Below are 72089 nucleotides of genomic sequence, written 5' to 3'. Positions count from 1 at the left end.
AAATATTTAAAAAGTTCAATAAAAAAATACGAAAAACAAAAAAGTTGAAAACAAAAAATACAGAAAACAAAAAAAACTCAAACCAAACAAAGTGAATGTTATTTATAATTAGTGTATCATGGACAATATTAAAAAAAATGATGGATATAAATTTTTAAAATAAATTATATAATGATAAAGTAATTTTTTTTAGACAAAATATGATTAAAAATTCAATATAATAGTCATACAACGTCATCATTGACATGTGATATCACCAACCAATAGTAAAGAAACACATGGAGGATGAACCCTACATGTCAAATGTAACTAACAATTTAATATATTCTATATTTTCATTGAGATTAATTATATTTGCAAGTCAATAATGATAGATATCACCATTATATTGGAATTTTCATATATAATAATATCGTAGTCTCTTTATTTTCAATCAAAACAATCATTATTATTCTTATAATTTAAAAAATGTCATTAACATTTCACTCTAAATTATATTTTTATAAATTTTTTTATTTAAAATATTTTTTATATTTGTCAAAAAAAAAATTCAAAACCCAGGGGGGGCACGTGACCCCCCTGGACCCTCATTCCCTCCACCCCTGGTCGCAGAGGACAATTTGGAAGCTAAATACATAGCTTGCAGCACAGCAATTAGTAATGTGGTATGTATAAAACAATTTGTCAACAGTTTACAACTAGGTATACTTGATAGATCAGTCAATATGTTTTGTGACAATCAATCAGCCATCTCATTGATAAAAAGTGAAGCTAATAGCTTTAAAAGAAAACGTATTGATGTAAGTTATCACTATATTCATGATATAGTGGAGAGGGGAGAAATTAAAGTCAACTACATATCCTCAACCAAAGGTTGTCTCTGGAAAAGTTCAGAAAACTTATAGCCAATATAGAATTGAGAAATACCTAGCTAGGTGGTTTAGCTATTGTTGGATGATTCTAGAGGTGCCTGAATAACTGATGTTATGCAACTCTACCTTACATGGAAACATGTGTTTGGTTATGTGTAAACGTGCCCGAGAACTCTTCGGCTCCGCGCACAAAGGCACGAAATCCGTCATGTTCATTAGCTATTACAGTTCAGACTCAATGTCATGGTTCTGAATCTAATCTTGCAAAGTGTAATGTAGGATTGATAAATCACCAAAGAGTCCAAATCCGACAAATCGTTTTGGAAAACTGATTTTAATAAAGAAGTGCCAAACATGGACTGCTTTGCCAGATACAGAGTCGCCACCTAAATGTTTTGTTTTGGAAAATCTTGGAAACCCTGACTCGTGCCTAAGGCCACGTGTCCGTCATCACCAAAGTTGTCTCAGCTCGGGAACTTGGGTACGAGAGGGGAAGGTCATGCAATGAGCACCCCCGCTCGCCCGATCAAAGATCGGCTTTTACTAACATGATATTTTGTTTTTAAAAATACATGTGTTCTTATTCCGATTTATTAGGTAGAATTACTATGTGATGCGCATAGCATACAAGTATAGACTAGATCGCCTAAATTGGAACAAAACATCTCATGTTTGTTTGAAAATAGTTTGAAGGTACTACTCCCAAGTAGGCTAAGACGTGGATTTGCCACCCTCAAGTGGGCTTAGAAAACAAGATTTTGCCACTTCAAGTGGGCTTAAAACTCACAATTATTGAGTTGTTCCAATTCAGGCAATCCAACCTTCACCCACAGGCATTCAGGCAGGTATATCACATAAGCACATAGCCTCATGGAAAGCATGCTATCATGGAGACACTCACACACATGCAAGATGCTAAAACATAAACACTTACAGTGTACTCCGAGCCAAAACAATAGCTAGTTAGTAATCAATGCATGATCCTAACTATGTTAAGATGGCTAATGCAACACATGCAAAATGCAGCTAGAAATAGGCTCGGTTTTTCTAAGATGGCATATGAGATGCAACTTGATAATCATGTATTCAAGTGGGAATTGAAATACAATGCGGTTAGTATGATGCGCCGAGCCCGGTGCATGCAAGACAGATGGATGAATGCAAACATGTAAGCATAAGTAATGCTAATTGAAACATGACCTAAAACTAACCATCAAAAGCTAATAAGTAAAAGGGAGAAAGACGTGGGGTTAGAAGATATTCACACACTCACACACACTTATTACAAAATTCGCCCTCTCGACGAAGGGTCCGAATAAATAATACAAACCAACTAATTAACTAACTACCCTAGCTAATTAATTATTACAAAACTTTTAACTAATTAATCAAGTTAATTAAGTTACAAAACCAACTAAGTAAGGAAGGAAAGAAGCTGAATTGAGCTTCCAGAGCTCTGCCTCGGAATGATGAATGATGCATGCTCGATTGCCTTCGCTTGGAAATCCATTGCCATGTCTCATGTTGCCTCTGTTTGCACTGTTTTAAACTGCTGAAAACTGTGCCAACTTCTGTGATGCTTCTAAACCACCTCATGGACACTCTGAGAGGTCATCGGCCAAGAGGGGTGGCCATCGGCCAGTGGATAATGGTCATCGACCAAATATGAGGCCATCGGCCAAACATTTCTAGCCGATCGGCACACCAGATAGCCGATCGGGCATCTCTTCCTGCAAATTGCTCCTTTTGCTGCAGCAAAGCACAAACAGAGGCATGACAATACATTTGCAAGAAAATGTTGTGCAACTACACCCCTTGTCATGTTTGAAGCTCAAAGGAGTGTAGTGCTCGACTCTCGAGCCATCAACCACGCATTCCAATGCATGATGGCCAAAGAGGTTGAGTTGCACAATTCAATGTGAATGAAATACACAAAAACACATAAGGGACCTTAACCTCTATCATGTTTGATCAAGAGGCAAGGCATGCACACACAATGCAATGTAGCAAGCATGCAAAATGCTATACAATGCAGCATGATTGACTTATCAAAACTAATGGCATGCCAACTCAATGCAATGCAACCTAAGCATACGAGCAAAAGCTAATGCAACATGAGTATGCCAACAACAATATCATGCAATGCAACTAGCATGCAACAACATGCAAAGACAAGCATATTAAACCAATGTAATGCATGCATGATTAACTTAACAAAGCAACACAAGCAAGCAAATATAAGGCCATATAACAAGCATGCAACAATATGCAATGCAATAGGCATGCAACAACATGCAAACCACATACTCAATGGACTTAAACCAAGAATGGACAGACCTCAGCTATGTCCAAATCAGTGGCCAAAATGCTATGGAAATGAAGTACAAAAGCACATGTAAGCATGCATACACTTTGGTTCATAAACAAGGCATGAAGATAACAACTCTGAAGCATGAGCAAAGAGTGAAAAGCATGGATGTGTGACAACACTATAGGCCCTGAAATCATGTATGAAATGGTGCCAAACCACTCAAACAAGACAAGCATAGCATGCAAGAAAGCTCAAAGGTCAAGGCTATCAAAGGGACTTACACCATGGCCATGCAAAGCAAGCTCCAAAGGGCCAAGGGCAACCAAAACAGTCCCAAGGCAGGTCAAGACAAGACCAAAAGCATGCTTGAACCTAGCCCACACAAGCTAGAACAAAAGACCAAAAGCATAAAGCATGCAAGGCTACAAAGGGGTGTTACACTACACCTATTAAAACCAAACATGGCATGACTTAACTAATAAAAAATAGAGTAATGGCATGCCAAAAGAAGCCCAAAAACCCACTGAGATGGCATCCCAAAAGGCCTAAGTATGATGACATGCATAATGACCCACTCTTAAGGCATAAAACACCAACTCTCCTAAGCATTGAAAGAATGACAAAGGCAAGTATATGACCATGACACATGCACTGAATATCATTTCAAATGATGCCAAATCATGAGAATAGTCTAAGCAATGCATGCTAGCTGACTTGATACACAAAGCTAACAAGCTAGATTGAACCATGGCTATACAAAACAATGCATGCATGACTAAAACAACACAAATCAAAGCTTAAGCATGGTAAAACAAGGCTAAAAACTTCTTTGAGTTGAGCCAAAACATGCAAGAATGATGGTCCAAACACAGGATGCATGTTAAGGCAATAGAGAGGATTGCAATACAAGTGCATGGTGCATGCAAGAGGCTATTGAACCAACCTTAGACAGAGGTATAACATGGCAAAATAACATCAAATACTTGCTAAAATGGGGCCAAAACATGCTAAGCAAACATGCTACTATTATGAACCACTTATACTAGCATACGAGACACAAGGAGAGGGGATGACTCTCTCCTATTTGGGACCTCAAAACCACCTTTCCACCACTGAAAATCCTCTAGATTTCATTAGTGATAAGGCCCAAACAAGGTGGTCCCAATAGCTTAAAAAGGAAGGTACAAAACAAGGCCAAACAAGGCCTAAGAGGGGGTAGACTACTCCAAACACAAAAGTGACCTTAAACAAACATTACAAGCATAAAAAATCAGAACTTTTTATAGTAGAAAGTTAAGCTTAAATCAGCATGCAAATAGGTCTAAAAGCTTAAGCCAAAATAGGGGATTAAAAGGTTAGTTTCTCACCCTTGAAGAACACCTTGAAGAACACAACCCCAACAGTTTTTCTGAGCTCAAACCAATCCCAAAGCACTAAAACAAGCTCCTAAGCACCTCAGCAACAAAAAGATGGTGTTCTAGTATGTGTTTGTGTGCAATGGTATGAAGAATTTACACTTTTGAGCACAAACAAGGGTAAATCAAGAGAGAGAGGTAAAATATATAGAGAGAGATATAGAACTTATATCTCAACTTTTCAGGACCTCTGGAAAGGGAGAGGGATCTCCCTTCTTATAGAATTTCAATTCTCAAGCTTGTTGAACAAGCTTGAGTCTTGAATGCAATCCCTTCATACACGTATGGAGGATGAGAATTGTGCTCACTAGCTATCATAGCTGGCACAAAATATCTGCAAAAAGCAGATGGAAAGGTCTCGGCCAGAAAACAAGGTCGATCGACCAAAAAGAGTGCCGATCGGCTACCATTTATGGCCGATGGCAAGGAAACAAGGCCGATGGCACAAGGCCTTAGCTGATGGGTTGTAGGGATGGCCAACAAGCCACCCTCTTCCCTTAGAAGCAAAAACACAAGTCCTTGGTCCACAACGAAGCACAAAACAAACAAGTTGAGAGATCCTAAGGCAAGGCGCGCAGCCGAGACCTTTGGGAACTCAAAATGAACACGAACATGGATGATCATCGAGTGTTCAAACGATGACGTTCAAGTCTTGAGGACAGTCAAAAATGGGGTGTCTATATTAAGTAATAAAGTAAAGGAACTGAGGTGCATACATCATATTTAGTATGAGATATAAAATCCATGATATGCAACATATTAACTAGGTGATGTCATCTGCTTGATCTGTAAAAAGTCGCTGATAAGGTGTATTAAAGAAAACTTTCAGGAATGGGCCTTAGAGAAAGTACTTGACAAAAATTTCGGTACAGGTCAACACATGAAGAATGTCTGCGGCTAAAGTTATCAATGGTGATTAAGTATGGACTTTGATTCCAGTGCTGAAAATTGATGCCGTTCACTTGAAATATAGTGAATTGAAGTCATCTAAAGTGTGTTATCAGTGGGAGAACACATTCGTATGGATGCGGTCAGATTGATGGCAAAAACGTGTGCACATATGACCAAGTCACAATCGGACATCGATCTATGAGATAAAGTCATAAATGAAAGTTGGTATGAGGCAAGCTTTTGGTACCAAGATAAACATGACCAACTTAGGTTTATCACCTCATTATGATGTAATCAGGTGGGAGATGAAGGAATGAGAATGACTATGTCATAATTCAGTGGGCCTCTTCGCATCTGATCATCCCATACATTGGTGATACACCTTCCCGCTAGAGAGAGGAAGAATTTCAAAGGTGAGCGAGTTTTGAATTCAAACCCATATGACACAATGATTCATGGAATGGATGCATCTATTATTCTTGTGTATTAAACCCAACAGTTGTGACTGTTGGTAAGGGTCACCATGATGCTTATATACATACACATGAATATGAAGTTGACAGAACCCACTTGAACTGTAAATATAATTGTATGAAGAGAGATAAGAGAGGGAAAAGAGAGAATCTTTGTATTGAATGACGTAAATAATACAATGAGTTCAAGGTCCTATATATAACGAAGGACTATGAAAAATTAAATCAAATCTATATAATGAAACAATATTAGTCTGTTTGGTAACGTTTACGTTTTCAGTTTATATTTACAAAAATTTTATAAATTGATTTTTGTTTATTTTTAGAAAAACATAAACTACATTTGGTAATTCAAAAAATGTTTAAAAAATTTTAAAAACATAAAAAAGAGTGAGAAATGGCAAGTGATGGCAAGTGGTGGCAAGTGGCGACGGAAGACGGTGGTGGAAAGTGGTGACAGTGGGTGGTGGCGGGTGGGTGGTGGTGGTGGGTGGTGGGTGACGGTGACGGTGGCGGGTGGTGGGTGCTAGCGAGTGGGTGGTGGTAGTGGTGGGTGGTGGGTGGTGGTGGCAGGTGGGTGGGGGATAGCGGGTGGTGGTGGGTAGTGGCGGGTAGGTGGCGTGTGGTGGTGGTGGGTGGGTGGGTGACGGTGGCGGGTGGTGGTGGCTGGTGGGTGGCGAATGGCGGGGGTGGTGGTGGCGGGTAGGTGGCAGGTGGTGATGGTGAGTGAGTGGGTAATGGTGGCGAGTGGTAGGTGGTAGCAAGTGGGTGGTGGTGGTGGTGGGTGGTGGTGGTAGGTGGGTGGCGGGTGGTGGCGGGTGGTTGGTGGTGGTGGCGGGTGGGTGGTAGGTGACTGGTGGCTGGTGGTGGATGGTAGTGGCAGATGGGTGGTGAGTGGTGGTGGTGGCGGGCGGTAGATGGTAGTGGCGGATGGTGGGTGGTGGCGGGTAGATGGTAAGTGGGCGGCGATGGCGGCGGTGAGGGGTGGGTGGTGGTGGCAAGTGGGTGATAGGTGGGTGGCAGGTAGGTGGTGGTGGCGGGTGGTGGGTGGTGATGGCAAGTGGGTGGTGAGTGGTGGTGGTAGGTGGTGGTGGGGGGTGGGTGGGGGGTGGTGGTGGCGGAAGACGGTGGTGGAAAATGGTGGTGGGTGGTGGCTAGTGTTGGGTGGTAAAAAAAAAAAAACTGAAACCTCAAAATGGAAACACATTTTTTAGCCAAATTTATAAACTGAGACCATTGATTTATAAATCAAAAATTTACCAAACAAGTTTTTATTTGAGTTTTTTAAATTTTTGTAAATATAACAGAAAACTGAAAACGTAAGTGTTACCAAACGGCATCGATATGTACGAAATATATTATATACAGAATATATAATATATTCTAACATGAACCTTAACGAATTCTCTTTCTTTTCTGAATTGCCGACTTGCTCTTGCGTGATAAACGGAAATATAGGACAGTACGGTGTTGTGAGAGTTCATGCGCCTTGTCCCGAACGCATGTCGTTAATTTGAACTGTTCATATTGTAAAGTTTGTCGATTTGATCATTCATAAAAAAAATCAAATTAATTGAATATTTGTAAATCCAAAACAAAACCACAATTATTTAAAAAAAAAAAATTGATAATTTATTTCAAAACAATTAAGACTTTATCATGTGGTTACATATGTTCGATTAACTTTATTTTGTGAGTGGATAATATGTTCGATGAATCTTACAACATGAACGGTTTAGATCATCAAAATAAGCCGATGAAAAAGTCTCAAGTAGCCCTCATAATATACGTGCTATGTCACAAGGCCAATAATGCTAGGTATTATGAAAAATCTTCATGAAGATTCTCCACCCTTGGATTAATTTATCGAGTTTGTAGCGTCTTAATGTATGTTATGCAATCACCCTTGAATTAGTTTTATAAAACTTTTCATAATATGTGTGAGTAATTTTTTGACCACATTGCCCGTTTAGTAATCAGTTAGAGAGCACCGGCAGAATAGATGGCTTCAGTTAACCTGTAACAGAAAGAAAAGGCTCCGGTGGTGGCTCTTCTACCCGGGGGCACTCCAACGATCAAGTCAGCATATCTCTAAAAGATAATCAAGTGCTAAACTCACTGCTCAAAGCATAAATTGCGTACCTTAGACCCACGGGGGTGCCTCTCTTTTATAGTTTACTTAATCCTAATCCCATTAGAAGCCTGACTTCTGTGGACTTCAATTCAGTACTTACCTTGGACTCTTCAAGAGATAAAGATAAACTCTCCAAGAGCTTTATCCTTATCTTGGCTAAATCTCCTCTTTATTCTAGGACACTTGTTCCTTATCCGTTTATCTCAGATTTCGATATCTTCGGAGATAACATCGGCAACGCCGAGATAACCTCGGCGTTATGACCCTGACACGTGGCACCTCGGCTGACACATCGGCGTCACCTTGCCACGTGTTGGTACTCAGAAATATATCCCCACAACTGCCCCCTAGGTTCTATTACCTCGGCATTCTGAGGTGATGGAACCTATATCGGTACTTCCTTCTGTACATCGGCTCAAGAATTCCTCAGTCGAGATCATTTTCGGGCCGACATGTTTTCTTCAGCAAACAAGAATTCCAGTGAATTTTTTCACGTGTGTGAGTTGTCACATATCATTTACTCAACCGTTTCATTCAGGTGTCTCCATTTACTGGACCGTGCTCATGACATGCTTGCAAGCCGTCTCTCTCTCATGTGCGCCGTCTGACGCATACGTTCTTTTAGGCGTATTGATTACATTTTTGCCACCGTTTCAAATTTTTGACAAAAACCTTTCCCCCTTTCTTCATTTTTCACTTTTGCATTCGCTTTTTCTTTGCTTTTTCTCTTTCTAGCTCTTGGATACGCCATTGTTCCAGCCTTCAAGCTCTGTAACTGCCTTCCGTTCTCCCTTCCTGTGAAGGTTTCGTCGTTCTCGTTGCATCCGTAACTGTCGTCTGACTTCGGCAATCTTCATACCGGCTTCACTTTTTTCTGGTAAGCCACTGTTCCTTTTGTTTTCAATTCTATTGATATTCTTCATTTCTTGTTGCCATTATTGTTTCAAATCTTGCGAATCACATATCTGAACATATATATTCAAATGGTTTTGATTTTGCCCATATCTTGAATACATACTGTTCACCACTTTCTTGCACTCTTGTTACTATTCTTGACCATTTATTTCTCGTATTCTTTATGCTCTTGATAGCCCATCCCTGTTCTTGATTCTAAAGCACGTCTTTGCCTTTCTGTCTTCCAGATCCGTGCCTTCGACCCTTGCTTTCATAGATCTGGGTTTGGGATTTGTTGTGTAGAACCCATAATTTAGGAAAAAACTGAAACTAGTACTTTACCTAGATTTTTGCCGAGGTCTTATTAACCCTCTCGTGACATTTTTTCTCTGAAATCCAACCCCTCTAATTCAGGCCGATATCATGGGTATGTGGAGACATAGGGTAGATACCTCGACCAAACTTAAGTATTTTAGGCAAGAATTTTCTATCCCTGCCAATGTCCATCTGAGGCTGGCTGGAGATAACAACTCCATCATGCCCACAGATGATTCGATGCCTTTTCCCATTGTAGCTTTCACTGAGTGCGGACTCCGTCTCCCACTCAACATCCTTTTTCGCGAGATTCTTCATTACTACAAGTTGAACCCCATGCAACTGGCCATTAACTCTTAGCGAGTGATCCATGGTATCATTGCCTTAGCTAAACAGAAAACGTTAGGATCACCCTAGCCGATATCCAATACTGCTATACCATGAATGCCCTTAATTTGAAAGAAAAAGGCTACATTTATTACCTTAAGCCGAGGTCTACAAAATTCAAAATCGTAGCCAACCTCCCAGACTCCAACAAGGGGACTGGAGATGACTATCTCATTACCTCGGGAAATTGGGAGTTTGCTCCAGACGAGGACATCCGTCTGTACCCTCTTCCCCGATCAGTTTTAGAGGGCAAGGGTAAGAGTCCAATATTAATCTTTGCCTGTTTTCTTTCGAAGTCTTAAATACTTTGTTTGTTTCTGACGTCTGTTCTTCTTGCAGCTGTTCGTTAGCCACCGAAAAATTTTCGCCAATCCTTTGTCCCCAGCAAGGATTTGAAGAAACTTCTGGACTTGCCAGTCCATAAAAGGAAAGTGTCTGTGCTTCTCAATTTTATTCCATCATACAAGTCAACTTTGCACGACGTTCCCAAAAGGAAGACGAAAAGCCTTTCTCCGCCCTCTGCTACAACTCTGTTGATTGCATCCACATCACGAACAGATCAAGGATCAACATCTGATCCAGCTGATCAGCCATCAACTCCGGCTCCATACCTGGTCCCAATATCAGAACGAAAACGTCGGCGACGACTTGTCCTTACTGCCGAGATGGGTCGCCCTAAGCCTGTTGCAAAAGATCTCTTGGCCAGTATTCCATCATCTGTTGATGAGCAGCCAACACAAAACCTACCTCCACCGAAGCCGAAAAGAATAAAGAAGGCTCAACCAAAGGCTAAGATAGCTCAGGTTGAATCTGAAGACACCTTGCCGATCTCAAAGTTGGCTGAGAGTGATAAATCTCAGCCTTCTGCTGGGAAGAGGCGCTCTGAGTCTCAACCATCAGAATCCCAAAACCCAAAAAAGCCGAGGTCTTCTTCTGCAACAACCTCGGGATCAAAAAAACCTGATGCCCCCTGGGCCCCCACAATTACTTTGGAAGACAAGCTTGCTTGTCATGGCAAGTGATAGTGCCGATGATATCAATGTTGGTGTCGCACTTAGTACCGGTCTGCTTCTTCCAGGCGAACTGGAGCGAAACGCCCAGTACAGTGAGTACGAGAACTATGCTCTAATGCTTCAGCACTCCGTTCAGGTAAATGTCTTATGTTTGGTAATTCTCTTCTTTCTTTCTCTTTATTTTGTACTTTGAACATTCTCTAATACCTCTGTTTTCTTTCAGGCCATCCAGCATGCCCACTCTTTCTCAATGTAGTCTTTTGAGAATCGGGAGAGACTTGTCGAGATGAAGAGGGTGTTCTCTTCCCTCCAAAAGACCAACAAAGGTCTTCAATCAAAGATGAAAAAACTGGAGGACCAAGCCGAGGCCGCAATAAAAGCTCAAACCAATGCCGAAGAGAAGGCTGAGGCTGCTGAAGCCATCGGGAAAGTGGCTGAGTCTCAGAAGAGAGAAGCTGAGGAAAAAATGGCCTAGGCCGAAAGGGAGCTTTAGGAGGCCCTGGCCACCAAGGACGCCGAAATCAAAGAAGCTGACGAAAAGGCGTACACTCAAGGTTTGGCCGATGTTACTGAGGCCTATGAACTTCAAGTGAAGCAGGCATGCAACAAGGGTTTCACACTTGGTTGGATGTCCCTTCTGAAGAAACTCAATGTTCCTGAGGACTCACCGTTGAGGAAAGCCGATACCATCCCTCTTCCATTCCCTCTAGCTCAACCTCCAAGTCAAGACGTCGGCGAATCTGAGTCTGAGGATGGTGACGAGGAAGAGGATGAGGCTTTGGTGAGAAAACCCAAAGATGTTGATGGGGCCAAGTCCCCTCTTCAAAATGAGCAAGTCCTAGACTTGACTCAAGATGAAGAGGGCAATGGAGTTGTCAAGGAAACTACCCCGGAGCAGGCATCCTCCGATGTTCCTGTAGCCGACAAAAGCATTGATGAAACCCTTGCCCAGATTGATGCCGAGATCGCAGAGGAGAAGGCGGCCGAGGTAGCTCTTTCAGAACCTTCCGAGGTCCAAACCCAAGTTGCTGTTAATGCTGATGAAGCTTAATTTTCATGTTTTTCCTGTCTTGTCTTTTGTACTGTTTTGTTTCCTTAGACAATGTAAGCTTTTTCATATGGCCGATGTGCCCCTGTTCTAACTGAATGCTTAACACAACATTCCTTCAGTGAATGCTTGTATCTTTGTCTTCTTCTAACTGCTCTTGCATGATTATATACTTAGAATATTTTGCATGTCTTATGTACTCTTCATTCTTTGTGCAATCTTCTCGGGGTGACACACCTCGGATAGACAAATTTCTTGTAAACTTTTAACAGATGTTGAACATCATACTGGTTTAACTTAACTTGTAAATTGTCCATAAATTTTAACAAGTGTTAAGTAATGATTTCGGCTTAACTTCAACTTGTAAATTGTCCATCAATTTCAACAAGTGAAGATAAACAATAATCTCGGCTTAACTTCAACTTGTAAATTGCTGCAAATTTCAACAAGTGAAGATAAACAATAATCTCGGCTTAACTTCAACTTGTAAATTGTCCATCAATTTCAACAAGTGAAGATAAACAATAATCTCGGCTTAACTTCAACTTGTAAATTGCTACAAATTTCAACAAGTGAAGATAAACAATAATCTCGGCTTAACTTCAACTTGTAAATTGCTACAAATTTCAACAAGCGTTAAGCATTACTTCGGTTTAACTTCAACTTGTAAATTGCTACAAATTTCAACAAGTGAAGATAAACAATAATCTCGGCTTAACTTCAACTTGTAAATTGCTACAAATTTCAACAAGTGAAGATAAACAATAATCTTGGCTTAACTTCAACTTGTAAATTGCTACAAATTTCAACAAGCGTTAAGCATTACTTCGGTTTAACTTTAACTTGTAAATTGCTACAAATTTCAACAAGTGAAGATAAACAATAATCTCGGCTTAACTTCAACTTGTAAATTGCTACAAATTTCAACAAGTGTTAAGCATTACTTCGGTTTAACTTCAACTTATAAATTGCTACAAATTTCAACAAGCGTTAAGCATTTGTATCTTCTCTCTGCCCCCAATGTGAACCTAAGTTCCACTTGGGTTCTCATTATTCAGAAACAACATTATGCATCTTTTATCAACTCACAAGTCTTGGAAAATTCTGCTAAGATTTTATTGATGACGTCGGCAAAAAGAAAAAAAATAACAAGGAACATCTAATGATAGAAAAATTTCAAATTACAAGTGTTCCAGGGTCTTGGCAATGCTTTGCCCTCATTATCTTCAAGTCGGTATGCTCCATTGCCTAATACCGAAGTAATTCTGTAGGGTCCTTCCCAGTTTGGGCCAAGTTTGCCCTCTCTAGGATCCTTCTTGTTGCCAACAAATTTTTTTAGGACTAGGTCGCCGACCTGAAAATCCATTGGATTGACCCTCTTATTGTAAGCTCTAGCAAGCTGCTGCTAGTATGCTGTGAGCTGAATTGCAGCTTTCTCTCTTCGTTCTTCTAAGAGATCTAGATCTCGGGTTAGAAGTATGTCATTAGTCCCATTCTCTACTCCCTGGGTTCTGATCCCTGGGATGCCGATCTCCAGTGGGATGACTGCTTCTGTGCCGTAAGCCATGGCAAAGGGGGTTTCCCCTGTTGATCTTCTCGGCGTAGTCCGATATGTCCAGAGTACATTGGGCAACTCGTCTACCTATTTTCCTTTTGCTTCCTGCAGCCTCTTCTTTGTCCCATCCAAAATTACTTTGTTGGATGCTTTTGCTTGCCCATTGCTTTGGGGAAAGCTTGGTGTTGAAAAGTAATTCTTTATCTTGAATTTTGCACAGAAGATCTTGATAAGTTTGCTGTCAAACTGCGTTCCATTGTCGGCAACTATTGCCCTTGGAATGCCAAATCTGGTGATGATGTTTCTCCATATGAAGTTCTTGACGTCCACATCTCGGATTTTGGCAAGAGGTTCTGCTTCTATCCACTTCGTGAAGTAATTCGTTGCTACTAGTAAGTACTTCCTTTGCCCAGTTGCTTGGGGCAACTGCCCAACGAGATCCATGCCCCATTAGGCAAATGACCATGGACTGGATACAGGGTTCAGGTCAGCAGCTGGCTGGTGTATCAAAGGTGCGAACCTTTGGCATTGTTCACATTTCTTCACGTAGGCTTCTGCATCTTTTTGCATGTAGGGCCACCAATACCCCTGGGTAATGGCCCTGTGAGCTAGTGATCTGCCCCCAGCATGACTTCCACAGATCCTTTCATGAATTTCGTATAGAAAATCTTCAACCTGCAAAGGGTGTACGCACCTTAGAAGGGGTCCAGTAAAGGACCTTCTGTAGACATGTCCGTCTGCTGTCAGATTGAATCTTGCCGACTTCAATCTGACCTTGTGTGCTTCCTTATGATCTTCTGGCAGCTTTCCCTCTTTTAGGAATGCAACAATTGCATCCATCCAGCTTGGTCCCAAGTCCACACACATTGCTTCTTGTTCTGTAATCAGTGGTTCTATGCTCGGGCCTGACAAATAGTCAATCATTATTGTCCTTGTTTTTCCAACTGGTATTGAACTTGCCAAGTTGGCCAATGCATCGGCGTGGCTGTTATCATCTCGGCTAACTTGAAGAAGTCAGCAGTTGCGAAACAAGGCTGCCAGCCTGACGACTTCCTTTGTGCATGCCGACATCATTTCATCTCGGGTTCCGAACTCTCCTGTTGTCTGATTCACTATAAGTTGTGAATCACAAAAAATTATTACCTCATCTGCTTCTGCTGCCACTGCTAGCTTTAGTCCTGCAATCAATGCTTCGTATTCTGCCTCATTGTTGGAGGCCTTGAACCGTAATCGAATAGACTGTTCCAATATCTCCCCATCAGGAGATATTAACACTACTCCTGCCCCCGCTCCTTGCCGGTTTGAGCTCCCATCGACAAACAGGCGAAAGGAGTCGCCGATGTAAATGCTACAGGGTCTGAGTTTTTCCTTTCATTGTTCTTTTACCTTTGGCTGGGCTTCTCTTTGTTTGCTTGGACATCGATCATCTTGGCTCAACGGAGCCCGATGTTCGATGGATTCTGGCGTGAATTCGGCCACGAAGTCGGCCAAAACTTGGCCCTTAATTGCTGTTCTCGGCCTGAACTCCAGGTCGTACTGGCCCAAGGCCACTGCCAATCTTGCTATTCTTCCGGTTAAGTCTCCTTGTTGTAACAAGGACTTCAGTGGGTGCTCTGTTAACACTATAATCTTGTGCGCTTAAAAGAAACTGTAGACGTCCCCGAACGCCCCGGGAGGAACGAGCTCCCGTTCTGTTCATTTGGGGTCACTACAGCTCAGGACTCTCAAATTTGTCACGGTTCTAAGTCTAAACCAAAGAGTCCAAATCCAGCAAATCGTTTTGAGAAAACAGATTTTGAAAGAAGTGCCAAACATGGACTGCTTTGCCAGATACAGAGTCGCCACCTAAATGTTTTATTTTGGGAAATTTAGGAAACCCTGACTCGTTGCCTAAGGCCACGTGTCCGTCATCACCAAAGTTGCCTCGGCTCGGGAACTTGGGTACGATTGGGGAAGGTCACTTCGTGAGCACCCCCGCTCGCCCGATCAAAGATCGGCCTCTACTAACCATGATATCTATTTTTGAAAACATTATGTGTTCTTATTCCGGTTATTAGCCTAGATTACTATATGATGCGCATAGCATACAAGTATAGACTGGATCGCCTGAATTGGAACAAAACATTTCATGTTTGTTTTTTGAAAGATGGTTTGCTACTCGCAAGTAGGCTTAAAATGCAGATTTTGCCACCCTCAAGTGGGCTTAAGAAAAGATGGTTTTGCCACTATCTAGTGGGCTTAAAACTCACATTTAATGATTTGTTCCAGTCCAGATAACCCAACCTTCACCCACAGGCATTCAGGAAGTTATATCACATAAGCAAATAGCCTCATGGTAAGCATGCTATTCATGGCAGTCACTCACACGCATGCAAGGATGCTAAAGCATAAAACTTACCGAGTACTCCTAGCCAAAAAAGAAGCTAATTAGAAATCCATGCATGATCCTAATTATACAGAAATGCCTAATGCAACACATGCGAATATGCAACTATAGCAGGCTCGGCTATCCTAAACATGGCATATGAAATGCTACAGCTAACATGTATTCAACTTGGAATTGAAAGTACAATGTAGTTAGTATGATTTCTCCGAGCCCGGTGCATGCAAAACAGATGAATGAATGCAAACATGCTATCATATTGTATGCTAATTGAAATATGCCCTAATCTAACCATCATAAGCAGGTAAATAAAAGGGAAGAAAGACGCGGGGAGGGAAGAAAGACGCGGGGTTGGAAGACATACATCACACTCACGCACACTTATTACAATTATGCCCTCGCACAGAGGGTCTGAATAAATAATACAGTCCCGAATAAAAGAATAGTACAGTCCAAATAAATATTACAGTCCAAATATGTACAAATTCCTAATTAATTAACAAATTAACTAAGAAAATAAATAAACTGGCATGCAAGCCAGGGACTGCCTTGATTCCATTCCGAATGATGAATAATGCATGTCCGGGTTGCCTTTGCGCGGAAATCCATGACGATGCCCCAATTAGCCTCTGTTTGCACCTGTTCTTGAAATGCGTGCCAAGCCTCGGAAGACCGCTGATTCTTGATTTGCTGCAACAGAGAGCAGGAAAGGGGCATAGCAATGTATTTTCACAAATGTATGCATGCCTCGATCCTCGTGCCACCAATCACGCATCTCGATGCATGATGGCCGAGGGGTCGAATTGCACAATTCAATATAGGATGAATGCACATGAAAACACAACTAAAACCTACTCCATCATGGACAATCCGGAGTGTCGGTGACTGGGGAATTGAGACACGTTCTGTCACTCGGAGTACGGAATGCACCTCGTTTCCCGTGCCCGGGCTAACTCCTATCCCGAACACGATGCAATATGCATGACATGCATGAAATGCAACTAAGATACAATCCTAACATACACAATGTTATGGAATGGCATACACGCTGCACGAGGTAATACACAACCGAGCATACACAATGCTATGGATGAAATGGCATACGCAATGCAATAATGGGCTTACACCAACATGAGAGAGCCTCAGCCACACTCACACAGGAGGCCATCAGATGAAAATAAGACAACTCGAAATGCGTGCACGCGTGCACGCAAACCGAGGACCGACCCTCAGGCACCGAAATGCCACTCTAATGAGACATGGCAAAGACATGGAATATGATATGCAAACATGCAAAAATCAGTAGCAAAATGAGAGGCAAAACAGCCCCGAAACAAGGCGAAATGACACCCGATGCATGGAATTTCTCCCGAAATGCAAAATTAGGTACATGAAATGGCTTACAGCTATACAAAGCATGCATAATTCGAACATGAGATGAAAATACAGAGGCAAGACAGCCCCCAAAAAAGCATGTTTACAGTTTAAAGCATGGCCAAACAGCAAACACAAATAGGGCAAAACTAGCATGCAAAAATGGCCCTAAATGTGAGATAAAGAGGCAACTCACAGATGCCGACCCCAAACAGATTAGGGGCCTTCTACAATATTGAAGAGGGGCCAAAAATATGTTATTTTACAGTTGATGGCCAAGCCCAAAATAGTATACAAGTATGCTCAAAATACTATGCAAGATTAAGGCCAAAAAAGAGCCACAACATGAAGTATAAAAAGGATGTCCCAAACAGCCATAGACCCTTAATGAAACATGAAGAGAGGGTCAAAATAGGGCCATTTTCAGTTCGGACCAAGGTCCAAAAACAGAAGCTCAATAGGATAATAAATCATGCAAAAATGGAGACCAAAGAGGGGTATAATGACAAGTGGCACATGGAGGTCCCAAAAAGTAATGAGCCCTTCTTCAATGTTGAAGAAGGGCTCAAAATAAGCTCACTTACAGTTTATAACATGCCCCAAAACAGATTACATATAGGCCAAAAATATCATGCAAGATTAGGGCCTAAAGAAGAGATAAAGAAGGAAGTGCAAGATGGGGACCTCAAATGCCAAAATTCCCTTAATGAAACATGAAATAGAGCTCAAATAAAGGGTACTTTCAGTTTTTGTCGGACCTCAAAACAGCAAGCAAAATAGCTAGAAAAATGTTGCAAAATTAAGCTCAAAAAGAGGGAATTGACATTTACCCTTGAAGACCAACCCTTGGTTGCTTCTTGGCTTGAGAAGTGATGCCTCCTAGCTGCTGGAAAGATCCCCAAGCTGCTGGAAATGGAGTAGTGGTGGTGATGCTAGGCAGTGATGAAGAAAATGGTGTAAGGCTTGAGGGTTTTGAGCTTGGAAGAGAAGGAGGGGAAGGTGTATGTATGCAAAGCTCTTAGGTTAATTCTCCAACCCTTGGACCAATGCTGGAGGCCAGTTATATAGACCAAAGAGGGGGAGAAAAGGAGGGTAAAAGTGGGGGGGAAACAAGCCAAGTTTCCCCCCAAAAGTTGTCCCCTCCGGATACAGATTTCTGGGGGGAAAAAAGTATACAGCTGTAATGTACACATTGCAAGGATTATGGCTGGCCAGGTTTTGGAGCTGCAGGTGGCCGGCCGGCCACCCCCCATGGCCGGCCGGCCAAGGGTCAAAAAGGTCAATGATAATTAGTGGCCGACCATATGAAATTGGTGGCCTCCCATGTGTGCACAACACAACCATGTGGTTAAACACTGGAAAAAGTGAACCAGGAGAGAGAACAACCCACTTTTTGGAGGGGTTCAAAAGGGTCAAGCAACATTAGTGGCCAGCCACCACATATTGGTGGCCTCCCAGGTGTGTACATCACAAATATGTGGTTAAAAGTTCAAGAAAATGGCCCAAGGGTGTTCAACATTGGCTTGGAAGTGAGAAAAACGGGCGTCGGAGGGCGCCGGAGGAATATAACTGGTTGCTGAAACAATTGCTGGCCTCCCACCCTTCTACGGCCTTCCTGGTGATGAAACAGAGGTACCTGCCAAAAATGAATGAAAACCGATGCAAAACGAATGTTCGGGGGCCAGAACGCGTAGTTCGGGGCCCCGAAAACTGCCTGTTAAGCACCGAAAGTGGCATTCGACCACGAAATGGGTCACTCAGACCTCAGTGTCCCTCAAAAGGGAGTAAATAAGATGCATGCCAAAAATCGGAGCAAATGGGGGTGGTTAAGCGGTCCCGAACAGAGGCACACGGCCAACGGCTCCGAAAAACCGAAAACCGGACTCCAAACGGGCAAAATGGCCTACGACCACAAAACGTAGCCTACGGCCACTGAGAGATGATCTACGAGACCTCTCCCTCCCTTCGCGAAGAGAAAACAGAGAAAACCGAGCCTGGTTCGCAAACCGAGGCAAAGCACAGAAGAGGGTTCGGAAATCCGGAGGCAGGGCTCACGGCTGAGACTCTGAAACTTCTGAACGAGCATAATATGTAGTATCACTGAGCGCTCAACTGGCGACGTCTGAGTCTCAAGGTCGGTCAAAAATGGGGTGTCTACAGTTGCCCTCTTTGACAGAACTCGAAAGTCATAAGTGACGGGAGTGAATGCCAAAGCCCAGAGACGACCCATTTTTGACAAGGCCGAAGACTTAGACAAACATACAAAATAACATAGATGTGCCCGCAGGCATGCCCGCAGGCAGGGGCAAAATGCAACGCGATAATGCAAGAAGCCGAACATAACTTATGATCGTGCAAAGAAACATGGGGACGTATCCCGGTGTTTGGGGACGTATCTCGGTGTTTAGGGACGTCTCCCAAGGTTTAGGGACGTATCCCGGTGTTTAGGGACGTATCCCAAGCTTTAGGGACGTATCCCAAGATTTTAGGGACGTATCCCAAGGGTTAGGGACGTATCCCAGTGTTTAGGGACGTATCCCAAGCCTTAGGGACGTATCCCAAGATTTAGGGACGTATCCCAAGGTTTAGAAAAGAAGGAGAAACAAAGGGATGTATCCCGGTGTTCCGCAAGGAACGTGAGACATAGGGACGTATCCCGGTATTCCGCAAGGAATAAGAAACATAGGGACGTATCCTGGTGTTCCGCAAGGAAAGTGAAACATAGGGACGTATCCCAGCGTTTCAGAATGGTGTGAGCATTGGAACGTATTCCGAATGCTTTTAACCGAAGCGGGAGAAACATAGGGACGCATCCCGGTGTTTCAGAATGGTGTAAGCATTGGAACGTATTCCGAACGCTTTTAACCGAAGAGGGAGAAACATAGGGACGTATCCCGGCGTTTCAGAATGGTGTAAGCATTAGAACATATTCCGAACGCTTTTAACCAAAGAGGGAGAAACATAGGGACGTATCCCGGTGTTTCAGAATGGTGTAAGCATTGGAACATATTCCGAACGCTTTTAACCGAAGAGGGAGAAACATAGGGACGTATCCCAGTGTTTCAGAATGGTGTAAGCATTGGAACATATTCCGAACGCTTTTAACCGAAGAGGGAGAAACATAGGGACGTATCCCGGCGTTTTAGAATGGTGTAAGCATTGGAACGTATTCCGAACGCTTTTAACCGAAGAGGGAGAAACATAGGGACGTATCCCGGTGTTTCAGAATGGTGTAAGCATTGGAACGTATTCCGAACGCTTTTAACCAAAGCGGGTCTAACCCGCCGCACGCGCGAGGAGAAAGAATGATAATTGCAAGTGAATTGGTGCATAAAAATGCAAGTAATGAGCATAACAATGCGAGATAGATGTGCATAATCAATGCAATGAATGGGTATAACAATGCTAGTGAAGTGGGTGCATAACAATGCAATTGGAACGTGCATCACAATGCAAGCATGAGAAGTGCATAACAATGCGGGTGGAAGGATGCATAACAATACAAGTGGAATGTGCGTGACAACGCATATTTGAAACAAAATGCCAAATAAGGGAATACAAGCCTTAACGAGACCAGATAAAAACGCGACCTCCGATTTACCTTTCGGAGGGGTTTGCAACACATTCAGCTCAAAAACGGGCACACCCTGTTCATATTAGAAAGAGATAACGTCTGTTGCTGCTTTAATTGCCATTCTGACTTGAAGCAGGCTTAAGCTTGGAGTCGAGATACACTCATACTTCAGAGTAGTGACGAGGCCTGAGGAGGTACATATGGAATGCGATCTCAGAATTTTCTGAAGGTGAAACACACTCAGATGCTCAAAATTTTCCCTATTTTCTTTTGCTTTGCAGTCCGGAACTTATATAGCTTCAAATAGGCCCTGATTTCACTGTTCTCACATGACCTGGGTTAAACCCTGCAGTTTTCGAAAGAACAAATCTCGTTTTGCACAGATGTGGAGAACGGCACGGCACTCGGAGTACAAAACGATTTTATTATATATATTTTTTTGAAATCGAGAGATGAGTTTTCGACCAGGTATTGAGCCTACAACTGAACACAGCGAAAAAAGACTCAATAATGGAAAACAAAAGGTAAACAACCTAAACACATCGAGTAACACTTGAAACGACTCAAAACAAGAATCGAGATAAAACAAAACAAAAGACACGACACACAGACGTGCATAGGGAGCCTGTTTCATCGGGTAGTGTTTCCCACCCTTTCTCATTTGTGGTTCTCACATCACTCGGCCCTCAAGCTCTGTTTTTTTTTTTTGAAAAAGCCATTTTCTCACTTCTCCTCTCATCGCACATCTCTCTATTCTTCAATCTCTCATTTTTTATCCCTTCCCTGGGTGGTTGATGGATAAACAGGAAGTTGCGGGCTCTTGCCCCTAGCATGCTGCTAGATTATTTTTCTCCTGCGCGCAGCAGTGAATTCCTCCCACGGAAAGGTTGCACTACAACTGGGTGTGTAGCAAGCCTGCAGCTAACATCGGTTGATGATGCTCTGTCGGGGAGTTTGGACGTGGTTAGACCTGTCCAGATGAGGAAGTGGAATATCTTGCCCCATTCTAGTTCGTGATTCGCACTTTGCTTGATGCCTCGTTGGTTGGAGGATGTGAGAGCTTTCTGCCCTTCGTTGTGCCCTTTTCTGGAGAATACGGTGCCCTTTCCGACAAGTAGAGTGCCCTTTCTGGCAAGTATTTTGACAAAAGGGAAAAGACAGAACACCTGACTCAACTGTGCCCCTAGTTCATCATTTTGACCATTTTTTGTTTTAGTTTTCTAAAAAAAATTTTGACCAAAATGAGAGTTAGATTAACATGCTTGTTCAATTTTCTGATTTAAAATCATGCAAGTTAGGCTATGAGCACTGAGAGTTTTCCTTTTTTGGGTCCAAGAAATGGTCCAGTTTTGAAAAATGGAGTACTTTTCGAGAAGATTAGTCAACCTCAGTAAAAATTTTCAAAAACTATTTTTGCAAACGACCACTGCTCAACGAGCACAGAACCTACTCTTGAGATGCACAACCTCGGATCCATAGCAATGGAAAATTGCCCCTTGTCTGAAGGACACTGCATGGCAACGGAAAGTTGCCCCTTGTTTGAAATGACGCTGCGGCGTTTTGAATGGCAACGGAAAGTTGCCCCTTGTTTGGATAGTACCGCAGCGCATTGTAGTCAGTCCTCAGAGCGACGAACACAACCAGACTCTCGGATACAGAGAAAGCGAAGATGATCAAAACCATTACATGAGCACAATCGATTTGGAGTGTTTTACGGCTGGACTTCAGAATGAAGTTGCCTACGTATCCCAAACATGGGAATCAAGCCTTACGTAGTTTGGGGTTAAGGTACACTCGGGTATTTAACCTCTCCTTTTTATGTTCAAACTTTTGCCAAGGCGCCCGTTGTGGGTTTTCGACCTTGCGAGCTTTGTTCTTCTTTCTTTCTCTTTTCAATTCTTTTCTTCTTTTTTTTTTTTTTGATATTCTTTTCTTTTCTTTTTTTTTTGCATTTTTTCTTTCTTTTTTTTTTTTTTCTTTTCTTTTTCTTCTTTTTTTCTTTTTTGTTCTTTTTCTTCTTTTTCTTACTCTAACTTTTGCCTGGGTCGCCCTTCCGGGTTTTCGGCCCAGCGAGCCTCTCAAGGGTAAAACTGTAGCTTGGTCCATGCCAAATGGTTATAGGGTTTCGAAGCCATCCGTATCCAGGAGAGTGGCTGTTGATTTGCAAGAGGACTCATCTTCAGCTCTTCGAGCATGTCTGATATCTTTGCCCCTAGTTCGAGGGATACTTCTGTTCTAGCTTTGCAAGCTTCTTCTGATCTTCTGATCTTTTTGATCTGACTTTCCTGGCCTCTTGTTCGAGGGCTGCTTCAGATCCGGTCACACAGGCCTCACATCGTAGTTGACCGTTGAACCTTCTGAATTCAAGTTCAAGGTTTGGAAGCGAAGGGGTTAAGTCTCGAGGCTGAGAGCGATCCTAGGCTGCACAATCTCAAGAGCGATTCCACACAAGTCTTCGCAGGACCGCGCAAAACATTTTGTTTTTGAAAGTTTTTAAGAAAGCGACAAATCGCTCGCGCCAAAGATAGTGTGAAACCAGTCTGGATCAAGCCAGGGTCCTTCTCAGTACTCACGCTAACAAGCATGATTTCATTCATTAAGGGCTTAGCACGCCTCTCTTTCTCTCAAATGATCAAAGTTTTGCAAATCCCAAGGAATTCCTTCCTCTTCATTTTCACCGCAGTGCTCAAAAAAGTTTTGAAAAACTTAGGTCGATACAATGATTTCAAGGCACAGAAAAGACAAAGTTCTTTAGTCAAATACTGCCGTCTCATTCAGAACTTCCGGCATAACTGGCACAAGGCAGAAGCAAATGCGAGAGCGTGAAGATCACCGCTGTTTTATTCAAAAAAACTGTTGGCACAACTGGCTCCCTGGCAGAAACAGACTCAAAACAAAACGAAAAAGACAAACATAAAACAAAATGGTGACGCCCGAGGTAACACCCCCCCCCCGGAATCACCCGACTCCTATACAACAGGACTGACTCGATACAACAAGACAGACCCGAAACAAAAGAGACTGACTCAAAACAAAAAGACAGACTCAAAACAAAACAACAAAACTGACCCAATACCCAAGTTAGAAAGCACAAAAACTGGTATTTGCACATTGCTCAGGATAGTGCGTGCCATTCCCACGTCTAGAGTAAATCGAGTGCCACCCGCAGTTGGTTCAATCTCTGATCAGATCACATTATCCCCCCACAAATTCACTGATCAAGTACCGATAGACTTTGCAGGACCTAGTGCGGGGATGACCCCGTTGTCAATCAAATTTTGTATCTCGTGGCGGAGACAGACGCAACTGTCGGTGTCATGACCGGTTTGTTGATGGAAAGCACAGTACTTAGTCGGGTCATGCTTTGGAGGGAGAGGATCAGGTAGAGGCCGTTGCTCTAACGGTTTCAGATATCCTTTCCTGAGTAGGACCCCCAGGGCTTTAGACAAAGACATATAGAATGGGGTGAAAACCCTCTTGCCTCGGGGTAGATAGTCTGAAGTTCGGGGGTTTGAAGTGGATGCACCAACAAAGGGGGTGGCTGCTCTTGATGTGGTAGTGGCGACCATGCCCACTTCGGAAGATCTTGAAGCTGCGTCACCGCTGGTGGTCGCATTCGAACTACGGGAAAATGCCCTCCTGGGCTGCTCCCTCTCCTGGTCAATGAGGCCCTGCTTCATAGCATCCTCGATCTGTACTCCCATCTCATGCAAGTCCGAAAAGGTAGGGAAGGGGAGCACGATCATTTTCTGCATTAGTTTGGGCTGGAGGTTGCGCACAACCATCCGTATTTGATCCTTATCCGTTGGCCTAATGGTCATCATTGAGGCCTTGGTCCTCCAGCGGGTCACAAATTCTGAGAAGCTCTCCTTCGACTCCTGCCTCATCGTCTCAAGATCACGGGTCGTAATCTCGATTTGGGTATTGTATGAATATTGTGCGACGAAGGCCTCGGCCATCTACTCCCAGCTTCGTTTCACTGAATCTTCCAATTTGGCATACCAGATGACTGCAATACCCGACAGGGTCCTGCCAAAAAGGGAGAGCTTCTGTAATCTTGTCAAGTCCATCGGGCGTAGAACATCCGAAAACAAACTCAGGTGGACTATGGGATCTCCCGACCCATCAAAACGGTCGATGTGAGGCATCTTGAACCTGTCCGGCAGAGTTACAGCTGCGTCGGTGTACCCGTCCTCAATGTCCGGGATGGACTTTACCCCCTGGGATTTCTTGAACAACTTTTCAAGCTTGCTCAACTTCAACGCTGTGGGGTCGACCTCGAACTCGAAGGGAGAGTCCGGTAGATTGGTAGGTGTTTTGGATAGTTGGGGTAAAATTGGGGCCGGCCCTGCCGGAATGTCCGTACCTTCCTGGACATTTGGCGTCTCCCCAGGTGCTGGAGCTCCTGCTGGGGGAGGAATTTGTTGTGAAGCGGACGCGCCGCTTTGCTGTTGCAGCTTGGTGATGAGCTCGGCCTGCTGAGCCATGATTGCAGCTTGCTGCTTGGAGAATTCCGCTTGACGGACAACATCTTGTTGCATGAGTTTCATATTTTCTTGCATCTGGCGCATCATTGCCTCGATCCCTGACGTGTTCTGCTGATCCATCTGACTGACTGGTATCTATCCCTGCAGTAGAAACTGAGACTTTAGCCTGACTGTTCACTGGTGGGGTGGATAAGGGTCACCGATCTGGTAGCTCCTGAATTGGTGATTTGTGCCCGATTAGCCCTTTTACCCTGCCTCTGGCAAAGGAACACTGATTGCCCTTGAACTGAATCTCTGACCTGACAAAGTCTATCAGCACAAGTTCGGTGAACCTCGGGGGATATCGGAGCCTTCTGAAGCTATGGTTCCAAGACTACCTAGCAAAAGAGAAAACAGACAACACCTCAGCCTGATTTCACGATAACCCACATGAGCAAAGCTGAGTGAGTGTACTCTCTACTGAATTCTGCCCCAAAATTCTGCCCCAAATTTGAGTCTGATACCCACAGGTAAAGCTGACTCCCAAATACTGATAGTAATGCCCGCAGGCCTGATGCCCAAACTTGCAAACTGATACATGCATTCCTGTAGAGACGCACTCTAAAAGCACATAGCAGATAAGTGAGAGCCAAAACACCCCTATGTTGGGGTAGGGTTTCCCTGTCCTATTTTGTCAGGAGCTAGGGTTTCACTACGCACGCAGCGGTTTCAAACAACCTATGATCGGGTAAGCAACCTGTCCTAGCTTGGAATAGTCACTATGGATTCTGAATATGCACTAGGTCGAATAGTCAAAAGGGTGCCCCGGTAAAATCGGGGTTTGTGTTCCCATACTGGCAGAGCCCACAACCGGTCAGCCTTATGGTCATGCCTTGACAAGACAAGCCTCCGGCAAACCGTTCAGGAATAGCAGATTGCAAACATGGTGTCCTAGGCGCACCAATGCAAATGCAATGCAAAGAAACACACAAGTGTAGTCAAAAACAGATATCATGAGTTCGAGTCAAGTTCTCTAAATCCCCAGCGGAGTCGCCAGAAACTGTAGACGTCCCCGAACGCCCCGGGAGGAACGAGCTCCCGTTCTGTTCATTTGGGGTCACTACAGCTCAGGACTCTCAAATTTGTCACGGTTCTAAGTCTGAACCAAAGAGTCCAAATCCGACAAATCGTTTTGAGAAAACAGATTTTGAAAGAAGTGCCAAACATGGACTGCTTTGCCAGATACAGAGTCGCCACCTAAATGTTTTATTTTGGGAAATTTAGGAAACCCTGACTCGTTGCCTAAGGCCACGTGTCCGTCATCACCAAAGTTGCCTCGGCTCAGGAACTTGGGTACGATTGGGGAAGGTCACTTCGTGAGCACCCCCGCTCGCCCGATCAATGATCGGTCTCTACTAACCATGATATCTATTTTTGAAAACATTGTGTGTTCTTATTCCGGTTATTAGCCTAGATTACTATGTGATGTGCACAGCATACAAGTATAGACTGGATCGCCTGAATTGGAACAAAACATTTCATGTTTGTTTTTTGAAAGATGGTTTGCTACTCGCAAGTAGGCTTAAAATGCAGATTTTGCCACCCTCAAGTGGGCTTAAGAAAAGATGGTTTTGCCATTATCTAGTGGGCTTAAAACTCACATTTAATGATTTGTTCCAGTCCAGATAACCCAACCTTCACCCACAGGCATTCAGGCAGTTATATCACATAAGCAAATAGCCTCATGGTAAGCATGCTATTCATGGCAGTCACTCACACGCATGCAAGGATGCTAAAGCATAAAACTTACCGAGTACTCCAAGCCAAAAAAGAAGCTAATTAGAAATCCATGCATGATCCTAATTATACAGAAATGCCTAATGCAACACATGCGAAAATGTAACTATAGCAGGCTCGGCTATCCTAAACATGGCATATGAAATGCTACAGCTAACATGTATTCAACTTGGAATTGAAAGTACAATGTAGTTAGTATGATGCGCCGAGCCCGGTGCATGCAAAACAGATGAATGAATGCAAACATGCTATCATACTGTATGCTAATTGAAATATGCCCTAATCTAACCATCATAAGCAGGTAAATAAAAGGGAAGAAAGACGCGGGGTTGGAAGACATACATCACACTCACGCACACTTATTACAATTATGCCCTCGCACAGAGGGTCTGAATAAATAATACAGTCCCGAATAAAAGAATAGTACAGTCCAAATAAATATTACAGTCCAAATATGTACAAATTCCTAATTAATTAACAAATTAACTAAGAAAATAAATAAACTGGCATGCAAGCCAGGGACTGCCTTGATTCGATTCCGGATGATGAATAATGCATGCCCGGGTTGCCTTTGCGCGGAAATCCATGACGATGCCCCAATTAGCCTCTGTTTGCACCTGTTCTTGAAATGCGTGCCAAGCCTCGGAAGACCGCTGATTCTTGATTTACTGCAACAGAGAGCAGGAAAGGGGCATAGCAATGTATTTTTACAAATGTATGCATGCCTCGATCCTCGTGCCACCAATCACGCATCTCGATGCATGATGGCCGAGGGGTCGAATTGCACAATTCAATATAGGATGAATGCACATGAAAACACAACTAAAACTTACTCCATCATGGACAATCCGGAGTGTCGGTGACTGGGGAATTGAGACACGTTCCGTCACTCGGAGTACGGAATGCACCTCGTTTCCCGTGCCCGGGCTAACTCCTATCCCGAACACGATGCAATATGCATGACATGCATGAAATGCAACTAAGATACAATCCTAACATACACAATGTTATGGAATGGCATACACGCTGCACGAGGTAATACACAACCGAGCATACACAATGCTATGGATGAAATGGCATACGCAACACAATAATGGGCTTACACCAACATGAGAGAGCCTCAGCCACACTCACACAGGAGGCCATCAGATGAAAACAAGACAACTCGAAATGCGTGCACGCGTGCACGCAAACCGAGGACCGACCCTCAGGCACCGAAATGCCACTCTAATGAGACATGGCAAAGACATGGAATATGATACGCAAACATGCAAAAATCAGTATCAAAATGAGGGGCAAAACAGCCCCGAAACAAGGCAAAATGACACCCGATGCATGGAATTTCTCCCGAAATGCAAAATTAGGTACATGAAATGGCTTACAGCTATACAAAGCATGAGATGAAAATATAGAGGCAAGACAGCCCCAAAACAAGCATGTTTACAGTTTAAAGCATGGCCAAACAGCAAACACAAATTGGGAAAAACTAGCATGCAAAAATGGCCCTAAATGTGAGATAAAGAGGCAACTCAAAGATTCCGACCCCAAACAGATTAGGGGCCTTCTACAATATTGAATAGGGGCCAAAAATATGATGTTTTACAGTTGTTGGCCAAGCCCAAAATAGTATACAAGTATGCTCAAAATACTATGCAAGATTAAGGCCAAAAAAGAGCCACAACATGAAGTATAAAAAGGATGTCCCAAACAGCCATAGACCCTTAATGAAACATGAAGAGAGGGTCAAAATAGGGCCATTTTCAGTTTGGACCAAGGTCCAAAAACAGAATCTCAATAGGCTAATAAATCATGCAAAAATGGGGACCAAAGAGGGGTATAATGACAAGTGGCACATGGAGGTCCCAAAAAGTAATGAGCCCTTCTTCAATGTTGAAGAAGGGCTCAAAATAAGCTCACTTACAGTTTATAACATGCCCCAAAACAGATTACATATAGGCCAAAAATATCATGCAAGATTAGGGCCTAAAGAAGAGATAAAGAAGGAAGTGCAAGATGGGGACCTCAAATGCCAAACTTCCCTTAATGAAACATGAAATAGAGCTCAAATAAAGGGTACTTTCAGTTTTGGTCGGACCTCAAAACAGCAAGCAAAATAGCTAGAAAAATGTTGCAAAATTAAGCTCAAAAAGAGGGAATTGACATTTACCCTTGAAGACCAACCCTTGGTTGCTTCTTGGCTTGAGAAGTGATGCCTCCTAACTGCTGGAAAGCTCCCCAAGCTGCTGGAAATGGAGTAGTGGTGGTGATGCTAGGTAGTGATGAAGAAAATGGTGTAAGGCTTGAGGGTTTTGAGCTTGGAAGAGAAGGAGGGGAAGGTGTATGTATGCAAAGCTCTTAGGTTAATTCTCCAACCCTTGGACCAATGCTGGAGGCCAGTTATATAGACCAAAGAGGGGGAGAAAAGGAGGGAAAAAGTGGGGGGAAAACAAGCCAAGTTTCCCCCCAAAAGTTGTCCCCCCCGGATATAGATTTTTTGGGGGAAAAAAGTATACAGCTATAATGTACACATTGCAAGGATTATGGCCGGCCAGGTTTTGGAGCTGCAAGTGGCCGGCCGGCCACCCCCCATGGCCGGCCGGCCAAGGGTCAAAAAGGTCAATGATAATTAGTGGCCGACCATATGAAATTGGTGGCCTCCCATGTGTGCACAACACAACCATGTGGTTAAACACTGGAAAAAGTGAACCAGGAGAGAGAACAACCCACTTTTTGGAGGGGTTCAAAAGGGTCAAGCAACATTAGTGGATGGCCACCACATATTGGTGGCCTCCCAGGTGTGTACATCACAAATATGTGGTTAAAAGTTCAAAAAAATGGCCCAAGGGTGTTCAACATTGGCTTGGAAGTGAGAAAAACGGGCATCGGAGGGTGCCGGAGGAATAAAACTGGTTGCTGAAACAATTTCTGGCCTCCCACCCTTCTACGGCCTTCCTGGTGATGAAACAGAGGTACCTGCCAAAAATGAATGAAAACCGATGCAAAACGAATGTTCGGGGGCCAGAACGCGCAGTTCGGGGCCCCGAAAACTGCCTGTTAAGCACCGAAAGTGGCATTCGAGCACAAAGTGGGTCTCTCAAACCTCAGTGTCCCTCAAAAGGGAGTAAATAAGATGCATACCAAAAACCGGAGCAAATGGGGGTGGTTAAGCGGTCCCAAACCGAGGCACACGGCCAACGGCTCCGAAAAACCGAAAACCGGACTCCAAACGGGCAAAATGGCCTACGACCACAAAACGTAGCCTACGGCCACTGAGAGATGATCTACGAGACCTCTCCCTCCCTTCGCGAAGAGAAAACAGAGAAAACCGAGCTTGGTTCGCAAACCGAGGCAAAGCACAGAAGAGGGTTCGGAAATCCGGAGGCAGGGCTCACGGCTGAGACTCTGAAACTTCTGAACGAGCACAATATGCAGTATCACCGAGCGCTCAACTGGCGACGTCTGAGTCTCAAGGTCGGTCAAAAATGGGGTGTCTACAGTAATGGTTCAGTTTCTTTGAAGCCATTACTAAGGCCGGCATTAATTTCTCTAGTGGTAGGTACCTTGTTTCTGCATCGGCCAAGGTTTTGCTTATATAATAAACAGCCTTTTGATCCCCTTTTTCCTCTCGGATTAGCACTGCACTTACTGCGTGTTCTGAAACTGCCAAATACAAAAGCAGTTCTTCTCTAGGTTCAAGTGTTGTGAGGACTGGAGCCGTGGTCAGATACCTCTTTAGGTCGGCCAAAGCGGCCTCACATTCCTCAGTCCATAGGAAGTTCGTGGCCTTCTTCACCAGGTTGAAGAAAGGTTTACATTTGTCTGAGCTTCTGCTGATGAATCTGTTTAGGGCTGCGGCCCTTCCAATTAGCATCTGCACCTGTTTTGCCGACGTTGGGCTCTTCAACTCTAGGATGGCCTTGATCTAATCTGGGCTGGCCTCGATGCCCTTTCTTGTTACCAGGTACCCCAAAAACTTACCTAATTCAACTCCAAACGCGCACTTCAATGCGTTGAGTCGGAGCCAGTATGTTTTGAGTATATCAAAGGCCTCTTTTAGGTCGGCAAGATGACCCTTAGGTTCCTTGGTCTTCACGACCATGTCATCGATGTAGACCTCTACTGTTTGGCCAATCAAGTGTTTGAACATCTTGGTTACCAACCTTTGGTAAGTTGCTCCTGCGTTTTTCAACCCAAAAGGCATTACCTTGTAACAATACAGCCCTTTCGGGGTGATAAACGTTGTCTTCTCCTCATCTGGGGGGTACATGGCGATCTGGTGGTACCCCCTGTAGGCGTCTAGAAAACTCATTTTTCCATGCCCTGAAGTGGCATCTACTAGCTAGTCAATTTTGGGCAAGGGAAAGCTGTCTTTGGGACAGGCTTTGTTGAGGCTGGTAAAGTCTACGCAGACCTTCCATTTACCGTTCTTCTTCTTTACCACCACTGTATTGGATAGCCATGTTGGGTAGTGTACTTCTCTAATGGTCCTGGCCTCCAGAAGTCTGTCTACTTCTTCTTCTACTCCTTCGACGTGTATCAACGTCGGTCTTCTGGCTCGCTGAATTACAGGTTTGGCCGATCTGTCAACATTCAGTTTGTGGCAAGTGACCTCGGGGTCAATGCCAGGCATTTCGTAAGGTGTCCAAGCGAACACCTCAATATTTGCTCTTAAAAAAGTCTCCAACTCTTTTTCCTCTTTTTCAGCTAAGCCCGAGCCGAGAAGAAAGAAGTGTTCTTCATCTCCATCCTGGACGAGGATTTTCTTTAGCGCTTCTTCGCTCTTCTCAGCTGGTTCTTTGCCGACGTCTTCTAGGACTTCCACGTCCTCGTCTTCAATTTCTGCCTTCTCTAGCTCTCGCACGCTGCAGGTAGATTTCATTGCTACCATGGAGTAATTCTTCGCCTGTAGCTGATCACCTCTAACTTCCTCTATCCCATGCTCTATTGGGAATTGCAGTAGTTAATACAATGTTGAGGGAACTGCCCCCATTGCATGCAACCATGGCCTTCCCAAGATGATGTTGTAAGGGGAGGGTGTATCAATCACCATGAATTCTGTCATGATCTTCTTAGTGCCAGCTTGTACTTCCAAGCTTGTTGCGCCCAGTGGCCACGTCGGCGTTCCATTGAAGCCGACCATCGGGCCATTGGATTACTCCAAGTCATCAGGATGAAGGCCCAGCTCTTTGTAACATCTAACATACATGATGTCGCAAAAGCTGCCTTAATCAATCAGGATGCGTTTCACTTGGCACTCCCTAACCTGGAGGGATACTACCAAAGCATTATTATGTGGATGCTGGACCATCTCCAGGTCAGCTTCAGTAAAGGCTATCGTTGGTCCCTGGCATTCTTCAGGCCGAGGTCCTTTATGTCCGACCTGGTTTACGTACTGTAGGTGTTTTACATTTTGGGTCTCCCTTCGTATGTCATTTTCGTTCACTTTTGACTGAATTACATTAACCACACGTGGTCCTCCTGCCTGTGGTTGCTGTGCTGGGGGAGGCGGAGCTGCTGGTGCTTGAGGCAATCTTGCCTGTTCTTCCCTTGTCCTGGCTTCATCGACAAAGTCCCTCAGATGGCCTTGCCTCACCAAGTCTTCTAAGTGTGCTTTTAGGGCTCTGCAACCTTGAGTTGGGTGCTCTTCTTCATTGTGATAAGCACAACGCCTACCGACGTTTCTTCCCATAAATTCCCCTGGTGTTCTTGTCGATGCTCTGAAATAGGGTTGGTTTCGTATTTGATCCAGGACTTTGTGGACCGGGATTCGGAACACAGTCGTCACTACCTGTTTAGCCCTCAATTCCATTTCTTATTTGATCGATCCATTGTTACTTCGGCTTCGCTTCGGCGAGCCGGTTCCTTTCTCCTGCTTTGTCTCTTTGTTTCCTGACGCATCCTCCTCGGCTCTGGCATACTTCTCGATTCTCGCCATGAGTTCTTCCATGCTTTTTGGCAATGTCTTTGCCAAAGACTTCCGTAGTGGGCAGTCATCTTTCAGGCCATTCTTGAAAGACACGGTCGCCACCTCTTGGTTGCATTCGGGTATTCGATTGAACACCTCGTAGTACCTTTTTACATAGGCCCTAAAGCCTTCATCCTTGGTGATTTTTAAAGCCATCAGTGCGTCGACCCTCAAGGGCTGTAGTTTGTTCGTCACAAACCTGGCCACAAACATCTCGGCCAGGCCTTCCCAAATCTTTACGCTTCCCTTCGGTAGTTTATGGAACCAATCTGATGCAATCTCCTCGAAGGATGAGGGGAATACTTTGCAGAGCAACGGCTTGTTCCCACTATATAATGCCATTGAATTCAAGTATAGTCCAACGTGAAAGTTGGGATCTGACTTATCATCATATATTTGAAACCTCGGCATACTGAATCTCTTTGGTGCTTCAAATTTGTCCAGTTCCACCGAGAATGGTGTCTTCGGCTTAACCGGGGAAGTTATCTCAGCTTCAGCATTCTGTTGCTTCCTCTTGAGGTAATCTCTCAAGTCTTCTTTACTCCTTCCTGGAGCTCGGCTATCTTTGGACTTCAATCTTTTCGGCACACTACTTTCGGCCTCGTGGTGAGCCCGTTTTGATCTTTCTTCATGGGTTGTGTCAAAGCAGAGCGTCTGCCCTTGAACATGCCGATGTTCTTTGGGCTCTAGGTCCTTCGTGTGATACGTCCTTCGAGACTCCTCTCGTCTCAGCTCCTCTCGTCCGACTTCCTTGGAAGGTCGGTGAGAGTGCCTTCCGCTCCTAGTGTGCTGAGGGGCTTCGGGGATTGTTTTCCTTCCTCCCTTCTGGGTATTAGTTGTTGGAATCGGCGTGTCATGCAGCAGGTACGGTGGCTGCATAACATTGTTTTGCATCATGAAGTTAACGACCGACTGCAGGTCTGCCAACTTGTTTGCCAATTCTTTTACTTCTTCATCCCTCCGCAGGTACCTATCCCTCCATATCTGGAGGTTATCTTCGTTATAGTACTTGCTTTGGTCTGTCTTCTTTGAAGTTTCGCCGTCCTGGCCGACGTCTTTCTCTCCGTGGCCCTGGTCACGAGTTTCTGCATTGTTGTTGTCTCCTTCAATATCAAGGTCGATAGGTCTGCCACTCCCAGCAGGAGTGTCGTCCCCAATCTTTTCCTTCTGTCCGTTACTGGCCATCTATTCTTCTAATTTCCCACAGACGGCGCCAAATTGTGTGAGTAATTTTCTGACCACACTGCCCGTTTAGTAATCAGTTAGAGAGCACCGGCAGAATAGATGGCTTCAGTTAACCTGTAACAGAAAGAAAAGGCTCCGGCGGTGGCTCTTCCACCCGGGGGCACTCCGACGATCAAGTTAGCATATCTCTCAAATATAATCAAGTGCTAAACTCACTGCTCAAAGCATAAATTGCATACCTTAGACCCACGGGGGTGCCTCTCTTTTATAGTTTACTTAATCCTAGTCCCATTAGAAGCCTGACTTCTGTGGACTCTAATTCAGTACTTACCTTGGACTCTTCAAGAGATAAAGATAAACTCTCCAAGAGCTTTATCCTTATCTTGGCTAAATCTCCTCTTTATTCTAGGACTCTTGTCCCTTATCCGTTTATCTCGAATTCCGATATCTTCGGAGATAACCTCGGCAACGCCGAGATAACCTCAGCGTTATGACCCTGACACGTGGCACCTCGGTTGACACATCGATGTCACCTTACCACATGTTGGTACTCAGAAATATATCTCCACATAATATTTATTTCATGATACACAGCATTACTCAAGCATAATAAGCTCTCCCAATCCATAATAAACACCCCACATGAGAGTATCCTTTTTTTGCCATTATTAATTTATCTTTCGGTCCTTGAGGTCTCATTTAAATGTATCTAAATGACATCGGGGAGTAAAAAAAATAAGAAAGTGCATAGAAGTGACCTACGAAAAAACATGTGACTTTTTAGCATTGCCAAATTTTGGGGATAACATCTCCTCTCACATCACTTTTTTTTTTTTTTATCAATGGTTATTAGCAATCACATTTTTGTTTTAATTTATGAAAAGCATAAATGAAAAATATGTTTGTTTGTACATTATTTATTTAATTTAAAAAAAAAAACAAAAGTATTAAGAGTCTTTTGATTCTCTTATTTGAATATGTGAAAACGAGATTAGAAAATGACAAGAATTAAATTTAATTCACATATTATTCTTGTTCCTATTCTTATTTTTTATATTTTGTGTTTGAGTTGCTTGATCTTTAATATTATTATTGATTGTCAAACAATAATGCTAGAGATTAAAATTTTAAGCACCCACAAAAAAATACAAAAATAAAAAATAAAAAATTAGTGTGATCCATATTCATTCTAAGTATGAGCTCCACAATATAAGAATTAAATTTGAACTACATATTATTTTTCTTAATAATTTTCTGTATTTGAGTTCTTTGGTGTAATCACTTGCAATTCAATCCCTACTTATATAGGCATAAATTTTGAAATTCTAAATGTGAGCTCTACAATATAAGAGTTAAATTTGAATTATATTAGTACGGGCTTGCCGGAATATTTGCTCCCCGTACAAGAAGGCCCCACATGGCGAAAGGCCAAGAAGGCAGGGGGCTCTCTCGTGATTTTTTCCCCTCACCAGTCCTTGGCCTTTCTTCATGGATTTCGTACAAGAAGGCCTCCACACTATTCGGGTGCACGCACTTTAAATAAGGACCAGTGAAGGACTTTTTGTACAGCGCACCAGATGGAGAGAGCCAAAACCGCTCTGACTTCACCCGGATTTTGTGGGCTTCTTTCTTGTCGGTAGGTAGAGTCCGGTCTCTAAGGAATAAGATCAGGGGGTCCATCCAGGAAGGACCTAGCGCGGCGCAGAGTACATCCGTCTGCCCAACGTCTTCGATGCTTGGCCGTGGAAGAAAGTCAATCAACAAGGGGTTTGGAGACGTACTATCTACCATGGAGGCCAGGCCGGCCAGCTCATCAGCTCGGCTGTTTTTTTCACGACCAATTTGTTGGACTCTGATTGCCTCAAAATGCTTAATATGCTCCCTGACCAGAGCTTGGTACTTCGCCATTCTGTCGTCTTTAGCTTCGTAAATCCCAGAGACTTGGTTAACCACAAGCTGGGAATCACTGTACACCAGGAGCTCGGCAGCCTGCATTTGAATTGCGCTCTTGAGCCCGGCGAGAAGTGCCTCGTACTCAGCCTCGTTGTTAGACGCCGGGAAGCCCAGCGTTATAGAATGTTCAATGGTTAGGCCATCCGGGGATATAAGAACAATACCCAAGCCGGCGCCATGGCGGTTGGACGCTCCATCAACAAAAAGCTTCCACATGTCCCCCACAAAAAGCTTCCAGCAGTCAGATGGGTCCTGAGAGTTGCGAAGGGCAATGGGATTACAACTGCTCGGTTGTGCGGTGTCAAGTTCGGTGTTGACCGGTTCAAACTCAGTGCCCCTTGGTGATTCGACACCGGACTCGGCAAGTTGTTCTGCGATGCTCAAGTCCGTAGGCGAATCATCAGGTTGCGGTGTGAAGCCGGCCGCAGGTTCTGAGCTATGTGGAGCCATTCCTTCCCCCCTTGATGATTCGGCACCGGACTCAGCAAGGTCGTTCGGAATGCCCAAGTCCGTAGGCGAATCATCAAGTTCTGAGCGGTGTGGTTCAATTTCTTCCTCCCTTGGTGATGCGGTACCGGACAGAGTGGATGGGTCGGTGATACACAACTCCGTCATCGCATCACCGGGTGGTCTGACCGTGCAAACTGAGGGAACTTTGATGGTGCGCGCTAACTCCGCGGCGCTACCTGATTCAACTGGTCGTTCCTCGGTTGGCATTGCGTGCATCTCATCATCGGCCTCGGCAATGTCGACCGGGCATACCGGATGAGTGCCAGGTGAGAACTCGGCGACAAAATCTGCCAAGGTTTGGGCTTTGATGGCGGTGCGCGGCTGGAACTTCACGTCGAACTGTCCCAACTCGACCGCCCACTTAAGAATTCGGCCTGAAAAGTCCGCCCGTTCAAACAAGGCCTTGAGGGGAAACTCAGTCAGTACGACAATGGTATGGGCGTGGAAATAGTGCGCCAACTTTCTTGAAGCCATCATCAAGGCCAAAGCAAGCTTCTCCAAAGGCAAGTATCTCGACTCTGCCGGTAACAAAGTTTTGCTGACATAAAAAATTGGGAGGTGCTTGCTTCCTTCAGCCCGGACTAGCACCGCACTGACTGCGTGCTGGGAGACGGCAAGGTAAAGGTAGAGTTCCTCACCCGGTTCTGGTGTAACCAACAGCGGCGGAGAAGACAAATAGGCCTTGAGCTCGGCCAAAGCTCGGTCACACTCGTCGTCCCATGAGAACTTTGACTTCAATGCTTGAAAGAAAGGGCGGCAGCGATCTGATGACCGGCTTATAAATCGATTAAGCGCGGCGGCCATCCCGGCCAGATGCTGCACGTCCTTAGCCGAGCTGGGCTGCTTCAACTCTTGCACGGCTCTGATCTGAGTAGGGTCTGCTTCGATGCCTCGGTTCGTGACTAAGAATCCCAAAAATTTTCCGGATCCCACGCCAAAGGCACACTTTGAGGCGTTCAAGCGCAACTTGTGCTTCTTCAGAATGGCAAACATCTCGGCTAAGTCGGACAAATGGTTTGCCTCCTGTCGGCTTTTTACCACCATATCATCAATGTAAGCTTCCATTGTCCGGCCGAGCAAAGGAGCAAACATTTTGGTCACCATTCTCTGAAAGGTTGCCTCGGCGTTTTTCAAACCAAAGGGCATTACCCGATAGCAGAAGAGCCCCCTTGGAGTTGTGAAAGAGGTGATTTCTCGGTCAGGCCCATGCATGGCTACCTGGTGATAACCGCGGTATGCGTCCAAGAAACTGAGCCTATTATGTCCAGCCGTCAAGTCCACTAGCTGGTCAATGCGCGGCAGAGGGAAGCTGTCTTTGGGACAAGCTCGGTTGACTGTCTTGTAGTCGACACAAACTCGCCACTTCCCATTCTTCTTAGGCACTACTACTGTGTTGGAAATCCACCGAGGATAGTGCACTTCCTGAATTGCTCGTGCCTCAAGCAGGTTCTTTACCTCCTCTGCAACTACCTCGGCGTGATGCAACGCCGATCTCCTTGTTCGTTGGATCACTGGCCTTGCTCCTGGGAAGACATTGAGGTGATGGCAGATAAAAGTTGGGTCGAGGCCAGGCATGTCGTAAGGCGACCATGCAAAGACTTCGATATTCGCTATCAAAAACTCAATCATCTCGGTCCTCTCTATGGCCGTGAGACTTGATCCGAGCAAAAAGAACTTATCCGGCTGCTCGGTGTCAATCCGCACTTCAACCAATTCCTCAACAGCCTTATCCTCGGCCTTGGTGCCCACATCATCCAAGACACCCTGGTCCTCCGGTCCCTCGATCATTTGAACGAATCCTTTGGCAGCCCGGCTTCCGTTGACCGCCACGAAGCACTGCTTGGACATGACCTGATCGCCCCAAATCTCCTCGATTGCCCCCATAGTCGAGGGGAATCTCATTACTTGGTGAAAAGTCGATGCCACGGCTTGCATGGCGTGTAGCCATCCCCTTCTAAGGATAAGGTTGTACGTCGAAGGCACTTGCAGCACCCAAAACTCAACTTGCTTGACGACGGATCCCGCTTTGACCGGCAGGATTATCTTTCCCAAAGGCCACTCTGGTTGCGAGTTGAATCCAACCAGTGGCGAAGTAGCCGGAGCCAAGTCTGTCTCACGGAGTATAAGCTGTTTGAACGCATCATAGTACATGATCTCGACCGAGCTTCCCTGATCGATCAAGATCCGTCTAACATCAAATTCTTTGACGCGTAGTGTCACTACAAGAGCATCGTTGTGTGGCGTCTGAATACGCTCTAAATCCCTTGAGGTGAAACTTATCACGTCTTTCTCTTCCGTCTTCCCCCTTTTGATGGCAGGCTGTACCGACAAAACTTCCCTCATATGCTCTGCCTTCTTGATCATGCCCCGGAGTTCGCAAACACGCTCCGGTTCCACGATGCCGTGGATGACATTAATAACTCCTTGTGGTGGTGCATCTCGATCATCCTGTCCCCTGGGATCGACCGGAGCCTGATTCGGTTTCACGCCTCCATCAATGTAAAGGTCCAGATGCCCGGCAGCAACCAGTTCTTCCAAGTGTTGTCGCAAAGGCAAACAATCCTCAGTCCGGTGGCCTCTCTCCCGGTGGAACGTACAACGATACCGCAGATTGTAGCCCTTTTGTCCATCGCCCAACTTAGCAGGAAACCGGACATACTCCTCGTCTCGGATTTCACTAAGAATGCGATAGATTGGAATCTTGAAGACCGTGGTTATGCCAGTCCTCGCCTTCATTCTTCTGTTTGCGTCCTCAACGTCATCTCGGGGGTAGTCATCCCGGTCATTCCGACGTCCTCTACCCCGGTTTTTACGATTTGAACCCCAGTCTGGTTCCTCTGCTCGGTCACTTGAGCGGCTGGACTCTTGCCCAACTGCGTGCACTTTGCCTGCTGTCTTCTTGTCTGTTACGACCGGACTGGCTTTCACGGTAGAAGCTGACGCATCATCCTCTACTCGGATGTGCTCATTGATGCGCTGCATGAGCTGGCCCATGGAGGTCGGCTGGTGCATGGTAAGCGAGTCCCGCAGTCTATGTCCGACCGGGAGACCACGCTTATATTGCGTGATTGCAAGGTTGACCGGGCAATCCAGGATCTCGTTGAAGGTTTCCCAATACCTTGAATTGTATGCCTTCAGTGTGTCGCACGGTTCCATCTTGACACTCAGCAAGTGATCGACTTCCTTTGGTGTTTTTGTGTTGGTTTTGAAGCGCGTAACAAACGCTTCGGCCAACTGATGCCACCGTTGTATGCTCCCTTCCGGAAACCTCTCAAACCACTTTAAGCCCAGCTCACCTAAACTGGACGGGAAGATTAGGCACATAAGTCCGTCATTTCGCCCATGTCCGGCCATGACCTGTCGGAAGTGGCTCACATGCATATAAGGATCGGTTTTGCCGTCGTAGAGTGTGAACTTAGGCTGGTGGAAGCCTGCCGGAAGCGGTGTTGTTTCTAAAAGGGGTGGCACTCAGCCTGGCCAGGTCTGTATCTTCAAATATTGGCACTGCTTGGCGGGGTGGAGGCATTCCGACCTCCTCTCTGGCGTGAACCCCGTAGGAGAGCCGCTGGAAAGCTGGTATTCTCTGAGCTTCGCGCCGGCGAGCCCGCTCCCTTAACACTGCCCGTAGGTCCTCTGACTGAGCAGAATAAGAGTACCTCGACGTCGTCGCCGGACGTGAGGGTTTGTAGGTGCTGTCTTGCGCGCTAGACTTTTCTGCATGCACGTCGGAATCACCAACCTGGTAACTCCTGGTGATGGAAATGGACTGAGTACGTCGTTGACTCTGATCGCCTGATCGGCGGGATGGGGTGCGCTCATTGTGGTCTCCCACTCCAGCTACACCTTTCCCTTTGACATGCCGCTTAAGATCCTCCATCTCCGCCGCCATCCGCCTGATGACAGCGTCTTGGTCCCTTAACTTGTTTTCCAGTCGCCTGGCGTGCGAGTCTCTCCTCCGCCGGTGACCGTCTGGACTCCGTGAATGACCATGACTCCTTCCGCGCTTATCCCGCGCGTCTCCTGACTGTCCTCCAGTGGGCGTCCCCAAGTCAGCCATTGGATGGACGGCAGGAGGTCCCTCTCTCCTTCGGGTATACTCCGGGGTGGCTCCGTCGATGGCGGACAACGGAAACTCGTCGTTGTTCGCCATGGACGGCGATCAGACGAGCCTGGAAGACAAGGTTTTGTCTGAAAACTTCCCACAGACGGCGCCAATTGTACGGGGAGCAAATATTCCGGCAAGACCGTACTCCTTTCTTCCGAGCTCCGTCGATGTCCGATCACCTGCGAGCAAGTAACGGTGAGCTACCCGGCGGTGTGTGGCCGGAAAAACCCTCCGACGATCAAGTTAGCACACACCTTAGGATGGATAGAGAGAGAAGGGAGAGAGTGTTTGAGTGTAAGAATTTCCTTACAGAATGTTCGTGTGTCACGTATGGGGGCGCAGACATGCCTATATACCTTCTGAGCCCCTTACCCACTCCCAGTCATCTCCTGACACGTGGCTCTACTATCCCATCTGTCAGCATAAACCTTGCTGAACATCACCTAATCTCAACTGCCTGACTTCACAGCTGGAGCTCGGCAGCCAAGCTGCTCTACCACGGCCATGCCATGCTTCATACCCATGCGCCTAACCGGACAAACACATGGAGGACCGGGCTAGGCGGCATCCCGGCAAAGCCTAGCCCGGGCACCTCCTTTGGTCGGCCTTCCCGCCGGTCAATCAACTACCTCGGCTGACCACGCCTTTCCGGGCGCCGGTCTCCCAGTCTGTCTGGCTTCGACCATCCTCGGACCGAGCATCCTGGTCTGACCGGTCACTTCCTGGCCGAACAGTTTCTGTACGGACCGGGGTGGCACACACTCAGTTCAAACTCTGCCCGGCCCAAGTTCTGGCAGCCCATTTCCGGGCGGATAGTTGATCAGCTCGGCCCTATGCACCGTTGGGCCCTCAACCTGCTCGGCCGTTACCTCGGCCCAACTCCAGATCATAAATTACTCTCTCAATATTATTCTTTTTTGTATTTGAGTTCATTTGAGATAGACACATCCAATTCGACCCTTAGGTATAAAGTTTGATGGAGAATTTGTCGAAGACAAGGAACACCTGGAATTTAATACAACTATTAAGAAACAACCCAACAAAGTTTCAACAAACTAGAAAAATTCTAGAGCAGAGAAAAACACATGCAGATACAGTACTGCATCAATTAATCAACAAAGCTTGATCCTTCTACTAGCCTTGGAGGTCCTGAAAGCATCATATCAGACTATAATTAAATGAGACACGAATTGGAAACAAGAAAAGGAAAGAGAAAAATGTGAGTTTTGGGCATTACCATGTAGAAGGAAGACTTGTCTGGTTTCACCAACCTTAACAATGCAGAAGACATGTAGCAGAAGCAGAGGATGCCTTGTTTGGAACTGGATTCTGCTCCTCCTCCTCTCCCTGAATCAGCGGCGAAACCAAAACCCCGAAAACCCATCACTGGTGAACAAATTTCCCGGCATTTGATCATAATTTAGGTTCTTTGAATCAGGAATTGAAGATAGATAACTGGACTGAAGGGTTCCACCCTGAAAAAGAAACTGGTTTAGGCCTAAAACTAGACCGGAATCGATAACAGACCCTTCTTTTCCTTCTCCATTGCCAGAGCTTGAATTGGAATTCCAACTGATCACTCTCTGGCTCTGTGGATTATACCAGTTTGTGGATGTGGATTCAAAATCAAGTGAATCAGAGAAAAGGGTGTGTGGAAGAGATAAGCAAAAACCATTAATGGGATCTTCTTCTTCATTGAAATGCTGGTTTTTCTCTGTTTTTTGATCAGCTGATGGGAGCTCATGATGAAGAGCATCAATGGCGGTTTTTGCTTCCTTCATGAGCCAATCAATGGCTTGACTGGGTCTGCCATAGCCAAGCCTGTCTTGAACATCATAGAACTGAATTGCAGTGTGAGCCGATAATCGGACTCGTCGATCTCTCGGACCCTTTGCAGTGCAGACCTTGCTGTGATTGTTTATATTGCTCTTTGGCTTCTTCAATGGTAGTGATGATTCTTGTTTTGACGCTAAATTTGAAGATGAAATTAACCCAGATTGGCTGTGAGGCCATTTTGGTAGATGGGTTTGAAATTTTCATTTTCGTGACCGTGATTGATCTTGATTTTGATCTCTTTCTTCGTGTGATTGTTGATGATGTTGATTCCTTCAGAGATCCAGCTTTGAACGAATCTTCCGGCTTTTGAACGCTTTGGGTACCGTTTGGTATCGAGTTAAAAAAGTTACTTATTTTTTAAAAATTTATTGACTTTATTGATAAACTTTTGAAAGATCAAAAAAAGTAAATTTTATTTTTGGAAAAAAAAAAAAATCAGGATTTAACCTTTGTAACAAAATAAATTTTTAATTTTATTAATTTAATCCCTAATCTTTTAATTTATTTTCAATTTAAAGTATATTCTAATTTTTGTTAAGTAAAACTGATAGAAAAATAATATTTTAATACTAAATTCAATAAAAAAATAATATTTAAATATTTTATGTACATATGCATCGAGAGTTTAGTGACTAAAATATCATTTTCATCAGTTTTACTTAACAAAAATATGAGAATGATTTAGAATGAAAAAAATTAAAAGGTAAGGTTTAAATTAACAAAATTAAAAGTTGAGAGTTTATCTTATTACAAAGATCAAACTTGGATTATTTTATTTTATTTTTGTAATTTTTTCATTTTTTAAAAATAAAAAAATCTTTCTAGAAAATAACTCTTTATGGCCTTTTTTCTTTTGTCCTTAGTGTATTTTAAAAAAAATTTCTTACTATTTTAGTAGAATCTAAATCTGTAAAATTTTCTTTTCAAAAAAATTACTAAAAAGGACTCTTTTTTTATTTTTTATTTTATATATATATATATATATATGGGAAGGAAAATGATTGGTGGCCCTAAAAAATTTGCCCCTAATGCCCCTAATTTCCATTTTTGGAAACTGTTTCTTTTTTTCTTTCTTTTTTCCTTTTTTTTTTTTTTTTTTTTTTCTTAAAGTGGAATTTCGGGGCATTCGAGCCCCGAAATTTAGGGCCCTCAATCACTTCCGATATGGGAATTACTGAAAAAGATTAAAAAATTTATGTTTAGTCTTCACATGAGGCTCATGTATCAGTCCAAAGTTTATAACAATTTATGTTTGGTCTTCACCTCCACCACAATTATATAAGTATATGCTTTCTCAGTATCAAATTATTTATCAATTTTCATTGTTCCAGACATTCTAAAATAACATTGCTTAACTAAAATACCTGATTTATTAACTTAATTAAAGGACACAACTGCCGGAAATAGATAAATAATTTGGGAAAGAGTGGGGCTATATATAGGGATAGCAATTTGAACCCGACCTAACGGGAACCCGACCCCCGACCTCGATTTGAGCGGTTTTTTCCCGAAAAATATCTCCAACAGGACGGGGATGATATTTAAAAATCACTCCCCGATTAGTTTCGGGCTGGGGACGGGAATAAGTGTCTCAGCCCCGTACCCGGCCCGTCCTCGTTATCCCCTAAGTAAAGTTACCATTTTACCCCTCTATATATATATATAAAAGCCAAACCCTCCTCTCATACTCAGTGTTGCATCTCTTATCTCCCTTTCTCTTATTCTCTCTCTTCCTTTCCCTCATTCACTCACTCTCACTCAAAACCAAACCCTCCTCTCACACTCACTGATGTGCCTCTCATCTCCCTCCCTCTTATTGTCTCTCTCCCTCTCCCTCACTCAGATTTCACCAAACCCACCGACGATGACGCCACCTCCGACTACTACGGCGACGAAGACGACGGTTTGAATCGATGCCACGAGATCTGAATCGACGCCACCTCCGACGACGAGCAGATCTCTCTCTCTTCCGTACCGTTACCCCGTATTATATATATATATATAATATGTGTGTTTAGTTTAGAGTTTCAGATTCTCAACTCTCCCTCTCTCTCTCTCGTTCGTTTTTCTCCCCTCCATTTACTCTGTTTTCAGCTCTAATTTTTTTTGTTTGTTTGTTAGGGTTTTCTTAGATCTGTGTGTGTGATATGAACAAACATACTAAATTGTTGATGATTGTTGAGTTATTTAAAAAAAATTTTTGTTAAATTGTTAATGATTGAGGCTTTTGGGGGGATTTTTCAGATCTGAATTTTCAGAGTTGAGTTGTTGTGGTTGATGATTGTTGGGGATTTTTCGGGGTCGGGGAAACCCGATCCCCGTTGGGGGTGGGGGCAAGGGGGGCGATGGGTTCCCCGCCGGGGATCGGGGGCGGGGACGGGGAGTGCGATCCCCGACCCCGGCCGGCCCGTTGCCATTCCTAGCTATATGTGCTTACATCTTTATTTGTAGGGTAAATTATACTTATCTCTTTGAGTTTAGACAAAATACAACAACTCCTATAGTTTTTATATAACAATACTGATTGGTAACTCGAATTTAAGTTTGTCCGAATTTTGGCTTGCTATTCGTTCGAGCGGTCATCCGGTAAGAATGAGACAATCACAGTAAGGTGACAATCACGGTAGACAAGTGTTGCACATGATCATCCAAGCGGTCAATTAGCAAGCACAAATTCAAACTTTCAGGCAAACTTAAATTCGAGCTATCGATCATTTTTTTTTATATATAATTACACCGACTTATCTTTTAGGAAAGCTGAAAAAAGCATAACTAACATAGATGGTGTGAAAACATAAGGACAAACAAAGTAAAATATATAACTCAGTATAGAAAACATAACTACATATATATATATATATATCAGTAATGATACATACCACTAAAAGTGGTGTTCTAAAGTACCACTAGTGAGTTGGCACACACTTTAAAAAAAAAAAAGAAAAGCACAGCAACACTATGGCAGTGGGTGGGGCCCACTGCCATATCATTAATGCTACCACTAATTAGTGGTCTCAACCATTTTCATATATATATATACTAGCGTATGCCCGTGCCTGAAGGCACAGCGTAAATAATGTTCGGTGTAAATAATATTGAGATTAAAATGTAGTTATAATGTTCAGCGTAAATAAAGTCAATTAATTAATTAATTTAATGCATCCTCAACATTTAATTAATCATGGGGAACATGAATACATTAGAAACAGTGTATGCTGCCACCACACATAAGCCAGTTTTGTTAGAATAATTGTAGGTATCATTAAAATTTAGAAAAAATTAACCAAAAAAAAAAAACTTAAAATTTAATATATTCATGTGGGGTCTGTCTTTAGGAAAAAAATTGTGTTGAAAGACAATTTGTCAGTAGGAAGAAGTAGCCATCAATCCTTTGCAGGGTCAATCTTTCACATATTTTTTTTGCATTCCTATTGAAAAAAAATAATAATATATCAACACATTTTGCATTCCTATTGAAAAAAATCTATATAATATATCAACACAATTTGAATAGCACATAAAATAAATAAAGATGTGATAGTGACCAAGCATTTGAATGCGCAACACAATTAAGAAAACCAACCACTATCTCTTTTCTTACTCTTTCACCATGTCTTCAACAGCGATGAAGAAATAGTCCATGAATTATGAGTGAAAATTTAAATTGGATTATAGAAATAAAATAAAATGAAACAAAAATGATGACCCATGAAAGACATTCGGGTTGAAGAAAAAAAAATAAATAAGAAAATGTTGAGACCCAAACCAATGTCAACAGCCCCCACAAACCAATGTCAAGACCCTCGCCTGACAACACAAAAAGAAAAACAAATATATATCAGTTTAAGGTTTAGAAACACCAACCCAAATACATAACATAACTTAACACCAACCCATATAAATTGAAAGATGCATAAACAAAAAAATAAAAAAAGAAACATAACACAAAAAAAGAAAGAGAAATCCAAATACATATCAATTTAAGGTTTAAAAACACAAATCCAACACAAACACATCAGTTTAAGGTTTAGAAAAACAAATACAAATCCAAATCTTAGAAACACAAACCCAAATTGATGGGTCTCTTTTGCTTTGATTGAAAAGAAACATAATGATTTTCAATGCTCTGTTCCAATGCTTTGTGTCTCTTAAGCTTTGTTTCCAACTTTTTCTGTAGTTCCATTGAATGCATACCTAATCACACAAAACCAACAGAAATCTTAGAAACACAAACACAAATCGAAACCGAAATCTTAGAAACATAACCAAATCAACAAAAACATATAAAAAAAATAATAATAATAACACAAATCCAACACAATGAAACATTGAAAACCATTTGAAAAATCACTTAAGAATATCTTAAAAACCATTTGAAAACCATTTTATGAGGATCAATTATTATTTCAAACCCAAGGATTAGTTTGTATACCATACTACACGTACCTAATCCTATTTGTTCATTAACAACATAATTACCAAATCCTATCCGTTCATCATCATCACAAAAAAAAAAAAAAAAAAAAAAAAAAAAATCAAAAAATTAAAAATAAAACTGAGTTGTATGTGCCTCTTCCAAGTACTTCTTCGACCTCTTTGCCACACTCTTCAACCTCTTCATCATGATCATCAATTTGGATAGATCAGAGCCTTTTATATGTACAAATTTTAGCTACAAAAATTTACTTTGCATAGATAAAGTCTTATACATGTATCAATGCAGAGAAATCGGGCTCAACATATCTTGCCATTTCATCAAGGCAGAGAAATCGGGCTCTCTCTCGATGAATCCAGTGGTCGTATCTTACCCCACTTTTTGTCACTCGTTAAAATTATCTGATAAGTCCAACTCATTATAAACTGAATTTACTAAATTTTTCACTTTCCATTTATCTCATTTATAATCTCCATTTCTTTCCCCAAATATACATTCTATCAAAAAAATGAAAAATTATAGAATACTCTAGGACTACTAAATAATCATCCAAAAAGAAAAATTATAGAATAACACATCTATTTGCAAGCTTTTCTAAGTGTACAATCACCAAAATATTCCATGTTGTAATTAAAATGCACAAGAAAAAACAAACAAACAAACAAACAAATAATGGAAGAGTAAAGCTCATCAACTTGTTTCAAATAGATTGTGTCTTAGTTCATAGCACATTTCAAAAGTGTGTTCAAATTTTAGCTGTTAACCAAGCTATAATATACAGAGCCAAGATTTATTCTTTGTGACAATGATGTTTGTTCACCAACCAGGATCTGGAATTAAGCTACCAGCCAATGACTCCGGAGGAGTCATAACAGCCTTCTATGTAAGTTCACATTTACAGTGCAAGAAACTCCTGCTAAAAAAGTGTCACTGATAACATAATGTAAATCATTTTTTATTTCTTTCTTTTGGCAGTTGAAATCGGAAGATAGTGAATTGGATTTTGAGTTCTTGGGCAACAGAAAAGGGAAGCCCATCAGAGTCCAGACAAATGTCTTTTTAAAAGGAAAAGGGAGTAGAGAGCAGATGATCCATCTATGGTTTGAAAACACAAAAACATCGAAATTGAAAATGATATCACACTCCTTAAATCACAATCTGTTAGAGTTCTAACTTATTTTGTTAATCGCCTTTTCCGCCAACAGTTATTTTGTGATGAATATCCCATTCGAGTTTTCAAGAACAACAGACGCGATGGAGTTGGCTTCCCAACACAACCAATGCAACTAATGGCAACTATATGGGACAGAGATAGTTGGGCCACGAATGGTGGAAAAACTAAAATCATTTGGGCTCATGCACCGTTTATAAGTCACTTTCGAGGCTTTGCCATTGACGGATGCCCCTATAAGTCACTTCTTCTAATTCTCAACCTTCTCTCGGACCTAATACATTTTTCAGGACGACTATTCGGACCTGTCTTTCTAGTTCTAAATACACGAAATATTGTAGAATTGAGCTGCACCACGTACAAAAATATGCATACAAAAATATGCTTCATTTGTATATTCTTCTCATTCATAGCATAAGAATCAATTGCACCGTTTATAAGTCACTTTCGGGCTTTGCCATTGACGGATGCCCCTATAAGTCACTTCTTCTAATTCTCAACCTTCTCTCGAACCTAATACATTTTTCAGGACAACTATTCGGACCTGTCTTTCTAGTTCTAAATACACGAAATATTGTAGAATTGAGCTGCACCATGTACAAAAATATGCATACAAAAATATGCTTCATTTGTATATTCTTCTCATTCATAGCATAAGAATCAACTGTGTCAAAACTTCATACAGTATTTCTTGAACACAACCATTTGCCACTACCTTACCATCACAACCCTTCCATCAAATTAAGCAAAGCAGAACACTACACAATAGACTTCAGAGCAAAACAAAATGTTCCCAGACAAAATTCAAAATAAGCATTATTTGCATTGGCTGTATAATAAAAAAATCACCAAAATGTATGGAAAGTTACTTCATTCAAAATAGGTCCATTAAAAAATTGCACCTCTGCAATAAATACCAATAATAAAATCATGGACCCAAAAAGAAAGAAAGAAAAAAATAAGATAAGGTCATTCAGGAAAAAACTTATGCAAATGAATTGCAACTTAGGAATGAAAACTTTAACAAAAACTTATTTTTTGACCCAAAAGAAAGAAAATTCAACAAAAACAGTAAAATAAAATAAAAAAACGTGTTTAACATATTGTCAAGTAAGTGAAGGGGGTTTTTGAATTTATATAATAAGGGAAAATATAAAATGTAAAATTCAAATATAAAATGACTTAAACAGAAAAATTCAAATAATGCTTATAAAAATGGAAAATTGACTGCAAAATAATGGAAAATGGGAAATTATCAAATAATGCTTATACAAAATAATTTATTAAATAATGCAAAATTGACTGCAGCTTCAAATTTAAGGAACAAATAATTTATGAAGTAGGTATTATGGCAATGAGGCTACTGATATCAAATAGAAGACTAATTTAATCAAAGGCTCAATTGCAACTTTCCTAACTAAGAATGTTAATGACATCTTTATCAAGTGCACTGAAAAGCCCAAATTTCCCCCTATCAGGAAAACAGGATCAGATCTAAAAAAGCTCACATTCTGGCTAAACCAAGGGGGGTCAAAGAATTTATCACCCCCTGTAACTATCATTGTGCATGGTATGCAAATCATTGGGCCACTAATAGTACTTGTGATACCCAACACCTAAAACCATCATTATCAGTACCTAATTACGTACCAATAGCATTACCAAGCTCCAGCTTGTATTCTATGGAATCACGACTCCGATATGAAGAGCTGAAAGAGTAACCAAATGGACCAGCTGGTACAACTCCAGCCCATATCTGATTTGCTAATATAACATGAGGGTTCTCCAATCGAACAGGAAATTCTCTGACATGGAAACCAAAGAAAAAATATTTTTTTTTATCAACTTTGAAAGTCATGACGCAACCAAGTTCTATGTCTATCTCTGTATTTATATTTAATACAGAAAGAGCTGTACAATCATGATATCAAGAAGATGAAAATAGGCATATTTCAACTTGTTATTGTGCTAAAACTCTGTTTTTCTACACATTTTTTCCTAAAAGGTTTTCCATGAAAAGTAGTGAGGCTCATAGTTCTAGTTCTTCAACTTTTTGAAATGGAATAATATCTCACATCCTTTAAAAGTTCAAGTCATCTTCCCTCATTCTTGAAAACATTTTTTTTATGTCATCTTATTTTTATTAATTTTATAGCAGCAGAATAATAGTTGGGATTTTGATTAGCTAATATGGTTCACAAAATCAACTTTGGTCATACATGATTGAATAGGCTGGCCACAGAGATACATAGAACTGTAGTGAAAGATAAAGTGAGCTCCGTTATCATACAATGATCTTTCCTCTGTGTAATTACATATTTTTTGTACAAAAGAAGGAAACAAATCTTTTTCATATTTTATCCATAAGGAAATGCTCATACACAATACGATGAAAGTGGAGAGGGGTTGTTGAAGAAATTGGTACCTTTCAAGCAGGTTCATCCCAACATGGAAAGCACCGCCTAGCATCAGCTGGTTCAAACTGCGTCATTGCCATGTTCTTATTCTCCCCACAATGCACATAAGTACTGAAGAAAAATAATCATGATTAAAATAAAATCCACAAATAATTGAGTAAAATTTTATTGATAGTTGGATTATTTAATATTTGTAAAAAAAAAATAACAATAAAAAAAAAAGCTTGGATATAATTATCCAAGCTTAAATATAATTTTAAGCCAAGCACACTACAAATATCAAGAAGCCCAATCTAAAATGATTAGAATTAGAACCTAGTTCAAATAATTTCATAAATAACCACAGTTCTAATAACTTCACAAACTACAATATCTTCAAACAATCAACTTTTGACCTTTTGTATACCTTTGTCCCAGCAAGGATACAATAAAGTTTGCTCACATGGTCGTAAAGACGATTATAGTTGGTCACGGAATCCAGTGGTTACCAACATTAACTTTTGCACCTTATTAGTTACATCCGCACTTTATTAATATTTGTATGAACACAACAATTTTTTTCAAACATCGTACAAAAGATAATAAAATTGAGACATGTCAAAAGAAAATCTTTAATCAAAACATAGTAAAACTGTTTATAAAGCAATAATTTAGCAACCAGACAGGTTAAAGCTTGAACACAAATCACAACATTATAAATAAATTTCACCTTCCTTCATAAACTTTCCCATGTGCTCCCTCGCTGATTTTTGATCCGATAAACAGTAACTTTGGGTCAACCAACAAACTCTCATCAATTGTTAACTGTGGGGCAGTGATTGATCCATTCTGTGAAACCAACTTGGGGTCATCCTCAACCGACTTTCGTAGGACTGGTTACTCATATTCCCCCTCGTCTCCTCCTATGTTCTTCTCACTGCAACTCATGTTCCAAGTTGCAACTCAAGTGCTGTAGTTGCTGTCGGTGGAGATCAGAGGCGACGCGACGGTGGAGATGATGCGATGGTGGAAGCGGAGCGACAGTGGAGATGAGGGAGATGAAGAGAGAGATCTCTGAGGATAGAGAGTTTGAGACCTGAGAAGTTGGAGAGGAGATTGGAAGCGGCACGACGGTGGAGACGACTCGACGGTGGAGAGGAGGGAGAGGAAGAGAGAGATCTCTGAGGACAGAGTTTGAGACCTGAGAAGTTGGAGAGAGAGAGAGAGAGAAGTGTGCAAATAATGTTTGGAGTGGGTGGAACACAGGAGAGAGAGAGGGGATTGTTTTGGGCGGGAATCAAAAATATTACAAAACATCTCAGCCCTCAATGGTTAAAAACAACTCATCTCAGCCCTTGATTCAAAATGTATCTCTCATACATTTTAAGACATTTTCAAAAAACCTCTTGTCTTGTTATGATACAACTGTTTAAAAGTCGGTTATTCGGTCCCTATGGGATCTCATTGGTATGAAAACTAAATATTGAAAATAAGCACTAAATATTGTGCAAATATATGACCCACAAATTGTAATTGTGACTGGACCTCAAGTTTCCAGATCAAAAAGAAAGTATCATGAAGCATAATCTAGGCACACATTAGCACAATAAGTGGGCAGGAGAAAAATGAAAAATATAATTGATAGTCTTGTACATACCACTTTTCCAGCAAACATCTTCTTCAGTTCAACTTCGGCTAATGTCACGCCCCACTTTTTATTACTCGGAGTCATTACCAAATTCATTAACTTAATTCAATTTCAGAGATAACATGCGGAAATAAATTCAAATGTTCAACTAAAATGAGTGAACAACAACTCTCTCTTTCGAATGCCAATTAAGTACAACATGAGTATACTGAATAAGTTGCCCTCAGGCTTACAACATTGAATAATCAAATGAAGGGTACAACCCTTTTTCATATATGGCATTCCGCCTACAACAAAGAGGCCCCGTGGCCAACAAATAAGAAGATCCAAATCTTGTAGCACGTCCTGCTAAACACCTGAAAAAGATTCAACAACGTGGGATGAACATATAGTCCAGTAGGGATCTCAACATGGCCCTCAACAATAACAACATACAGATAGCTATGATCATGAATACACAATCTCATACTAGAATAGTAATGTGACAGTTTATACAAAATATACATAAGTATGAACTTTTCTTGAAAACAACCATTCCAGTCAACGCCATAGGCGATTCAATTTTCTTTTCTTTTCATTAATCTCCGTTCCCAATCTTTCATAACATTAACAATTACTTAGGAAGTAATTTCACTAAGTCCTCTACTCTTTTCCATTTCCTTAACATACGCAGATATGTCTTTTCAAAATATATATTTCTTTAAAAAAAAAAGAATCCGTTTTCCTTCACACTTTCCAAAGACAATTATGACATTGGCTTCTTCCCGATACAATCAAATCTATACATGCACTGTTATAAAAGAGATAACAACTCACCAACAGGCATAAGATAAGCCAATGAGGCAACTCGGCCCTCCAAGACCGTAATCAACACAATCCATGATATTTCCAAACACAGTGAAATATCGACAACAAACTTTGCTCTACTAGCTATGTGCGTAGTAAGCCAAAGATACACTTCTCACAACAACATACCAATTTACCAGGCGCTAGCTGGAAGGGTGTGGTACCTTAGATTCTCAGCGCATTCAGTTCTCCAGGCGCTAGCTGGAAGGTAACGGTACCTCTGATTATCAGCGCAGGGTATAACACCAACAATCACAATACAACAAGGCATAACCAACTTGTGTAAAACATACATATAAACTATCCGGATACCAACAATGTGTTAAGGTATATGAACACATAGGTGTGTGGAGTCCATCCCCTATCTTCTCACACACACTGGAGTACAACCCCTCTCTCCTCCCTAACAAGTATACATATATAATGCATCTCAACATTTCATCACATAAGATGTTCAATCAACAATGGTGTAATGTATACACGACAATTCAACGCAACCGTGACATCCTCCACCGATGACCAAGGACAAAACCTCACAAAACCTCTCGATGCATGTATATCGTACATCTATTAACAAACTCAATTATCATGATATCCCAAACCTATCAACAACCCAAGCATGGTAGCTACAAACTAATTTCCCCCAAATAAACGCACTCGACATGCATAACGCAACAACCCAATTCCCATATTTATTTTCTATGTCTCACATAGAGTTAAAGTTTCGTTCTTCACTTTCAAAATCAACTTTCATGATTTTTTTCCAAATCAACATGTTCCACCTCTTATTTCAAAGAAAAACACTTTTCTCAATTTCCCAAAATCAATTCCATTCCTTTCATAACCTTCCAAATTAATTATGCAAATTAAGTCATAATCATTAAGTTAGGGTTTTTCTCCCTCTTTTCAACATTGACCAAAAAGGTTCAATCATCAACAATAAACAACAAAGACCTCGTTTGATACCCAAAATACACAAGTATTTGCCCAAAGAACAAAACCCCTCTTTTAATTTATCAAGACACATGTAAGTTAGGGCTTGTCTATGTTTCAACTACAACATGCTATTTTACGCCACAAATAGTCCAATGAACAACGAAAGACAATAAATCCATTCTAAATCAACCAACTCTAGGTTTCCTCATGATTTTCAAACAAACCCAACATAGGTATGGTTTTCATGCAATACAAAACTACCGCATGTCTATCTATAAACGAAGTATTGAAAAAGAACAAGGAAATCCCTACCTCAAATGGAGAACTCAAATAGAGAAGATGACCCGAAATCAAAGTGCTCCAAATCCCAAATTTCTTGGATCACAACGAAGCCCTCGACGATCAACACACTTCTTACAAAGACCCAAGGTGAGGAAAACACTCTAGCTAGATCAATCCTAAGAGAGAAGTTAGGTTTTAGAGTGAGGTGCTCTCCAATGGAGGTTTTGAAAAAGTAAGAGAGAGAAAGGAGATCAAAAAGTGATCAAAAAAGTGATTTCACGGACTGATATAAAAACAGGTCCGCTCGAGCGTACAACACCCCGCTCGAGCGTCAAACACAGGTTCACGCTCGAGCGTCCAAAGATCCGCTCGAGCGCCGGATGCACTCTCCCAGAATTTTCTGCAGACGTCCAAAATGCTGAGAGAAGGAAATTCACGCTCGAGCGTCCAAACCGCCGCTCGAGCGGAAAGGCAACAACAAAAGCCCGCTCGAGCGTCAAATCGCCGCTCGAGCGGAGAGACCAAAACCTGGGCAAAAATTCAAAGCTTTAAAACACAACCAACTTATTCCCAACTTGCCCAACACAACCCAAAACTCTAAAACAAAGAGTAAGGGATAGAAATGAGGATAAGACAACAACGAATCTACGGAACCGAGTCTGGATTACAGTTAAACAACAACAGGGAATACCGGGATTGCTATAACCTCCCCCCCTTAAAGAATTTCGTCCCCGAAATTTAGAACACGCCAAAAGCACAAGGCCAACAGATCACACAGCACCCAACACCCGAGTACTAGGAAAGAAACTACTCTCCCTACAAACTTTCGATTCACTCTTACCAAGGAAGAGATTAACCAAGGGAACACGTTCCAAATGACAACACTATAGGCATAAAAGCCACAACAAAATCAACCCTTCTGAAACAATTTACTCACATCTGACCAGCACTTCAAGCTAAGTCATTACACAACAACCATAATTTCCAATAAAAGGATAATCAAGGCAAATCTATTACATTAACATAAGGAAAGCATTTTCTTGCTCATGAAACATTTCAAAATAAACCTTGCATTTTCAACGCAAAACTCAAAAGTTTTGTAAACATTCTTCACAAACACGGTGTTATCCAAAACGCATAATCATCTACAATTTATTTGCCAAAAATCATTCATTTGGAATTCCTCAAAACCCTTGAATTAAATTAATTTCTCAACAATGCATTTAGATGGCCCAAACACTAGGAAAAGTTTTGTTTTCCATTTCGTTCCAAAATAACTCTATCAACAACCATCACGCACACAGTGATACCACAACCAACACGAAACATAACATTTCTATAATGATAGTTAATAGAAATAACAACAGTACTATCAACACCTAAGGCATAAGAAATTCATGGTTTTGCAATTTCATTCCGCCTCTCTTTACTTAACCAATTTAAAATCGTAAATATGGTTCAGAACCTGGCCAACAATTTAAATGAGATAGTAACTCATATAAAACATTTTTCACTTCACAATAGATAAGCATATGAGCTATATCAATCTTTCAACAGATACACATTTTGGTGCTGTATCCTCGGAGTCCATCCCCTATCTCCTCCCAAACAATATACATATATAATGTATAAAAAAAATCCAATCATTCACAATGATCATTCAATACACAAATTTGCTGTATTATTATAACCGTCATATCAATGACACAACCGGATGATTAGTTTCAGTCTTCCTTAATCAACACACAAAGTCTACAATGAATGAGACTAACCTCACGATGACTAATGTCAACCCAAAATCCGATATCAACAAGCTGACTAATCAACTCAATAAACTCCACACTCAGTAATCCACACACTGATGTGCCACTAACCTTAAACACGGAGTTCCCCACACAAACCCCCCAAATTTAGGAATCTCACTGGATCTCCTAAAATCAAACCACATCAACACTGTATCTAAGGGAATCACTTTTTGCCCCTCCCATTGCTACCCAGCAAGCTTACTCATCTCCTCGACTCAAGACCAACATGGTCAACCTCAATCACGAAGGACAATCTTGACCAACGCTATTCTCATTACTCTAGAACTCAAACTGTTCTTCCTCCGAAGAATGCTGCCAGCATCCACTCACAAACCATACTCCACAATTGATAACCAATCACACCACAAACGCTACCCCAATACAACCGATGGGGTCACCACAGACTCACTAAGTAGCAAGGCCCAAAACATGAACCAACATACAGGTACCAAGCAAGCAACAACATCAGGATCATTAATCCCTTTAACAACTCCTCAATAGGAAAAGAGGATTCGAGATTCCATACATACACCCCAATACATGAGGGTTAAACAAACAACAATATGCATACATAAGTGATACATAAACATGGTGCCTCAGCATCCAACAGTACACCGGTCAACAACGAAATGATTCATATAATACATCACCGGCCAATAACACAAAAATCCCCTCCAGGGTAATACCATAGGACTAACTAATAAGTCGCCCCTCGCGAGGCTCTCGAAGCCTGGCCTGCACGTCTCTGGTACCGATAACGTCCCCGACTGGATGGGCACGACTGAGTCTGACTAGGTTTTGAAACACTTGCAGAATTTACACGCAAAGGACAAAAACGTCTACCATGGCCTAGCTGACCACAAACAAAACAACCACCAGACCCCCTACTCTAAGACTGGTCTGAAACCTGCACCTCCCCGAACCTCTCAACAGAAGAGTCTGAAATCCCTGGGGAAGAAAAGGAACCAGCCCCTGACTGAGCATGTTTCCGCCTCCATCCCTTACTGAGCCTAGAGCGCTTAGGAACCGTAGGACTTACCGAAACGGTCTCCTCCTTAACCCCATCACCACTCGCAACCATGGCCTCCACATGGGCCGCTGCCTCAACTAAATAATAATAATCCTTCCAAAAGGATCCAGCTACCTTCTCCCGAATATCGAAACACAACCGCCTTTCAAACTCAAAACAACGACGCTCCTCTGTTGCCACCAACTCTGGAGCAAACCTCGACAAACTAGCAAACCGCATCTCAAACTGTGCCACAGGAGTATCATCCTGACGCAACTCCAAAAACTGATCCCTCAACCTTTCCCGAGCAGAAGGAGGGAAATACTTGGCCAGAAAGGCCTCGGTAAAAGCAACCCACGTGCCACCTACCGTACTCTTAGCATACTTCCACCAATAACTCGCATTGCCCTTCAACTGAAAAGTCGCCAAAGAAACCCTCAACTCCTCATCTTTGACTCTGAGCATATCAAGAGTCTTGGTGATCTGTTCTAACCAACTCTCTGCCTCCAACGGTTTAGCCTCCCCCACAAACTCTGGTGGGCCGGAGCGGAAAAACTCCTTAGTAAGCTTGAGAGCATGCCCGCTGCTGCCCTTAGTGCGAGCTAGGGTGTCTTGCACCGCTCTCACAATCTCACGTGCGACATCCTCACCGACAACCGATGCTGCAACGGCGGGTGCTAAAGGAACTGCTGTGCCCCTACCGACACTCCTACTACTCAACCGTCCTCTACTTCCTCGTGTAGACATCCTATAAAGCACAAAAGCAAACACCACGCTTAGTGCACAACACAATAGCCTTCTCCGACGCACACTCCACTACTAAGTCACAAGACTCACGAAGTCACAAAATATACACCTCTATTGCATATAATCATCTAAACATGTAAACACATAATCGAATCAAGTCCACAAAGATAGCCACTCATCCCGGAACTCTCAAGGAATTCCCATCGGAAACCACGTTGATCAGGCGTGTTTCCAAAAGGACCTCAAAGTAAGTTCACCGGCTATGAATACTATACGAGAGACTGAATCCCATGCTCACATAAATGCAACACATAAGTCCTAATTTTCATGATATCTATATGCAACGTCCTCACTATACGTAGTAAACCCACTGTGGTAAAAACCACTTCCCACGAGCCCAAAGTATTCAAACCCGGCTCGCTCTGATACCAAGTTGTCACGCCCCACTTTTTATTACTCGGAGTCATTACCAAATTCATTAACTTAATTCAATTTCAGAGATAACATGCAGAAATAAATTCAAATGTTCAACTAAAATGAGTGAACAACAACTCTCTCTTTCGAATGCCAATTAAGTACAACATGAGTATACTGAATAAGTTGCCCTCAAGCTTACAACATTGAATAATCAAATGAAGGGTACAACCCTTTTTCATATATGGCATTCCGCCTACAACAAAGAGGCCCCGTGGCCAACAAATAAGAAGATCCAAATCTTGTAGCACGTCCTGCTAAACACCTGAAAAAGATTCAACAACGTGGGATGAACATATAGTCCAGTAGGGATCTCAACATGGCCCTCAACAATAACAACATACAGATAGCTATGATCATGAATACACAATCTCATACTAGAATAGTAATGTGACAGTTTATACAAAATATACATAAGTATGAACTTTTCTTGAAAACAACCATTCCAGTCAACGCCATAGGCGATTCAATTTTCTTTTCTTTTCATTAATTCCCGTTCCCAATCTTTCATAACATTAACAATTACTTAGGAAGTAATTTCACTAAGTCCTCTACTCTTTTCCATTTCCTTAACATACGCAGATATGTCTTTTCAAAATATATATTTCTTTAAAAAAAAAAAGAATCCGTTTTCCTTCACACTTTCCAAAAGACAATTATGACATTGGCTTCTTCCCGATACAATCAAATCTATACATGCATTGTTATAAAAGAGATAACAACTCACCAACAGGCATAAGATAAGCCAATGAGGCAACTCGGCCCTCCAAGACCGTAATCAACACAATCCATGATATTTCCAAACACAGTGAAATATCAACAACAAACTTTGCTCTACTAGCTATGTACGTAGTAAGCCAAAGATACACTTCTCACAACAACATACCAATTTACCAGGCGCTAGCTGGAAGGGTGTGGTACCTTAGATTCTCAGCGCATTCAGTTCTCCAGGCGCTAGCTGGAAGGTAACGGTACCTCTGATTATCAGCGCAGGGTATAACACCAACAATCACAATACAACAAGGCATAACCAACTTGTGTAAAACATACATATAAACTATCCGGATACCAACAATGTGTTAAGGTATATGAACACATAGGTGTGTGGAGTCCATCCCCTATCTTCTCACACACACTGGAGTACAACCCCTCTCTCCTCCCTAACAAGTATACATATATAATGCATCTCAACATTTCATCACATAAGATGTTCAATCAACAATGGTGTAATGTATACACGACAATTCAACGCAACCGTGACATCCTCCACCGATGACCAAGGACAAAACCTCACAAAACCTCTCGATGCATGTATATCGTACATCTATTAACAAACTCAATTATCATGAGATCCCAAACCCATCAACAACCCAAGCATGGTAGCTACAAACTAATTTCCCCCAAATAAACGCACTCGACATGCATAACGCAACAACCCAATTCCCATATTTATTTTCTATGTCTCACATAGAGTTAAAGTTTCGTTCTTCACTTTCAAAATCAACTTTCATGATTTTTTTCCAAATCAACATGTTCCACCTCTTATTTCAAAGAAAAACACTTTTCTCAATTTCCCAAAATCAATTCCATTCCTTTCATAACCTTCCAAATTAATTATGCAAATTAAGTCATAATCATTAAGTTAGGGTTTTTCTCCCTCTTTTCAATATTGACCAAAAAGGTTCAATCATCAACAATAAACAACAAAGACCTCGTTTGATACCCAAAATACACAAGTATTTGCCCAAAGAACAAAACCCCTCTTTTAATTTATCAAGACACATGTAAGTTAGGGCTTGTCTATGTTTCAACTACAACATGCTATTTTACGCCACAAATAGTCCAATGAACAACGAAAGACAATAAATCCATTCTAAATCAACCAACTCTAGGTTTCCTCATGATTTTCAAACAAACCCAACATAGGTATGGTTTTCATGCAATACAAAACTACCACATGTCTATCTATAGACGAAGTATTGAAAAAGAACAAGGAAATCCCTACCTCAAATGGAGAACTCAAATAGAGAAGATGACCCGAAATCAAAGTGCTCCAAATCCGCAATTTCTTGGATCACAACGAAGCCCTCGACGATCAACACACTTCTTACAAAGACCCAAGGTGAGGAAAACACTCTAGCTAGATCAATACTAAGAGAGAAGTTAGGTTTTAGAGTGAGGTGCTCTCCAATGGAGGTTTTGAAAAAGTAAGAAAGAGAAAGGAGATCAAAAAGTGATCAAAAAAGTGATTTCACGGACTGATATAAAAACAGGTCTGCTCGAGCGTACAACACCCCGCTCGAGCGTCAGACACAGGTTCATGCTCGAGCGTCCAAAGATCCGCTCGAGCGCCGGATGCACTCTCCCAAAATTTTCTGCAGACGTCCAAAATGCTGAGAGAAGGAAATTCACGCTCGAGCGTCCAAACCGCCGCCCGAGCGGAAAGGCAACAACAAAAGCCCGCTCGAGCGTCAAATTGCCGCTCGAGCGGAGAGACCAAAACCTGGGCAAAAATTCAAAGCTTTAAAACACAACCAACTTATTCCCAACTTGCCCAACACAACCCAAAACTCTAAAACAAAGAGTAAGGGATAGAATTGAGGATAAGACAATAACGAATCTACGGAACCGAGTCCGGATTACAGTTAAACAACAACAGGGAATACCGGGATCGCTATAGCTAATGTTGAGTACTCAGCATCTTCCCCTGCCTAACCACATTTGTAGCATGAAAGAAGTGAATGAGAGGACAATAATGGGAAAAAATAGATGAGAGAACTAAAATGTGCAATGCAGTCAGTGGAACGAATTTGCTTATATCAATTTGGCAAAGTGTCAGATATTTACGAAATCTAAGATATCACTTCACAGATCCACATTATCACATAAATATCTAGTTTCAAGGTACAATCAACACTTAAAACAACATTTCTGTCCTATAATTTGCGAACACCCAGTAGTTTGAGTTGAAAAGAAAGGCTCATTGTATCCTAGACTGGTCCAGAAATCTTCTTAGATTCTTTACGAAAAATCTATTTATCTTCTTAGATCAACTGCAATTTAAACTTTTCTCAAATTCAGCTACAATGCAACGTACCACCCTAATTTAAAAACTTTATGTTCAACATAGTAAAACGGAAATGCATCCGACAGATAGCTATAAATTATAATCTATAAAGGAAGGCCACAACAGATGTAGGCCTAGGGAAAAGAGCTAAAAGAGGAATCATAGAATTGACAGAAGTAGTTGAGATAACACTTGTAGGAAAAAAAAGAGAGGTCGTTTTCTTGATTTTTGAGTTGTAAATATATCCAAATTAGTTTTATTTATTTATTTATTTTTGTTAATGGGAATATGAAGGGGATCACGGGATTGATTTTTACCTCATATAGATGTGCCAAGCGGAGGAGCACCTTTCCATCATCTAGTGTATGCCCGTGCCTAAAGGCACGGTGTTAATAATATTGAGATCAAAATATATTTGTAATTTATATACGTATCATATTAAAACATGTGGAGTCTGTAACATTTTTTCTTCTTAAAGAACTTTTAATAATTTTGCTTATACCATACCCTCTACAGAATTCAATTAAAAATAACAACTCTCCCTAGTCTTAATGCAAATTAAGGAATAAACATATAAAATTTATAATGTTCATTAAAATTAAAATGGTAAACTAATGTTCTGCAATTATAATAAAATAAAATTAACCAAACAATACACACCAATTCATGAGTAGTGAAAACTAAATGATATAATGTGGAAACAAAATTAGAACAAAAATAAATAAATAAATAAAAATAAAAAATACACATACAACAGAATTAGGTCAAATTTTATTTTTGATAGTTATTTTGATGTTAAAAAACAAATTCACTCTAGTTTTTGGATGTATGTATGGTCGGCCATACTACTAAGAGAGTAGTTTTTGGATGTAGAAATGGTAGAGACTATTAAGGAAAAAAATTTATGCTCTATACTAAATAATTTTGTCGACCATACGTACATTGTATGGAAATAAAATCTGTAGATATTGAATCAAATCTGTCGAGCATACATAAATTATGAAAACAAAATAATTTTGTTCTAGATGATGAAAACAATTTTGTTCAATGATAAAAATATAAAAGTTTCTGAGTTAAGCTCTCAATTTGGGCCCATGAAAGTAGTGGCCCTTTAAACATTATGCAAGCAAGCCATATGACATAATTGTATGTGCATAACAACCAATTATTTGAGATGTTCCTTGAAGGTAACAACACAAAAATACACCCATGGCAGCTCACTTCAGTCACGGTATTAACTGGAAAGGTGTAATTTGATTTGTAGGGTTTACCACTGCTTTCAATTTGATAAAATATGACATAATTGTATATGCATAATAATCAATTATTTGAGATGTTCCTTCAAGGTAACAACACAAAATTACACCCATAACAGCTCACTTCAATCTTGGTATTAATTGGAAAGGCGTAATTTGATTCGTAGGGTTTACCACTGGTTTGAATTTGATAAAATAAGTCAATTAATTTCATCATGTTTATCATTAAGAAATGAAGAGTCTATTATAAAATTATGCTTATCATTTATTTTTTTTAAAACAAATATGATAAAAATCATATAATTACAAACCTTTGCTACTCTGATAAGTTATTAGTGGGTCAGTGGATAATGAGAAAGTTCAAAGCAGGCAATTTAACATGAAGTTAGAGGGCCACTATGAAGAGGTTCCTTGATTATTTTCTTTACTGTTTAAGTGGGGAGGGCTGGAAATGCGTGAAATGGTAATGTAAAATGTGACTTTTCATGGGTATCCAAAAATCTCCACATAATTGCTCCACTTCTAAGTTGATGCTCACTTAGCAAGAATTACATTTGGATTAGGCTAATAACACAGACACAAACAGACTTACTTGGAATTCACACTTCGGAAGGACTGTTGATGAGCAAAGTGCCAAATTTATCCACCACAGATGCAAACAGAAGACAACAAAATGAAATTGTTATTTGAAGTTCATTCCACCGGATCAAAAGGACAATTACATTTAAACTTACACACTCATGTGGCAAAATAAAAAAGGCTATTTGCTGCCTTACCAGTATATTTGGATCAATCTGAGCACCAACTATATCCCTTTTAGAGGATCGATCACCTCCGCTAGCAGATCCCTTCGTGAACAAAATATTGCCTGAATCAGTAATGAACAAAAAATTACAACTTATTGCCTGAATCAGTAATGAACAAAATAAGGAACAACAGTAATTCTGGCAAGAAATTGGCTCAAATACCTCCAACTGAGAAACCACAATTATTCCCCAAAATCAACCGGGCGGGCAAAATAGAAAAGAAAAAAAAATGGTGTCAGTTTAAATTCATAATGATTATGCAAAGTAACAAAAAATCAGATAAGAATATAAGCTAATCCTTGGTTCAATTGCAGAGATTTAGTCATTGCCAGGACTGATAGTATATTAATCATTTCGAGAAATTCAATTGATGCCTATCACGCTATTCTACTTCACTTTTGGCCACTAATCTTTACAGCGAGCATTTTTTTTTTTTTGGTACAATGATCATCTTCATCTAGGGTGGGAAATTGATAATTAATCACTGCATAACACGATGGCTGAATTCAAAGTGAATAAAGATTTTTCTTTTTGTTGTTTTTTGAACACATTTTCAACAACTGGATGGTGGACCAAAGTTCAAATTTTCCAGAACTAAATTAGACCCGTGAAAATGGAAAAGCACACTAACTGTTCTCACTCAATTTCCAAAAGTACTACATACCCTTTTGCCTCAATACAGGCAATTCATGGAAAAGACTTGTAGTTACTTCCAAATTTCTAACCAATTGAATCAAGGTTGCACAGCCATATAATCAAACAAAAACACAAAATAATTTTTTTTTAAAAATCTCAAAAAAGCAATGAAATTTCAATAAATGAAGATTACTCGTTTAGGAAAAACCTAAAAAAATAAAAATAAATAAAAAGAAGAAAGAGATTCCAAACAAAACAGTATAAGATAGTTTACCAACAAATAAAGATTTCCACGAAAGTTTGAAATAAAAGATTTCCAAGAAAATTTTCCGTATAGAAAATTTCCAAGAAAATTAATCACAAAGCAAGAAATTTGAAAGAACCAACTATAAATACAAAAAGTCTTACTTCGTCGTTACAAAATTCCCCAAAATTTCTTTGTCCTCGATTCTCTTTCACACGAAGACTGGCTTCTTCGTCGCCTTAATTTCCTGCGACTTCAATTTCTGAATCATCAGCAAAATTCGCCGCTACTTATTCGCGTTCCAAAACCCTCCTACGAAAATCTAAAATCAAATTCATTTTTTGCATCAGAATTCACCATTCATCTTAATAAGTCCACGTTGAATCTCGAGCCGAATCCATCGTATACCACATTCGAACCATCAAAACCCTCATTTTCCCAGATTTTCCCCCTTCGAAATCAGTCGAGTAAAAGCCCTAATTTTCACTAGATTTCGGGAATCGTATCAAAAAATATCTCAGATAATGACTCAAAAAGTGGCTTCTTTGTCCTCGTTAGAAATACGCTAGAATTTCTACAACTTCATTTCCTTGGCATCCTTAGCGATCTTGCCGTTGGAAGGCAACGCCTTCTTCATGATCCGACTGATGTTGGCGATGGGTAGGTAGCGATCCTGATTGCGAACGTCGGAGTGAGGGAGAGTGGTAACGGAGAGCTCCAATCGGGGTTGCGAATCGGAGAGGTCCAAGGCAGCGAGTGGGAGGGTTGCGAATTCAAGCCACTAAGAGAGGAGGGGGGAGAAGGAGAGAGGTAGCGTGCAACAGAGAGGGAGAGAGAAAAAGATGGAATGGGTAGAGACGTGGGTAGGTAGGAGAGGGAGAGAGCACCAAGTGTTTGGGCGGAGTCAAACACATCTCAACCATTGATTTTTATTAGAATGGATCTAAACCATGGGATCAAAATGTATCTCACATACATTTTAAGATATTTTCAAAAACACTCTTGACTTATTATATAGATATATATATATTTTTTCATCTATATGACTATTGAATAAATTATGACATGGATAGAGCTCTGCCATGGCCTAGGGTTGTCATTGCCCCCTCCCCTTGCCCCAAAGTTCTTCAAAATGTTATTATTACCTATCAATTTTAAGAGTATTTGGATATATGAAATGGCCCTTTAAGTTTTTTAAAATTATTTTATTGACTTCTATTTCAAGAGTACTTTTCCAATGTATATGGGATGAACCCTCTAATTTTTCCAAAAATTCTTCTATTACTCCTTTTTTTGTTTTTTGGTAAATAAGGAAATGCATTAATTAAGTAGAGTCATACAATAGTCTGGGGTAAACTACCCCCTAGCATCATCAAATAGTTGCTTAACAATACAAGGAGTAACATTTTCTCCCCTGTAAATGTGCCCAATATTTCGAGTTGTGCCATGAGGAACCTGCAATCAGACGTGAGAATGCCAACTGGTTGTTCACTGATTTTTCCCAAGATCAAATCCGTGACTAGTTATGCATCTATCTGAACATCAAGGTTATGGAATATTGAGGGAGAGGGCTAGCTAAAGACCATCTCTGAGAGCCCAAAGTTCGGTTGCAACACTGGTTGAAATACCAATATTGCGGGGGCCACAAAGGAGGTGTGGTTTGGAGGCGGGGGGTTGCCTCAAAGCAAGATGAGTTTCTATGTTTTCAAATTGCCCAGCAGATTATGGTAAACACGGGTCGTGGTGCATAGGGAGTGGTCTCAAATTATTTTACATATTATGTAATATCATCAATATGGGTTCGTTTGGAAAGTAGATTGACTTTTTTAATTTTTTGGCTATTAGGACTAAAAAACTTTGTTTGAGAATGATTTTTTTGTTTTTTTGACTTTTTATAAGGGAAATAATGTAATGATTACGAATTGAATGTGATGTTTTATCTTATTGGACTAAACAACCTATTTTATTTTTTTTGTAATTATTTTAGCTAAGAAAGCCCAAACCTAAACTTCCCAAATGAGCTTATAGAGTTGATTTGATTTTAGGTGTCATTAGGCTCAAACCACAAAAACAATATTTCCACACCCAAACCTAAACTTCCCAAACGAGCTTATAAATTTGATTTGATTTTCACACGGGATATAATGGCCTCGTTTGGAAAGTGGCTATTTTAGTAGATTTTTTGGTTTTTTGACTATTTTAGTAAGCTATTTTAGTTTGCGTGTTTGGGAAGTTGGGTTAAATTTTTGGATTGATTGTTGTATTGAAAAATGTGTTTGAAATGATGTTTAAATTGAAATGACAAATTTACCCTTGACTTTATTTTTTCCAAAATTGATATATAAGGGTAATATTGTAATTTAACAAACCTACAGCCTACACTGTTGGTGGCAGTGTAGGCTGCGCTGCTACAGCAGCCGGTCAAAAGTCAAATTTTTTTGTTTTTTTGAAAATTAAAGATAGGTGTGACTTTTTGACTATTTTTACATTTGAGGCTAAAATAGCCTCTGTCAAGGCTTCCCAAACACCCCAATATTGTGAACACTTGACTCTTCTCAAATCCCCTAATGTTGAAGCATGAGATTTGTCTTTTTTACAATTACTTTGGCCATTTGTAAATAAATTTTCTGGTTCCATCATTGACTGATGAAAATGATTAATAAGGCTAAGTTTGGCTAACCTAAAAAAGTACACTTATTTCATTTTTTTATCTTTTTTGGGTCACATCAATCAACATCTCCTCTCTACTTTTTCTACACTTAATACAAAAAAAGTCAAAAAGTGTATTTATTTAGTCTTCCCAAACCTGGCCTAAGTATTATATAAATTAAAATGTTAATATTATCTAAAATAAATTATATTAAAATTTGAAAGACATGCTATATTTTTTCTTTAAACTTCTTAAAAGATTAGTGTAATCTACCACAGTGGTAGATCAGAAATAGTGGTACTGCCACTATTTGTCTGTGGGTGAGAGTAAATATCCGAAATATTTGCTTGGTTAGAATTTTTGAAAAATACTTTTCAGAAAATTTTATTTTCTTATTTTTTGTGTTTTTCTTGTTTTTACTGATTTTTTTAGTATTTTAAGTAATTTTTTAATTTTTAGACATACCTAACATAAATATACTTAAAAAGTAAAAAAAAAAAATTGTTAGAAAAACCTTTTAAAAATTCATTAAATACAAAAAAAAAAAATACAAGAATTCAGTATATTTTTTTGTATTTATTAATTTTTTAAAATATTTTTTCATAATTTTTTTACTTTTTAGATACATCTAAGTAAGGTGCATCTAAAAAGATTAAAAAAAATATTTAAAATTTAAAAAATATTCACTAAAAATAAGAAGAAAAAAAACCCCAAAACCCAAAAACTCAATTCTCTCTATATTGTCATAAACAGAGGAAGCTCTGCTACATGCACAAGGAAAACCAGGACGAAAACATTATACACAATCATAAATTTTATATAAAAATCCAAACAAAATGATATAGCATTGTATTTTTGAAATTGCAATACTCAAACAAACAGAAAATATAAAAAGGTATAAATAAATTCTACATTAACCGATATAGTTGAACCAAATCTATCATTTCAAAACTAAATACCAAACAAAACAATAACAACAATAATAATTATAAATATATCACTATTACATTATTCTAGTGAAGATTGTAAGAATTATGTAAAGACAAAATTTTATTTTTGATTTTATTAGTCAACGCGTTATAGTTTGAAATAGAAGATAATAAAATGACACACATCAATTTATGTGATTTTTTCCCAAATATTCTATTTAATTATAGCACTCAACAACTTTAAACTAGGGGTGGGCGCGGGTCGATTGTGGCCACGGAATCTCCAATCTGTAATCCGTCCACCAGATTGACGGATTGGAGAAAATCAATCCGCATCCGTCCGCTAATCCGGTGTATGTGGATTGAGCGATTTGGCGGTTTGGCGGATGGATGTGAATCGGTTTGGCGGTTTAAAATTTTATAAATTTTCAACATAATTCAACTTGTTCACTTTCTCAAATATATATATATATATATATATTACAATCAATGACTTAAAAAAGTATTACAATCACTATATGCCTCATCCAAAAAAAGAAAATTTAAAACTTTAGAATATCACAATCACTGCATGCCTCATCCACATATTACAATCACTGTATGATTCATCCACATAAAGTATTACAATATGTGGTTTTTAAAATATAATAACAATTCAATCCATGAACAGAGCAGTAGTAGAGATTTTATATCTCTATATTGTTACATCTATATATGTTTTTGAAAACAAAAGCCAACCAGCATATATCATATTTTCTATTTATTATTTTTAGAATTAAATTTAAAAATAAAAAAATATAGATAAGTAAATTCAAAAAATATATTCAAGTTGAAAACTTTTTTTCAACAGAATATTTAAACTCTTTTCAATTGAAAATACAAACAAAATATTTAAACAAATTGAAAACATAAAATCTTATAAATTATTAGGGTTGCTCGTGGTTTGGCGCTTCGGTTACGGTCAAAGGATCTCAAATCCACCATCCGTCCGCCAAATTGACGGATTGGAGAAAATCAATCCGCAAATGTCTGCTCATCATCACGTATCCGTCCAAAATGCGACGGATCGGTTCGATTCAGTCGATTTTAACGAATCGATATATCCACTGCTCACCCCTACTTTAAACACGTAGCCTCATATTTGAGATTCTCTATTTTTCAAATTTTGTTTCATCTACCTTTAATGCACATTTGAATGTAATGAGAATCCTGAAAGGTTTTGAATTCTAAAATCTTATAAATTATTAGGGTTGCTCGTGGTTTGGCGCTTCGGTTACGGTCAAAGGATCTCAAATCCACCATCCGTCCGCCAAATTGACGGATTGGAGAAAATCAATCCGCAAATGTCTGCTCATCATCACGTATCCGTCCAAAATGCGACGGATCGGTTCGATTCAGTCGATTTTAACGAATCGATATATCCACTGCTCACCCCTACTTTAAACACATAGCCTCATATTTGAGATTCTCTATTTTTCAAATTTTGTTTCATCTACCTTTAATGCACATTTGAATGTAATGAGAATCCTGAAAGGTTTTGAATTCACCCTAATTATAGAGAAGTCTAGTCTTGTATTCTTAACTTATTGAGCTCACCACGAATTTTGATCATATCAATCATTTATTTTATAGAACTTTATCAGTAAATTATTTATAAAATAAATTAGATTGATCTAATAGTTGTGATCATATGATTTTATAATATTTATTTAAAAAAAAAATAAATGATAGCTATGATTTTGAAATAGACCTTATGTGTTTTTTAAAAATAAATATGATGAAATTATTTGATTATTTTAATGAATAATCTATACATATACACATAAAATAAAATGAGAATATTAAAAAAGTGAGTAGAAAAATAATTTCAAAATGATGGAGGTAAAAATGATTTATGCTTTAGATTATGTAAATAACTCTCGTACCTCCATCATTTGGAAATTATTTTTTTACCTTTCATTTTTTTGAAATTCTCCCTAAAATAAAGGTTAGGTTTTATCAAATTTAAATTTGAAATTGAGATAACTGCCCCATGGGTTTGGTTTTATCATAGGTCTCATTTTAATTATTTGAATTATTCATTTTGTAGAGCCCTCTACGTATATTATTTATCAAAAAAAAAAAAAAAAAATCATTTTGAAATCAAATTATTTTGTTCTTAAAAATCTATTTATTAGTGATATTTTCAAAATTTTGTCGCTAAAAGTCTTATTTTTTATTTTTCGGGACGGCCTTTTAGTAACTATACTCATGACAATAGAAATTGGTCCCTAAATGTTTTTTATAACAAAATTTTTACTTTTAAAAATCAAAACATTTAGGGTGTGTTTGGCTTGATTTTGAGAGATAAATTTTTAAAAAAGATTTTGGAGAGAGTTTAAAAAAAATTTTGGTTTGGAAATAGTTTTAAAGTATGGTAGTTTGGAATGATTTGGTATTTTATTGTAATTGGGTAGATGTATGTGAGAGAAAAAGTGATTGAAAATGAGAGAGGAAAGAGAAAAAAGTGATTGATTGATGTATAGGAGAGAGAAAATAATTTTGAAATTTTTTTTCCAAAATTACTAAACCCAATAAAATTTTGAAATTTTTTCTTCAAAATTTGTTTCTCAAAAGCAAACCAATAATAAGGTCTTAATTTTTAAAATTCTTACATGTTATAGTCCCCATGTGGCCGTAACACAGGTTCAATAATAATAACAATGATTGAGACGTTTTTTTTTTGAGATTTCCACAACTCCCTTTAGATCTCAACTATTGATGGTGTGAACTCCACACATATAGGAGTGAATCTCACACTTACATCAATGGTTGAGATCAAAAGAGAATTGTATAGAACCTCTACAAAATAGAAGTCTCAGACATAGAAGTCTCAGACATTTTTTCAATAATAATAGATTGAACATGAAATATAAAATTTTTAAGAAACGATGTCTAGTGGAAAGGGCATCATGACAGACATTTTGATTGGAACCACAACTGTGGGATGACCTATCGGTTGTGTTCTTTTTCTCCATTTGGAGAGAGAGAGAAGAGTGAATGATGAATTGGAGTCTGTGATCTGATGGAAGATGACATAGCAAAGATCATATGTTCAGCAGTGAATCTAGACACTGCATGCATGCTGATTTTGCTTATGCATGTCCTTTTTGTTGTACCAAACTGGAAAATGGCTCTCCAACTCTTGTAACTCTTTCTTATTCACCCTCACACCACTCTCTCTTACATCTTCTCTCTTTTCCTCCAAAGTACATTTTGTATTGTTTTTTTTCTTTAATTTGTCAGTTTGTTTTTTTGACAAAGATTGGTCTCAAGTTTCAAACAATCCATGTTTCACGTCTGACATACATATTTCGAAAAGGAGTAAATTACACTTTTATCCTTAAAGGATGGACGTTTTCTTACTTTAGTCCTTAAAGATAAGATTTTTACACTTTAGTCGCTAAATTTTAGTTTTTTCTCACTTTAGTTCAATTGTCCATCTCAGCTATAGTTGAAGACAAATTTTGGTATTTTGAAAAGTACTGAACCCAAATCCAAACAAGACACAAATAAAACCCGAACACAATAGCCACCAACCAATCCATTTTCCATTCTCTGTTAATCTCTCATCTTCTCCTCATTTCTCTATTTTCCTTCTCTGTCTTCATTTTTCTTCTCATTCTTCTCTACAATTGATTGCCTCATCTGCTACACTCTACCTCTACCTCTCCTACCCAAATCCCCAATGTTGACCCCCATCATACCCCTTCATATCACTACCAAAGGCCCACCATTTACCACCTCTTTTCTACATCCAGCCATTACTCCCTCTCCCTACCATACTTCCCTACCTATCTTCCACTAGTGAAGGATTACAAGATCCTTCACACTGAAGTTGAATATTTTGTTGCCTTAAACAATTTGCAATAGAGTTTGTCATCAAAGACAGACTTCTAGACTCGAAGAAAGTTAATTGAGCAGTGATTGAAAGACCAATTCAAAATCATCTCTATGTATGTATATGTGTGTGCGTGTGTGTGTGTGTGTGTGTGAGAGAGAGAGAGAGAGAGAGAGAGAGAGAGTTCTTGTGGGGGTGTTGTGGTTTAAATTAGTGAGAATTGGTGACGAGTGAAGGGAGTTATAGGGTAATGGGCATTGATAAAGGATAAAAGAGTGTAATGGAGGACTGCAATGGTGAGTGGATTAAGTATAGGGTGTTCGGGATGTGAAGGAGACGGTAGCAATAGGTCTTCTGAATTTTAGGAGTAAAGTGGTGGTAAGGTAAGGGTTAAGGGGTTCAAATGTAGGGAAATC

The 72089-nt window shown here is 40.8% G+C and overlaps 1 protein-coding gene and 1 long non-coding RNA gene across 2 annotated transcripts; one reads left to right on the top strand and one right to left on the bottom strand.

Moving 5' to 3' along the window:
• Positions 1-46408: 46408 nt before the first annotated feature.
• LOC145799192 (uncharacterized) lies at positions 46409-52160 on the bottom strand. Its single transcript, XR_014341217.1, has 3 exons — positions 52116-52160; positions 50488-50590; positions 46409-46650 (listed from the first exon to the last, which is right to left on the bottom strand). It is a non-coding gene; the product is annotated as an uncharacterized LOC145799192 (long non-coding RNA).
• On the top strand, positions 47174-48480 carry LOC145798992 (xyloglucan endotransglucosylase/hydrolase protein 2-like). The gene is made up of 4 exons (XM_082888503.1): positions 47174-47252; positions 47719-47774; positions 47867-48041; positions 48095-48480. Exons 1-4 carry the CDS (start codon positions 47174-47176, stop codon positions 48478-48480), a joined length of 696 nt encoding a protein of 231 aa, XP_082744629.1.
• Positions 52161-72089: the final 19929 nt, after the last annotated feature.

Source organism: Camellia sinensis, chromosome 9, assembly GCF_055761805.1.
Source record: "Camellia sinensis isolate YWXY chromosome 9, ASM5576180v1, whole genome shotgun sequence".
NCBI classification, from domain to species: domain Eukaryota; kingdom Viridiplantae; phylum Streptophyta; class Magnoliopsida; order Ericales; family Theaceae; genus Camellia; species Camellia sinensis.
The sequence above is the reverse complement of the archived record's forward strand: the minus strand, read 5'-3'. Positions and strand labels throughout refer to the sequence as shown.

Coding starts and splice junctions, on each gene's coding strand:
- LOC145798992 (XM_082888503.1), top strand. CDS start 47,174: ATGCAGAGAAATCGGGCTCAACATATCTTGCCATTTCATCAAGGCAGA. Junction 47,775..47,866: donor GAGTCATAACAGCCTTCTAT/GTAAGTTCACAT, acceptor TTCTTTTGGCAG/TTGAAATCGGAAGATAGTGA. Junction 48,042..48,094: donor AATGATATCACACTCCTTAA/ATCACAATCTGT, acceptor TTTTCCGCCAAC/AGTTATTTTGTGATGAATAT.